At 34.1% G+C, this 72,089-nt stretch overlaps 2 protein-coding genes across 2 annotated transcripts; both read left to right on the top strand.

The window, feature by feature from the left end:
• The first annotated feature begins 43,249 nt into the window (after nt 1–43,249).
• LOC139858058 (uncharacterized) lies at nt 43,250–46,362 on the top strand. The gene is made up of 2 exons (XM_071846908.1): nt 43,250–43,675; nt 45,282–46,362. Exons 1-2 carry the CDS (start codon nt 43,354–43,356, stop codon nt 46,169–46,171), a joined length of 1,212 nt encoding a protein of 403 aa, XP_071703009.1. The 5' UTR covers nt 43,250–43,353; the 3' UTR covers nt 46,172–46,362.
• An 11,270-nt stretch (nt 46,363–57,632) lies between these two features.
• LOC139858742 (GEM-like protein 6) lies at nt 57,633–58,589 on the top strand. Its single transcript, XM_071847580.1, has 3 exons — nt 57,633–57,790; nt 57,877–58,151; nt 58,250–58,589. The coding sequence occupies exons 1-3, from the start codon at nt 57,667–57,669 to the stop codon at nt 58,430–58,432; spliced, it is 582 nt and encodes a 193-aa protein (XP_071703681.1). The 5' UTR covers nt 57,633–57,666; the 3' UTR covers nt 58,433–58,589.
• Nucleotides 58,590–72,089: the final 13,500 nt, after the last annotated feature.

Below are 72,089 nucleotides of genomic sequence, written 5' to 3'. Positions count from 1 at the left end.
CTCTTTCTTTTCGACTTAGGGCATCAGCTACAACATTAGCCTTTCCGGGGTGGTAAGGGATTTCACAATCGTAATCGTTTAACAACTCTACCCAGCGACGTTGCCTCATATTAAGTTGTTTTTGATCAAAAATATGCTGAAGACTCTTATGGTCGGTGTACACTGTACACTTGGTGCCATATAGATAGTGTCTCCATATTTTGAGTGCAAAAACTACTGCTCCAAGTTCCAAATCGTGTGTCGTATAGTTCTTTTCATGAATTTTTAGTTGTCGTGAGGCGTATGCGATGACTTTTGTACGTTGCATTAATACACATCCTAAACCTTGGCTTGAAGCATCACAATAGATCACGAAATCATCATTTCCTTCCGGTAATGACAAAATGGGTGCAGACGTTAACTTCTTCTTTAATAACTGGAATGAGGATTCCTGTTCCGTGGACCAATCATACTTCTTTCCCTTTTGAGTCAATGCAGTTAAGGGTTTGGCGATTCTAGAGAAATCTTGAATGAATCTTCGGTAGTAACCAGCAAGACCTAAGAATTGGCGGATTTGTGTTGGAGTCTTCGGTATTTCCCATTTACTAATAGCTTCGATCTTGGCGGGGTCAACTTTAATTCCATGTTTACTGACAACATGGCCCAAAAATTGTACTTCTTGTAACCAGAAATCACACTTCGAAAATTTTGCGTACAATTCTTCTTTCTGGAGTATCTCCAGTACCAGTCTTAAGTGTTGCTCATGTTCTTCCTTGTTCTTCGAGTAAATCAATATGTCGTCGATAAAAACAATGACAAATTTGTCTAAATACGGTCTACAGATGCGATTCATTAGATCCATGAATACTGCTAGAGCATTAGTTAATCCAAAAGGCATGACTAGAAACTCATAGTGACCGTAACGGGTTCTGAACGCGGTTTTAGGAACATCTTCTTCCTTCACTCTCAGTTGATGATATCCGGAGCGTAGATCAATCTTAGAATAAACACTTGATCCTTGCAATTGATCAAACAAATCATCAATCCTCGGTAATGGGTACCGATTCTTGATCGTTAATTTGTTTAATTCTCGGTAATCTATGCACATTCTCATAGATCCATCCTTCTTCTTGACGAACAGAATAGGAGCACCCCAAGGTGAAAAACTAGGACGAATAAATCCACGGTCCGATAATTCTTGCAACTGGTCTTGTAATTCTTGCATTTCTGAAGGTGCAAGTCTATATGGAGATCGGGCTACAGGTGCAGCTCCTGGTATGAGATCAATCTGGAATTCTACACATCTGTGTGGAGGTAGCCCCGGTAATTCTTCTGGAAATACTCCGGGATATTCTCTTACAACTGGCATGTCATTAATGCTTCTTTCTTCAGTATCGATCTTCTTTACATGTGCCAGAATAGCATAACAACCTTTTCTTATAAGTTTCTGGGCCTTCATACAGCTGATAAAGTTCAGCTTTGAGTTGCTCTTCTCCCCATAAATCATTAATGACGTTTCATCCTTACGAGGGATGCGAATTGCTTTCTCAGCGCAAACAACTTCCGCTCTTGTTTTGGACATCCAGTCCATGCCAACGATTACGTCAAAACTTCCTAATTCTACGGGTATCAAATCGATTTTGAAGGTTTCACCAGCGTGATTCATTTCGCAACCATGGCAAATTTTATCGGCTTTTATCAGTTTACCATTAGATAATTCAATAGTATATTTATCGTCTAGAGGTAATGATGCACATTTTAGTTTAAAACTAAAGTCTTTAGACATATAACTTCTATCAGCACCCGTATCAAACATAATAGAAGCTAGTTGATTATTAACGGTAAACGTACCCGTGACAAGATTGGGATCCTCACGTGCTTTACTGGCACTAACATTAAATGCCCTCCCACGTGCGGGTTCTTTGTTCTTCTCCTTATCAGGGCATTGATTTATAAAGTGACCAGACTTCCCGCATCCAAAACATTTCTTGACATCGGTCAGTTTTGTCTTTACTTCAGAAACGGTGGCATAACAATCTTTCGCCACATGTCCTTTCTTGTTGCACTTATCACAGACCACTTGGCAATAACCTGCATGATGTGTGTAACATATTTTGTAGAACGGACGGGGTCCCTTATAGTTTGAACTTGCAGTTGCCCCATCTTGTTTACCTTTAAAAGTTTCTTGTTTCTTCAGGTGAGTACTTTTGCCCTTATAGTCTTCCCATTTCCTCTTTCCTTCAGTTGTCTTGACTTCGGTAATTGGTGCCTTAATCGAACTCTCTGTGATCTGGTCCATGAGTTGGTGTGCCATTGTCATGGCTTCCTGCATCGTATTCGGTTTAGACGATGTAACATTTCCTTTGATATTGATCGATAAACTGTCAATATACATTTCTATCTTTCGTTTCTCGTTTGGCACCAATTCGGGACACAACAAGGCTAGTTCCATGAAACGTTTTTCATAGTTATTGAGATTCGCGCCGATAACCTTCAGATTACGTAACTCAGATTCCATTTTTCTGATCTCGTTTCGAGGACAGTACTCCTCGATTAGCATCTTTTTCAGTTCTTCCCAAGAGATATCATATGCCGTATCTATTCCTTCTGCTTTAGCATAATTGTTCCACCAAGTAAGTGCACCATCTTGCAACGTGCACGAAGCATACTTTGACTTGTCTCCGTTTGCACAATTACTGATTTTGAAAATGGACTCCATCTTTTCAAACCATCGGGTTAGACCGACTGGTCCCTCGGTTCCACTAAACGTCTGTGGTTTGCATCCTTGAAAAGTTTTGTATGAGCATCCGTTTCGTGAATTTGTGTTTACGGCTGCTGCTTTGGCTGCTGTTTCGGCTGTTGCTTTTGCTGCCTCGGTTGCAGCAATTCTTTCATTCACACGTTTCTCGACTAGTTGCTCAAACTCAGCATCCGACATTTGAGACATGTTTCTTCAATAAACACAACAGATATAATTTAATCATATAGAATATTATAGGTAAAATGAGTTGTCAATAGTTAATCGTAGCATATTAATAATATGAACCAATTATTATAAAAGCCTTTTCTTCTTATTAGCATTTTATAATTATTTCTAGGGTATTACCTACCCGTTAAGTTCATACATAATAGCTAGTACAAGGAATTAACTACTAAAATCCTAATAATATTCCACTATGAAAAATTATAGCGAGTTACTACATTATTATGTAATAATAATAATAAGAAGTAGTAATAATACAAATAATCATTCCATGCATTTATTATTAATAAACCAAAATAATACAATACCATACAATACTGATATTTTACATATGCTTATTTTACATAACAAGATAGAGTAGCACACATAAGCAATAAAATAGCGCATGGAAGATTTATGGTTGCGAGGTCGTTTATTCAGAACTATCAGAAACTTCTTCCCATTTGGTTCTCTCTGCCAATTGTTTGTGTGCACATGGTCCGACAGACATTCTGGCAGTGTATTTTATTTTTGGTTGGGGTTTTGAGGTACCCGTTGCCTCAGTGGGTTTAATACAATAAGGGTGGTTACTGATCGAATGGTCCTGTTCTTTTTTAATAATTAAGGACATTTTATTATTGTGGTTGTTTTTATTATCTATAGCAAGTTGGAATTTCTCCTTAGTGATCTCTTTTATTTCATTAGCGAAATCCTCCTCCTTACTGATCTCGTCTGATGACGAACTGTCTAAGTCATGTGTAGGAGAATATGATGACGAACTGCAAGAAAATGTACCGGTGGTCATGAACCGAAATCTGCCAGGCGTAATCGGCACAACCCGCCCGTCGGCGGTATATCTGGACCAATGTCCATATTTGTTTAGAAATGGATGATCCTCGTTTACTCCAGGGATCATGGGTCCATGCCAACGATACTGTGGCTCCGGAAAACTAGAGTTGGGTGGAGCTGGAACCTCCTCTGGGTTTACCGGGAGTTGTGATTCCCCGGTTAACACAATTTCTTCTTTAATAGGTATTGGAACGCCCTTTTCAGTTGTGGATAGAATAGATTCAGTGTCCGATTCCGAGTCGTACAAAATGATAGGATTAGAAGAAGTCATCTATCACATAATTGAAACAACAATTACGTTAGCATATAAATATATCACATATAATGTTTTTGACCAAATGATAAGCAGAATTCAGTAAAAACAAATATGGTCATAGTCCAGACTCACTAATGCATCCTAACAATTACCAGTTAAACACACTAATGTAATTTCTGGTTCCCTATGACCTCAAGCTCGGATACCAACTGTAACGACCCGTCAAAATCGCTATTGACGCGGCACGTTAATCATTGATTCCACAGTGAGGTTTTGACCTCTATATGATACGTTTTGATAAAATATTGCATTCATTAAAATAAGTGACTTTCTAAACATAGAAAGTTATAAACATGTGGGCGAGTGCTTAGGTATAAGCAAAACCCCGAAATACATAAGTCTTTAATTTACAGGTTGACATCACAGTCCAATTATTTATTACACAACGCAGTTTTATTTTGAATGCAATAAACTTTGTACAAAGCATGAGAGACTCCATGCAGGCAACAAGCACATCACAGCGGAAGCATTCTAAGGACCTGAGAATAAAACATGCTAAAAAGTCAACACGAATGTTGGTGAGTTATAGGTTTAATTGCTCGAGTCATAAACATGTATAAAGATAGACCACAAGATTTCATCAAAAGTTTATCAATAGATTCTACGTAACAGAGCACCCTGGTAACTAAACTTAACGCTATAGTGATAATTACCCCATTCGTTTTAATACACGCAAACCAACGTGTCTTAAACTCAAATAACATACGTCCGTTAAAAGGCTAGCGCTCTAGCTCGGACGGGGATGTCAAGCCCTATGGATCCATATACAATTATTCGCGCCCACCAGTCCATATCCTATGTACTGGCAGCTACTAGTTACCAAAGCTAAGGTATTTTCGGTTTAACTCAGTGTAGAATTTTGTATGTACTTGTGTCTTATTGCGTTTAAAATAAATTGCATGTATTCTCAGCCCAAAAATATTTAAAGTATTTAAAAAGGGAGACTATAACTCACAGTTCAATATTGCGATTCAATATTGTAGGCAAATTGCGTAGACGTAATGATGGTAGATGACTGTATGGTTGGTCTTGGATTCAAGAACAATACCCCGAACAATACCCAAAATTTCCTTATTTTAAAACGGTTTGAAACCCGAATTAAAAATACCCTCGAATATACTTTATTATTATTAAACTTAAAATTAAAATTAAAATTATAATTATAAATATAAAATTTATGTAAAGAAATTATTATGAAAAATTCGTCGAGCAAAACTGACCTTTTATAGTACTTTTCGATTTACTGTAGCTCATGCGATCGCATGAGTTTTCAGTGTTTTTGCCATGCGATCGCATGGCCGCCTTTTCTGTTTTTGTTTGCTAGTTCGTCGACATCAAATAGTGTTTTTCTGTAGCAAATAGTGTTTACTGTAGCAAATAGTGTTTACTGTAGCAAATAGTGTTTCACTGTAGCACTGTAGCAAAATACGGTTTCACTGTAGCAAATAGTGTTTTACTGTAGCAAAGTAATTTTTACTGTAGAAAATAGGGTTTTACTGTAGGAAAGTCGTTTTTACTTGTACATATATATATACATACATATAATTGTTCATGAATCGTCGAGAGTAATCAAAGGTAATTGTATATATGAAACAGTTCTAAAATTTTGAGACTCAATCTAACAGACTTTGTTTAGCGTGTTAAAATAATAAATCGTATAGAGAATTGGTTTAAATAAGTCAAAAATTTTCGGGTCATCACAATATTCCAATAGTAAATACATCTAGAAGCTGTGTATTGTACGAGTACGAATACGGATGAAAACGAGTAGAATTGTTGATGAAAACGAATGAGAATGTAATTGTAAGCATTTTTGTTAAGTAGGAATACTTTGATATGTGTCTTGAAGTCTTTCAAAAGTGTACTAATACATCTTAATACACTACATGTATATACATTTTAACAGATTCATTAAGTCATCGTTAGTCGTTACATGTAAATGCTGTTTTGAAACTTTTAAGTTAACGATCTCATTTAATGTAGTTAACCCATTGTTTATTAAATCTAATGAGATGTTAAATTATCATATTATCATGATAACATGGTGTATGAATATATCTTAATATGATATATATACATTAAAATGTCGTTACAACGATAATCGTTACATATATGTCTCGTTTCGAAATTTTTAAGTTAGTAGTCTTGTTTTACATATGTAGTTCATTGTTAACATACTTAATGATATATATAATTATCATTTTATCATGTTAAATATAGTGTAACAATATCTTAATATAATACATATGTATTTAATAAGACGTTGTTATAACGATAATCGTTATATATATGGTTTCGAGTTTCTTAACTTAGTAGTCTCATTTTTATGCATATAACTCATTGTTAATATACCTTGTGAGATACTTACCTATCATAATATCATGTTAACTATATATATATATATATATATATATATATATATATATATATATATATATATATATATCCATATATATATCATCATATAGTTTTTACAAGTTTTAACATTCGTGAATCGCCGGTCAACTTGGGTGGTCAATTATCTACATGAAACTCATTTCAAACAATCAAGTCTTAACAAGTTTGATTGCTTAACATGTTGGAAACATTTAATCATGCAAATATAGTTTTCATTTAATATATAATCATGGAAAAGTTCAGGTCACTACAGTACCTACCCGTTAAATAAATTTCATCCCGAAATTTTAAGCAATTGAAGGTGTTGACGCATCTTCTGGAAATATGTGCGGGTATTTCAGCTTCATCTAATCTTCACGCTCCCAGGTGAACTCGGGTCCTCTACGAGCATTCCATCGAACCTTAACAATTGGTATATTGTTTTGCTTAAGTCTTTTAACCTCGCGATCCATTATTTCGACGGGTTCTTCAATGAATTGTAATTTTTCGTTAATTGTAATCTCGTCTAATGGAATGGTGAGGTCTTCTTTAGCAAAGCATTTCTTCAAATTCGAGATATGGAAGGTGTTATGTACACCCGCTAGTTGTTGTGGTAACTCAAGTCGGTAAGCTACTGGTCCGACACGATCAATAATCTTGAATGGTCCAATGTACCTTGGATTTAGTTTTCCCCTTTTACCAAATCGAACAACGCCTTTCCAAGGTGAAACCTTAAGCATGGCCATGTCACCAATTTCAAATTCTATATCTTTTCTTTTACTATATGCGTAGCTCTTTTGTCGACTTTGGGCGGTTTTCAACCGTTGTTGAATTTGAATGATTTTCTCGGTAGTTTCTTGGATTATCTCCGGACCCGTAATTTGTCTATCTCTGACTTCACTCCAACAAATCAGAGACCTGCACTTTCTACCATAAATTGCTTCAAACGGCGCCATCTCAATACTCGAATGGTAATTTTTGTTGTAGGAAAATTCTGCTAATTGTAGATGTCGATCCCAACTGTTTCCAAAATCAATAAAACATGCTCGTAACATGTCTTCAAGGGTCTATATCATCCTTTCACTTTGCCCATCAGTTTGTGGGTGATAGGCAGTACTCATGTCTAGACGAGTCCTCAATGCTTGTTGCAACGTCTGTCAGAATCTTGAAACAAATCTGCCATCCCTATCAGAGATAATAGAGACTGGTATTCCATGTCTGGAGACGACTTCCTTCAAGTATAAACGTGCCAACTTTTTCATTTTATCATCTTCTCTCATTGGCAAAAAGTGTGCTGATTTGGTGAGACGATCGACTATTACCCAAATAGTATCATAACCACTTGCAGTCCTTGGCAATTTAGTAATGAAATCCATGGTAATGTTTTCCCATTTCTATTTTGGGATTTCAGATTGTTGAAGTAGACCTGATGGTTTCTGATGTTCAGCTTTGACCTTAGAAGACGTCAAACATTCTCCTGCGTATCTAGCAATATCGGCTTTCATACCCGGCCACCAAAAGTGTTTCTTGAGATCTTTGTACATCTTTCCCACTCCGGGATGTATTGAGTATCTGGTTTTATGTGCTTCCTTAAGTACCATTTCTCTCACATCTCCAAACTTTGGTACCCAAATTCTTTCAGCCCTATACTGGGTTTCGTCTTCCCGAATATTTAGATGTTTCTCCGATCCTTTGGGTATTTCATTCCTCAACTTTCCTTCTTTTAAAACTCCCTGTCGTGCCTCCTTTATTTGGGTAGTAAGGTTAGTACGAATAACTATAATCATAGCTTTTACCCGCATAGGTTCTGATGTGCGCAGAGGTGTATACGAAATAGTTATATTTTTATTACGAAATACTATTAAATACGATACAATTTTACACAAGTTATTTATTTATTTATAGAGTGGATATACCTAAACCTTGCTACAACACTTATAGGCAGTGTACCTAATCGTTCAGTAGTGTAGTTTTTAGTAAGTCCGGTTCGTCCACAGGGAACTAGCCAAGTTTAACGCTATATTTTAAAAACTATATTTGTATAAATATATATATAAATAAGTAATATTATTATTATAAAAGGGGGTTTTTACTGTTTAATGACCGGTTTGTCGATTTTATGTCTTAAGTCGCAGTTAAAACCTAATGTAAAATATTAAAAATACAAATGACTTAATTTAAAGCGTAAAGTAAATGACGATAATTAAAATGCGATAAATTAAAGTGCGGTAATGTAAATGACAGTAAATAAAATTGCGATAATTAAAAAGTACGATAATTAAAATGACAGTAAATAAAAGTGCGATGGGATATAAAATAAAGGAATTATGCTTATTTAAACTTCCGTAATTATGATGTTTGACATGTTGATTTTAGTTTATTACCATGGGTTAATTGTCTTTTGTCCTAGATTATTCGATATGTCCATACGGGGTTTTGTCCATAATAGTCCATCAGTCATAAATATAAAGTGCGAGAGTCTTCGTCAAATTATCCTTATACCCGAAGTCAAATATTCTAACTAATTGGGGATTCGAACTGTAACAAGGTCTTAATACTTTGTTTAATGAATACACCAGGTTATTGACTGCGTGTAATCCAAGGTTTTACTACTTTGTTAACAATTACACCAATTACCCTTGAATGTAATCCACCCCTATTTTAATGAGTCCATTAACTATTAATCCATCCTCGTGTCCGGTAAAATGAAAGATAATTCGTATTTATAAATATCCCGCCCACCGTACCCGATTAAGAGTATGTTGTTATATATAGATACGTCAAATTTTAATCTTTATATTAAATTAACGAGGTATCGTTTAGTTAATATAAAGCCCATTAATAGCCCATAGTCTAATTTCCACAAGTGTCGTTCTTTTGTCCAAACCCCAATTATGGTACAAAAGCCCAATTACCCCGTCTTTAATATTTAGCCCAACATCACGATTATTTCGGCTTAAATAAGCATAATAATAACTTAGCTACGAGACATTAATTTAAAAAGGTTGAACATAACTTACAATGATTAATAATAGCGTAGCTTTACACGGACAAAATTTCGACTTACACACTTACAACATTCGCTAACATAACCTTATTATTATTAATCTTAAATTAAAATTAAAATTAAAATTATAATATATATATATATATATATATAAATATATATATATATATATATATATATATATATATATATATATATATATATATATATATTTGAGAGTAAGAGAGATTGATGATGGATGGACAAAATTCGGCCAAAACACGCGAACATTATAGGACCTCAGCTGCTACAGTGATCCATGCAATTGCATGGCTTTTGTGCTTCCTGGCCATGCGATCGTATGGCCTCCTGGGACAGCTCACATTACTTTGTTTTCTTGTTTCCCTACGGTTTTAATATATAATATAATATGTATATAATTTTAAGAATTAATTATATATTATATTATATTCATGTGCATAGTTGACTTGTAATTTTTAGTCCGTTGCGTCGCGCGTTGAGAGTTGGCTCTGGTCCCGGTTCCGGATTTTCGAACGTCCTTGCGTACAATTTAATATCTTGTACTTTGCGTTTTGCGGCTCGTACTCTTGTAACTTTTAGACGTTTCTTATTAATAAATTGAATGATAATGCTAAAAGCGAACATATATTTCATAGCATTATCCCTCAAGAAAGACAAGCTTTTAGTTGCAAGTGTTCTATTTACAAGTGATATTTATTTAAATAATAAAAGGTGAAGACAAAAGACAGATTCGACGAATTGAAGACGCAAACGACCAAAAAGCTCAAAAGTACAAAGTACAATCAAAGTGGTTCCAATTATTGATGAGAAACGTCTCAAAATTACAAGAGTACAAGACACAAAATGCAAAATACAAGATATTAAATTGTACGCAAGGACGTTCGAAAATCCAGAACCGGGACCTATGTCAACTTTCAACGCACGACGCAACGGAGCGAAAATTACAAGTCAACTATGCATATAAATATAATATAATATTTAAATAATTATATATATATTATATTTATTTATTAAAAAATCCATCGGCAAGCTAGGAGCCAAACTTGGATGAGCTGTAATCCACCACTCCGCGATCGCGGAGCTGTGAAGGAGAAACCCTTCGAGATCGCGGAGCACACCAAAACTGAAATGGGGCCTATAAAAGGCAACGCATTCGATCGATATTTTTACACCTTCTTTTTCTTTTCATCATACGTAAAAATATATATATAATTTATAATTTTAATTTTAATTTAAGATTAATAATAATAAGGTTATGTTAATGAATGTTTTAAGGTTGTAAGTCGAAATTCTGTCCGTGTAACACTACGCTATTAATAAATCACTGTAAGTTATGTTTAAATTATTTCATTAATGTCTCGTAGCTAAGTTATTATTATGCTTATTTAAGCCGAAGTAATCGTGATGTTAGACTAAATATTAAAATTGGGTAATTGAGCTTTGTACCATAATTGGGGTTTGGATAAAAGAACGACACTTGTGGAAATTAGATTATGGACTATTAATGGGCTTTATATTAACCAAATTATACCTCATTAATTTACTATATAGACTTATAATTTGACGTATTTATATATAACCACATACGCTTGACTGGGTACGGTGGGTGGGATATCTATAAATACCAATAATTGTTCATTTTACCAGACACGGAACTGGATTAATAGTTAATAGACTTGTTGAAATAGGGGTGGATTACATTCAAGGGTAATTGGTGTAATTGTTAACAAAGTAGTAAAACCTTGGACTACACGCAGTCGATAACCTGGTGTATTCATTAAACAAAGTATTAAGACCTTGTTACAATTCGAATCCCCAATTAGTTGGAATATTTGACTTCGGGAATAAGAATAATTTGACGAAGACTTCTACATTTTATGATTATGACTGATGGACTATTATGGACAAAACCGTATGGACATATCAAATAATCCAGGACAAAGGACAATTAACCTATGGGAATAAACTAAAATTAATACGTCAAACATCATGATTACAGAAGTTTAAATAAGCATAATTTCTTTATTTCATATTTAATTGCACTTTTAATTATCGCACTTTTATTTACTGTCATTTTATTTAATTGCATTTTTAATTATCGTACTTTTTAATTATCGCGATTTTATTTATCACAATTTCATTATCGTTATTTACTTTATGCTTTAAATTAAGTCTTTTATATATTTAATATTTTACATTAGGTTTTAACTGCGACTAAAGTTTTAAAATCGACAAACCGGTCATTAAACGGTAAAAACCCCCTTTATAATAATAATACTACTTATATATATATTTTTGTATTTTTACAATTATAAGTTAAAACAAATATAGCGTTAAGCTTGGCTAGAGTTCCCTTTGGACGAACCGAACTTACTAAAAACTACACTACTGTACGATTAGGTATACTGCCTATAAGTGTTGTAGCAAGGTTTAGGTATATCCATTCTATAAATAAATAAATATCTTGTGTAAAATTGTATCGTATTTAATAGTATTTCCTTGTAAAAATTAATACTATTTCATATACCCCTCGCATAACATCAAGTATTTTTGGCGCCGCTGCCGGGAAAAGCCGAAGCGAAACGCTATAAAAAAAAGATTTTTATTAAGTTTTAATTAGTTTTGTAAAAATACGTTTTTAAATATTAAAATTCAAAAACATAAAAAGAAAAAAATATATATATTTATTTTTAAAAGTTTGTTCAAAATATATAATATATAAAATTATAATGTAATTTTATTCTATTTTAGTTTTTAAAATTAAGTTTTATAAATATTTTATATAAAATAGAAAAAAATATATATATATAAAATTGAATTGGGCCGAAACCCGTCGAAGCCCAACACTGTTTTTAATAAAATTTTGAATTGGGCCGAACTGTTTTAACCCAGTTTTAATCCGGTAATATTCATCTCCGCGATCTCGGAGGAGAAAAGGCAGAGAGCTACGAGATTGCGTAGCACCATTTGACACGCCTGTTTTGACCTAATTCTGCATTAATTACGGAGTATTAATTATTATTATTAATTCTAAACCCTAATTAGTTAATTATTATTATAATTTAGTTTTAGTTTTTAAATTAATTTGTATTTTAAGTTATATTTAGTTTTATTATATATAAAAATTAATACTTTTATAAAATAAAAATATAAAAATAATATTTTTATAAAAATAAATAGTTTTAGCAATTTTTTGTTTCTTTTTATAGATTGTATATTGTAATATTTGTATTTTTATCGTTCGTAATTATAGTTTTAAGTTCTAGTATTTTGCCGTAGCTTATTTTTATTTCTAGATTTTTAGGCTTTGCCGTAAAATCCCTTAAGTGCTATTTCTTTAGACTAAAATTTAGGTGCTTTAGAATTTTGCGACGTTGTTTATAAATTTTAGTGCCTTTTAAGTTACGACGCCCTACTTTCTTATTTTTATTTTTCGACGCTTATTTTTCGACCTTTTATTTTTCGACATTTTTCAACGCGCAATCTTTTTCTTCCTTATTTCTCGACGCTCTAGTTTTTAGGACATAGAATTTTTTTCTATTTCTTTTCTAAAATTTCAAACAAAAAATTATTTTAAGTGGTTAAATTGATAGACATCAAAATTTTCTGGTTCGTAGTAATAGTTGGATTTGTACGTAGACCGGGTTATTGGAGCCAAACAGTACTCAATTATATTGAGACCAAACGAATCCTGCCCCTCTGCTGCATCTTTTGGCTATTCGAAACGTGGGCAAAATCAGAAAAGTCTATTAATTTGATAACTTATATAATTTTTCTAATTTTTATAACTAATAGGATATTCAGTGAATGCACCGAGCAAAACGTTCACCACCTTTTGTACGTTCACCACCTGTAACTCGATCAAGACATCTAGCAAATATTGTCGCCGTTGATTTTTATTTAGAAACGTCATCCAGTCGACCAAGTACTCCAATTCAAATTTCCGATAATCCATTTTTTGAACCCGACCTCATAATTGAGAATCCGGAGGATATTCAGGGACAATTCAGAGATCCTGAACCATTAATCTTTCCTCCGGAACCACTAATCATTCAAACAGAGATTGTCGAGGAACCAACCATTAAATCAGAATCCTCTAGTGATTCAGAATCAACCATTTCAATCATGGAAAATCTGGAACCTCTAAGTATGGAAGACCGAATGAGAGCTAAACGCACTGGCCAAGGTCACGCAATTACTCAACCAGACATTAATGCGCCAGATTATGAAATCAAAGGACAAATTCTACACATGGTAACTAATCAATGCCAATTTAATGGTGCACCGAAGGAAGATCCAAATGAACATCTTCGTACCTTTAATAGGATCTGTACACTATTTAAAATCCGAGAAGTGGAGGATGAACAGATATATCTCATGTTATTTCCCTGGACTTTAAAGGGAGAAGCCAAAGATTGGTTAGAATCGTTACCTGAAGGGGCGATTGATACATGGGACGTTTTAGTTGAAAATTTTCTTAAACAATTCTTTCCGGCATCTAAAGCCGTAAGACTTCAAGGAGAAATTGTTACGTTCACACAAAAGCCAAATGAAACTCTATATGAGGCGTGGACAAGATTTGGAAAGTTGTTAAGAGGATGTCCGGAACATGGTTTAGACACTTGTCAAATAGTACAAATATTCTACCAAGGATGCGACATCACTACAAGAAAAGACATAGATATAGCAGCTGGTGGTTCTATTATGAAGAAAACTGCAACTGACGCTTACAAAATTATTGATAACACTGCTTCCCACTCACATGAGTGGCATCAAGAAAAAGATATAGTTAGATCATCTAAAGCAGCTAGAGCCGATTCTAGCCATGACTTAGATTCCATTTCCGCAAAGATAGATGCTGTCGAGAGACGAATGGAAAAGATGATTAAAGATATTCACTCAATACGAATTAGTTGTGAGCAGTGTGGAGGACCACATTTGACAAAAAATTGTCTTAGTATTGAACTAACAATGGAACAAAGAGAGAATGTTTCATACATAAACCAAAGGCCTGGAAATAATTATCAGAATAATTATCAACAGCCAAGGCCAATCTACAATCAAAATCAGAATTATAACCGAAATGTTCCATACAACAACCAACAAGGTCCTAGTAATCAACAAGTATCCAACAATACTTACAATCAGCAAAGACCTATTTTTCAAAACAAACCACCACAAACGGATGATAAAAAGCCAAATTTAGAAGACATGATGTCAAAGCTAGTTGAATCTCAAACGCAGTTTTTCACATCTCAGAAACAAACCAATGAACAAAATGCTCAAGCATTTAGAAATCAACAAGCTTCTATTCAAAATCTGGAACAAGAAGTGAGCAACCTAGCAAGGTTGATAGGTGAAAGAAAACCGGGAAGTTTAACTAGCGATACAAATGCTAACCTCGGAATGAAACAGCTAAAGCCATTACCACAAGAAGTGGTATTACACTTAAACCACCTGAAATACCTGTAATTTCTGATGAAGCTATTCCTACTCCACAAGAACCACAACCTGAGCAAAATAAGGAAAAAGAACCGGTAGTTGAAAAGGTTAATGAAGATAACACAGTTAAGGCTAAACCTTATGTTAAACCATACCAACCACCACTTCCTTACCCGAGTAAAATGAGAAAAGAGAAACTTGAAGCCGAGCAATCCAAATTCTTGGATATGTTTAAACAAATAAATGTTAATCTTCCTTTCATTGATGTAATTTCAGGAATGCCTAGATATGCTAAATTCTTGAAAGATCTAATCACAAATAGAAAGAAAATGGAAGAACTCTCGGCTGTTACTATGAATGCTAATTGTTCTGCAGTGCTGTTGAATAAGATACCAGAAAAATTATCAGATCCAGGAAGTTTCACAATTCCATATTTTCTGGGTAGTCTTAGTTCAATAGAAGCATTGGCAGACTTAGGTGCTAGTATAAATTTAATGCCATATTCACTATACGCTAAACTAGACCTTGGAGAATTGAAACCAACACGAATAAGTATACAACTAGCCGATCGATCAGTAAAATATCCTAGAGGGATAATGGAAAACATGCTAGTTAAAGTTGGTACTTTAGTATTTCCAATAGATTTTGTTATTCTAGATATGGAAGAAGATTCTCGAGTTCCTCTCATATTAGGAAGACCATTCTTAAACACAGCTAAAGCAATAATAGACGTGTTTGGAAATAAACTGACCCTAAGTATAGAGGACGAGAGTGTTACCTTTTCTGTTGATAGAGCCATGCAACAATCGCAATCTGCAGATGATACATGTTATTATATTCAAACTATAGATTCACATGCAGAATTGTTAGAAGAATTTCCAGAATTACAAGGAATATGAGAATGTTCTTTAGGAGATGGAACTAAACCAATTGATGAAACTGAAATGTTAGCTACACTCATGGCTAATGGATACGAACCAACAACAGAAGAAATTCAAATGCTAAAAGAAGAAGACAGATATCGATATAAATCATCAATAGAAGAACCACCGACATTAGAGTTAAAGCCACTTCCAAACTATTTGGAATATGCTTATTTACATGGTGAATCTGAATTACCTGTAATAATATCGTCTTCTCTTACCAAAAATGAAAAATCACAACTCATTTCTGTATTAAAAGCTCATAAACCTGCTATTGCATGGAAGATTCATGATATTAAAGGAATAAGTCCTTCGTATTGCACACATAAAATCCTTATGGAAGAAGGTCATAAAACGTATGTGCAACGCCAACGAAGACTAAATCCTAATATGCAAGATGTTGTTAAGAAAGAAATTATTAAACTGCTTGATGCAGGTTTAATTTATCCAATCTCTGATAGTCCATGGGTAAGCCCAGTTCAATGCGTACCTAAGAAGGGTGGCATGACTGTCATCACAAATGAGAAAAATGAGCTTATTCCTACTAGGACTGTAACAGGATGGCGTGTTTGTATTGATTATAGAAAATTAAATGACGCCACCAGAAAAGATCACTTTCCCTTACCTTTTATTGATCAAATGTTGGAAAGATTAGCCGGAAATAGTTACTATTGTTTTCTTGATGGTTTTTCCGGATATTTTCAAATTCCAATAGCACCCGAGGACCAAGAGAAAACCACATTCACGTGCCCATATGGTACTTTTGCTTACAAACGCATGCCATTTAGACTTTGCAACGCCCCTGCAACCTTTCAAAGGTGCATGATGGCGATTTTTCACGACATGATAGAAGAATGCATGGAAGTTTTCATGGATGACTTTTCAGTCTTCGGTGATACATTTGAATCATGTCTAGTTAATCTTGAACGAATGCTTATTAGATGCGAACAATCAAATCTAGTACTTAATTGGGAGAAATGCCATTTCATGGTTAAAGAAGGCATCGTTCTTGGTCATAAAATTTCAAAGGAAGGAATTGAAGTGGATAGAGCTAAAGTAGATGTAATTGCTAAACTTCCACATCCCATCAATGTTAGAGGAGTTAGGAGTTTTATAGGGCATGCCGGTTTTTACCGACGTTTCATAAAAGATTTTTCTAAAATTGCCACTCCTATGAATAAATTCCTAGAAAAGGATGCTCCATTCATCTTTTCAGATGAATGCATCAAATATTTTAATATTCTTAAAGAAAAACTCACTAATGCGCCGATCATGATAACTCCAAATTGGAATCTACCGTTTGAACTAATGTGCGATGCAAGTGACTTTACAATGGGAGCCGTTTTAGGACAAAGAATTGAAAAACGATTTCAACCTATTTATTATGCTAGTAAGACGTTACAAGGAGCACAAACAAATTACACAACTACTTAAAAAGAACTTCTTGCTATTGTCTTTGCTTTTGACAAATTTCGTTCATATCTCGTTCTTGCTAAAACGGTGGTCTATACTGACCATTCTGCTCTTAGAAACCTATTTTCGAAACAAGATGCTAAACCACGATTAATCCGTTGGATCTTACTCTTAAAAGAGTTCGATATTGAAATCCGAGATAAAAAGGGAGCAGAAAATCTCGCCGCTGATCATCTTTCTCGTCTTGAAAATCCTGAATTAGAAGTTCTAAATGAATCGGCCATACAAGACAACTTTCCTGATGAATATCTATTGAAGATAGATTATAATGAAATTCCATGGTTTGCAGACTATGCAAACTACTTAGTATGTGGATTTCTTGAAAAGGGATTGTCGTACCAAAAACGAAAGAAATTCTTTAGTGATATAAAACACTATTTCTGGGAAGATCCACATTTGTTTAAAAGTTGTCCCGATGAAATAATACGCCGATGTGTATTCGGAGATGAAGCTAATCAAATCTTAAACCATTGTCACACGGGACCAACAGGAGGGCATTATGGGCCTCAACTCACAGCAAGAAAAGTTTACGATGCTGGATTCTATTGGCCTACAATTTTCAAAGACGCACACCTTCTTTGCAAATCCTGTGATGCTTGTCAAAGGGCCGGAAAAATAAGTCAACGTGATGAAATGCCACAAAATGTCATTCAAGTATGTGAAGTATTTGACATTTGGGGTATTGACTTTATGGGTCCATTTCCAAAATCTCATAATAATCTCTACATTCTCGTTGCCATTGATTATGTATCTAAATGGGCGGAAGCACAAGCTCTCCCAACTAACGATGCACGAGTTGTAGTCAACTTCTTAAAACGTCTTTTTGCAAGGTTTGGAACACCGAAAGCTTTAATAAGTGATCGGGGTACTCATTTTTGTAATAATCAACTTGAAAAAGTTCTCAAAAGATATGGAGTAACTCATAAAATCTCCACTGCTTATCATCCACAAACAAGTGGACAAGTTGAAAATACTAACCGAGCTTTAAAACGTATTCTAGAGAAAATCGTAGGATCAAATCCAAAGGAATGGTCCATGAAATTGGAGGATGCACTCTGGGCTTTTATAACAGCCTACAAAAATCCAATTGGAACCACACCTTTTAAACTCGTTTACGGAAAAGCATGTCATCTTCCAGTAGAAATTGAACACAAAGCATTTTGGGCTTTGAAGACATGTAATCTTGATTTACATGAAGCTGGACGTCTACGATTAAGTTAACTAAACGAATTAGAAGAATTAAGACATGAAGCATACGAAAATTCGTTAATCTATAAAGAAAGAACGAAGAAATGGCATGATAAAAGAATCAGAAGTTCAAAAGAATTTAAAGAAGGAGACAGAGTTCTTCTTTTCAATTCAAGATTCAAGCTATTTCCTGGAAAATTGAAATCAAGATGGTCTGGACCATTTATAGTCAAAAGAGTTTTCCCATACGGAACAATAGAGTTAATGAATTCAAATGGGATTGAATTTAAAGTTAATGGTCACAGAGTTAAACATTACATACATGGTCCGATGGAAGTTGACAATGAAGTCAATCATAATTTCACCACCCAGGAAAACCTTCAAAATGAAAACATAAATATGTTATCAACAACATATGAAAAATCAAAATTGGAAAATAGGGAGGATTCAAATTGGAGTGATGAAGAAGAATTCTTATACAAACCTCCTATTCCAAGAAACAAAGAAAAATGTGAACAAGAAGTTCAAATAGAAGTGAAAGAACCAAGAAAAGAACACCCGAAAAAGGTTTACAAATCAACTCGACTTACTAAAGCAGGCGACCCGAGTGAATTTATCATTTCTTGCTTGCTTAATGATGGTGCTGTATATAATAGACTCGCAGATTTAGGAGCAAGTGCAAATATTATGCCTCTTTCCTTATACAAAAGATTAGGTATGGGTAAATTAAAACCAACCAAAATAGGTGTTCAATCATTTGACCTAACCATTAAACACCCGGTTGGAATAGCAAATAATTTACTTGTTAACGTGGGAAGTTTGACCTTTGTTGCAAACTTCATAGTGATTAATATGGAGGAAAACCTTGATATTCCTCTAATTTTAGGTCACCCATTTTTAGCAACCACCGAGGCGTTCATTGAAGTAAGAGAAGGTAGAATGACACTTAGGGATGGTGATAAATCGATCACCTTTGTGAACCAAAAGTTTAGATCTCCACCAACCAAAACTGTTAAACCAATAAAAATGCATAAGTGTGGGGAAGATGAAGAAACACTTAATGATGATCCGATCCCAAAGAACCCCGTTGATGATACGAAATTAGATGAACCCGTTTTTAACAGTTCAACGAAGAAACTTTATAAACGGATTCACGATGCTAAGATTAAGGGAAACTTTAAGTTGTGTAACCGATTAGTATCCAATTTATCACCAAAAGAAAAGGCAATGTTAGTTGAATTTGTGAAAGTTATGGAGGAAATCAACAAATGGATTGAAGCAAAAGTCAGAGATATACAAGTTGTTGATGATCCAATTGAAAATGACGTTAATCACAATTTTAACACCACATCTAACTAAGTGTGGGGAGGTTCGAATCTTTTTAGAGTAATATGTATTTCTGTTAGAGTTAGATTTTCTGTTTTCGTGTAGTTCTTGAGAATGGAATCCGAATAGTCTTTCCCTAGCAGACCCTAAAGAACTAGTCTTCTCCCCCCATTCTGAATTTTTTTTTTTTTAGGTTTTACGAGATGAAGACTTCCTGTGAACTAAATCATGGTCTAATGCTACACGCTTTGATCACTAAACGTAATAATGACATCCTTCCAAGTGAATTGGTATCATTAATCAGAGGTAAATTGGACGGAGTAAGAAAAGAATCCAGGAACGAAAATAATAAGTTACAATTTGGTAAAGGAAAATCAAAATCCGCAGCGAAAAGAAGAGCACGACACCTTGAAAGATGTCACAAATGCGGAAAATGGTCACACGAAGGTAAATGTTCAAATAATCAAACATATTCAAATACCGAATTTGTTACTTTATGCAGAGATGGACCATTCATATGTTTAGAAGAAAAATCGTTAAACGCTCGAGGTTATGCCTATGTAGCTATGGAAAACCAATTAGTCCGACTATCTTATGAGTGGGCTAAAGCAGGTCACTGAGAATTCTTTCTCACAGGTAAGTTTGTACCGTTTTTATTTTATTGCTTTTAGCCTTTTGATAATAAACGCTAAATCGTTCGCTATAAAGTATTAAATTGGTACCCAATAAAATTAGGTTTTGCGACCGAAATTATTGATATCATACAAAAATTTATTACATCACTGCGAAATTTACCATTTATTCTTAAGGTATAAATATCTTTAATCAATCAACCCAAAATATTTCAGAAATTCGTCAGGAGTAAAACTAGGTAATATAACCGAAATTACTTTACCGAAAAGAGGGGCGTATATTTTTGATAATATTTGATTGATTAAAGTGGGATAAAAGACCAAAAAGATTTTTAATTTTTAATTTTTACTGTGTTTTTAAAATTACTATATATTAATATTAAAATAATATTGTAAACTTTTTAAAATTAATATATTTAAGTTTGTAAATATTTGAAAATTTTATATTTTTAATATAAGTTTGTATGTATAAAAATAAAAATATAATATAAGTTTGGTATGAATTTTTAATAAAATAAATTTTTAATTTTATGCATTTTAAATTTAAGTTTGGTGTAAATTTAAAAACAAAAATTTAATTTATTTCGCTAAGTTAAAAATGTGATTTTTAAAATTCGTCGTGAGTTGAAAACTAGGTTGTTGAACCGAAATTGCTCTACCCAAGGGAGGGACGAGAATTTTATTATCATTATTTTTAATCTTATTGACTTAAAGTATGCCAAAAAAATTAAAAAACCCAAAAATCTTAGTTTTTAAAAAATCGCTTCAAAAAGATAAATTTTAAAATTTTGTTGAGGGACGGACTAGGACAACGATCCGAAACGACCTCGTCCTAAATAACAAGAAAAACAAAAATTTTAAATTATGTAATTTCTATTTTAAAAGTTAAAGGTTTTATTAAAAAAAAGGGGGTTTCGAGATCGCGGAGATTAAAAATCCCAGAAAGCATAAACTGGTCGACAGACCAGTTTCATACACACAAACACCACATATTTCTGCAAAAAATCCACGAAAAAATACACACAAATCGCCATTTTGCACCGTTTTTATCAAATTTGTTGCTAAAAATTGATGTGGAGATTCCTACCTAGATCCCTTTCAAGAAGAATGGTAATTTCTACACCCCTAACACTCTTAAATTCGAATTTTTTTGTGTTCTTGAGCTATTTTTTTTAATTTGATTTTTGTTAATTTTTAGTGTAATTAGTGTTAAATTGTTGATATATTATGCATGTATAACCTAGATTGATGCTATTTAACATGATTTGAAGCCAAAAACTTCAAAAATTTTAGAAATCTAGGGTTTGTGTTCTTGAGTAAAATTGGAGCTTTTTGATATAAACAGGTTATGGCCGATTTTTGTCATGAATTATTGCTAAATTAAGTAGTGTAACATGTTTAGGTAGCTAAATGATCAAAACTTTGATCCTAAACATGATTTTTGAGAATTAAAGTGGACTTTTTAAGTCTAAAATTCATGAACTTGATTAATTTGATATAAAAGCCATTTGAAACTTGTTTAATTGCTAGTAATGATTATTTTGACATGTTATTTGAGTAGAATGCTTATAAACTTGGTAAACATTTTCATATATGCTTATTTGAAAAAGTGTAGAATTGTTAAAAATATGAAAATGAGCATGAGTTTAATATGGATTAAACATGTCATGTTAGTTATTTTTAATTGTTATTTTGCTAATACCAATGCATTTTTGGATGTACAATTCCTTTTTGTTTAATGTGTTTAGCAGAATGAACGAGCTGAATCTTCATCCGCGCCACAAAATTTGAATACTTATAATGAAAGTGACGAGGATCAAGATCTCAGTGAACAATACAAACAGAATCAACCGCACCCTTTTATTTCATTGTCGCGAGCAGTTGAAGCAAATCTACACCCTAACTTACGATTTGACAGATTTTGGATAGACTATCCAAAATATCAGAGGAACTTGAGCATTCTTTATCCCAAAGATGTTGAAGTGTCCAGGGTGATAGATTGGGCACCATTAGAGATAGTGGGATTGGCCGAGCTAATAAAAGAATTACTTACACAAAGGTATGGTAATTCTACTTTCAATGATTGGATTAATCTATTCACTATACGTAGACCTGTGTATAAGGAATGGTGCGTTGAGTTAGTAAGTACTATTGAACTAAATGATGAAGTAACTAGTTTAACGGATAGAAGTTTTATTAGATTTCTATTAGGAGGTGTGATGCGCCGTATGTCTTTATTAGATATGGCTGAAGCTTTGTGTATTTAAACAGCTGAAGAATTATTAACTGATGATTGTAGATAGTTGATAAGTAATGGTAGAAGGGTTGATTATGATTTTGATAAGAATGAGTTGTGGAGTATAATGACTAGTCATAATCGTTTTCGTGGAGGTCATTATTCTTATACTGATATAGATAGAGCCGAGCTTAGGGTATTCCATAGATTCATTTCCAACTCTATTACACAAAGGGGTAGAAATAAAGATAAAGTGACTGAAGATGATTTATTTTATCTGATGTGTATTAGAGACCCACAGAGCTTTGTAAATATTCCTTATTGTGTGGGCTATTATTTGTCGGATATGATAAAGGGAATGCGAAAAAATAGTATTATAGGAGGTGGTATTTTTGTGACTTTAATTGCCGAGTACCTCGGTGTGGATATTACTCGGGGAAGGGAGTTAGTACAAGTACCCATTCCTCGTGATCGGATTGATATGCGGGTATATGCTGGTGCAAAGGTTTTGTTGAAAAGAAATAATGTTGCACTTCCATATCAAGGGAATCATCCACAGGTAGAAAGATGTCAACAACAAGGTAATGTGGGAGGAGGAAACCAAATGATCGATATACAAAGAATAATGTCCCAAACTGAATACCAAAGGGCTATGCAACAAGAGTTTCAGGCTTGGCAATATCATCAAGAATATATCAAAGCCTATTTAGCATCCCAAGGTAGGAACTACATTCCTACTGAGCCAGTCTATTTTCCTCCGTGGACCGAGGATACGAGACCACCTTTTCCTACCTATGACCCATTTCAAGCATATCAAGATAGATACAATGAACCATGGAACCCCTACTGGTTTCAGAATCAACCCTAGTTTACTTAGTCTTATTTATCTTATTTATTTGTAATGTTGCTATATTTAATACTTATGTTGGTATTGTACTAGTTTTTATAATTTTCTAACTTTTATTATTATATTTTAATAATTTTTGAATGTGGGGTAATATACCAAACTTCAAAAATATGTATATATGTTTGCAGTTTATCTTATGTACACAACAGGGTAAAACAACGCATTTTCAAAGATTGGCATTAAGTTCAGCAAAAGCTACTAATTTTGACGACAAGATGCAAAATAAATGTGATGAAACAACAAACGGAATGAACAAATGATATGCACCATTTATCATTCAACAAACAAACAACAATATGTTTGGAAACTTTGGTAAAATTTAATCATTTTTCTACGCTAATCACCCTCAATAATTTAAGTTGTTACTGATTTCTTGCAAATGAGGGCATTGCAAGATCTTAAGTGTGGGAAGAGGTTAAATTCTTTCGGAATTTTAAAAAAATTTAAACACTTGGTTACCATTAAAAATACTAGTAACGCAGTAGTTGTATTAGAATCTAGTGCTCTCTGATAATAAAGAACAGCCTTAGTCTTATATATTGACTACCCAATTCTAGTAAAAATTTTCAAAATTTTCAACTAAATGAATTCAAAATCATGTTTATACATATTTATGAACGATAAAACTAGGTATTAACACCGAAATTATTGTTACCTTGGAAAGGACATAAATTGAGAAACAACCCAAAATGCTCGTAGCATGTCTTCAAGGGTCTGTATCGTCCTTTCACTTTGCCCATCAGTTTGTGGGTGATAGGCAGTACTCATGTCTAGACGAGTCCCCAATGCTTGTTCCAACGTCTGCTAGAATCTTGAAACAAATCTGCCATCCCTATCAGAGATAATAGAGATTGGTATTCCATGTCTGGAGACGACTTCCTTCAAGTATAAATGTGCCAACTTTTTCATTTTATCATCTTCTCTCATTGACAAAAAGTGTGCTGATTTGGTGAGACGATCGACTATTACCCAAATAGTATCATAACCACTTGCAGTCCTTGGCAATTTAGTAATGAAATCCATGGTATTGTTTTCCCATTTCCATTCCGGGATTTCAGGTTGTTGAAGTAGACCTGATGGTTTCTGATATTCAGCTTTGACCTTAGAAGACGTCAAACATTCTCCTACGTATCTAGCAATATCGGCTTTCATACCCGGCCACCAAAAGTGTTTCTTGAGATCTTTGTACATCTTTCCCGCTCCGGGATGTATTGAGTATCTGGTTTTATGTGCTTCCTTAAGTACCATTTCTCTCATATCTCCAAACTTTGGTACCTAAATTCTTTCAGCCCTATACCGGGTTCCGTCTTCCCGAATATTTAGATGTTTCTCCGATCCTTTGGGTATTTCATTCCTCAACTTTCCTTCTTTTAAAACTCCCGGTCGTGCCTCCTTTATTTGGGTAGTAAGGTTAGTACGAATAACTATATTCATAGCTTTTACCCGCATAGGTTCTGATGTGCGCAGAGGTGTGTACGAAATAGTTATATTTTTATTACGAAATACTATTAAATACGATACAATTTTACACAAGTTATTTATTTATTTATAGAGTGGATATACCTAAACCTTGCTACAACACTTATAGGCAGTGTACCTAATCGTACAGTAGTGTAGGTTTTAGCAAGTCCGGTTCGTCCACAGGGAACTAGCCAAGTTTAACGCTATATTTTAAAAACTATATTTGTATAAATATATATATAAATAAGTAATATTATTATTATAAAAGGGGGTTTTTACCGTTTAATGACCGGTTTGTCGATTTTATGTCTTAAGTCGCAGTTAAAACCTAATGTAAAATATTAAAAATACAAATGACTTAATTTAAAGCGTAAAGTAAATGACGATAATTAAAATGCGATAAATTAAAGTGCGGTAAAGTAAATGACAGTAAATAAAATTGCGATAATTAAAAAGTACGATAATTAAAATGACAGTAAATAAAAGTGCGCTGAGATATAAAATAAAGGAATTATGCTTATTTAAACTTCCGTAATCATGATGTTCGACGTGTTGATTTTAGTTTATTACAATGGGTTAATTGTCCTTTGTCCTGGATTATTCGATATGTCCATACGGTTTTGTCCATAATAGTCCATCAGTCATAAATATAAAGTGCGAGAGTGTTCGTCAAATTATCCTTATACCCGAAGTCAAATATTCCAACTAATTGGGGATTCGAACTGTAACAAGGTCTTAATACTTTGTTTAATGAATACACCAGGTTATCGACTGCGTGTAATCCAAGGTTTTACTACTTTGTTAACAATTACACTAATTACCCTTGAATGTAATCCACCCATGTTTTAATGAGTCCATTAACTATTAATCCATCCTCGTGTCCGGTAAAATGAACGATAATTCGTATTTATAGATATCCCGCCCACCGTACCCGATTAAGCGTATGTGGTTATATATAGATACGTCAAATTTTAATCTTTATATTAAATTAACGAGGTATCGTTTACTTAATATAAAGCCCATTAATAGCCCATAGTCTAATTTCCACAAGTGTCGTTCTTTTGTCCAAACCCCAATTATGGTACAAAAGCCCAATTAACCCGTCTTTAATATTTAGCCCAACATCACGATTATTTCGGCTTAAATAAGCATAATAATAACTTAGCTACGAGACATTAATTTAAAAAGGTTGAACATAACTTACAATGATTAATAATAGCGTAGCTTTACACGGACAAAATTTTGACTTACACACTTACAACATTCGCTAACATAACCTTATTATTATTAATCTTAAATTAAAATTAAAATTAAAATTATAATATATATATATATATATATATATATATATATATATATATATATATATATATATATATATATATCTGAGAGTAAGAGAGATTGATGATGGATGGATAAAATTCGGCCAAAACACGCGAACTTTATAGGACCTCAGCTGCTACAGTGATCCATGCGATCGCATGGATTTTGTGCTTCCTGGCCATGCGATCGCATGGCCTCCTGGGACAGCTCACATTACTTTGTTTTCTTGTTTGCCGACGGTTTTAATATATAATATAATATATATATAATTTTAAGAATTAATTATATATTATATTATATTCATGTGCATAGTTGACTTGTAATTTTTAGTCCGTTGCGTCGCGCGTTGAGAGTTGGCTCTGGTCCCGGTTCCGGATTTTCGAACGTCCTTGCGTACAATTTAATATCTTGTACTTTGCGTTTTGTGGCTCGTACTCTTGTAACTTTTAGACGTTTCTTATCAATAAATTGAATGATAATGCTAAAAACGAACATATATTTCATAGCATTATCCCTCAAGAAATACAAGCTTTTAGTTGCAAGTGTTCTATTTACAAGTGATATTTGTTTAAATAATAAAAGGTGAAGACAAAAGACAGATTCGATGAATTGAAGACGCAAACGACCAAAAAGCTCAAAAGTACAAAGTACAATCAAAGTGGTTCCAATTATTGATGAGAAACGTCTCAAAATTACAAGAGTACAAGACACAAAACGCAAAATACAAGATATTAAATTGTACGCAAGGACGTTCGAAAATTCGGAACCGGGACCCAAGTCAACTTTCAACGCACGATGCAACGGAGCAAAAATTACAAGTCAACTATGCATATAAATATAATATAATATATAAATAATTATATATATATTATATTTATTTATTAAAAAAATCCGTCGGCAAGCTAGGAGCCAAACTTGGATGAGCTGTAATCCACCACTCAGCGATTGCGGAGCTGTGAAGGAGAAACCCTTCGAGATCGCGGAGCACAACTGAAATGGGGCCTATAAAAGGCAACGCATTCGATCGATATTTTTACACCTTCTTTTCTTTTCATCATATGTAAAAATATATATAATTTATAATTTTAATTTTAATTTAAGATTAATAATAATAAGGTTATGTTAACGAATGTTTTAAGGTTGTAAGTCAAAATTCTGTTCGTGTAACACTACGCTATTAATAAATCACTGTAAGTTATGTTTAAATTATTTTCATTAATGTCTCGTAGCTAAGTTATTATTATGCTTATTTAAGCCGAAGTAATCGTGATGTTAGACTAAATATTAAAATTGGGTAATTGAGCTTTGTACCATAATTGGGGTTTGGATAAAGAACGACACTTGTGAAAATTAGACTATGGGCTATTAATGGGCTTTATATTAACCAAATGATACCTCGTTAATTTAATATATAGACTTATAATTTGACGTATTTATATATAACCACATACGCTTGACTGGGTACAGTGGGCGGGATATCTATAAATACCAATAATTGTTCATTTTACCGGACACGAAACTGGATTAATAGTTAATAGACTTGTTGAAACAGGGGTGGATTACATTCAAGGGTAATTGGTGTAATTGTTAACAAATTAGTAAAACCTTGGACTACACGCAGTCGATAGCCTGGTGTATTCATTAAACAAAGTATTAAGACCTTGTTATAATTCGAATCCCCAATTAGTTGGAATATTTGACTTCGGGAATAAGAATAATTTGACGAAGACTTCTGCATTTTATGATTATGACTGATGGACTATTATGGACAAAACCGTATGGACATATCAAATAATCCAGGACAAAGGACAATTAACCCATGGGAATAAACTAAAATTAATACATCAAACATCATGATTACGGAAGTTTAAATAAGCATAATTTCTTTATTTCATATTTAATTGCACTTTTAATTATCGCACTTTTATTTACTGTCATTTTATTTAATTGCATTTTTAATTATCGTACTTTTTAATTATCGCAATTTTATTTATCACAATTTTATTATCGTTATTTACTTTATGCTTTAAATTAAGTCTTTTATATATTTAATATTTTACATTAGGTTTTAACTGCGACTAAAGTTTTAAAATCGACAAACCGGTCATTAAATGGTAAAAACCCCCTTTATAATAATAATACTACTTATATATATTTTTGTATTTTTACAATTATAAGTTAAAACAAATATAGCGTTAAGCTTGGCTAGAGTTCCCTGTGGATGAACCGAACTTACTAAAAACTACACTACTGTACGATTAGGTACACTGCCTATAAGTGTTGTAGCAAGGTTTAGGTATATCCATTCTATAAATAAATAAATATCTTGTGTAAAATTGTATCGTATTTAATAGTATTTCCTTGTAAAAATTAATACTATTTCATATACCCCTAGCATAACATCATTGAACCTCTTGGATTGTACTTTGTACTTTTGAGCTTTTTGGTCGTTTGCGTCTTCAAATCGTCGAATCTGTCTTTTGTCTTCACCTTTTATTATTTAAACGAATATCACTTGTAAATAGAACAATTGCAACTAAAAGCTTGTCTTTCTTGAGGAATAATGCTATGAAATATATGTTCGTTTTTAGCATTATCAAATATTCTCACACTTGAGCGTTGCTTGTCCTCAAGCAATATAGTCTTGAAATAAAAATACAAGAATCACTTCTTTATTCTTCACACTTTGTACATCAGTGATTTCGATTTGGCGGTATGAACAATGATAGTAACGTTATGGTTTACAGTCCCACATGACTATGAAAATTTAGATCCTTTAAGAAATTGGATATTTATGAAAACATTTGATCTTTTTGAAAATTCAATCTAGCTTTTACCCTATATAAGTTTTCCGAAATAACCTTTCATCGGTGTTTGCAAAATGTTTTTGTGGGTTTTGTGGGTTTCAGATTTGAAAGTTTTAGCTCAAAACTTGCGGTTTTGTGTCACCCACTTGCTAACCTTGTATTGGGAAAGCAACACATCCAGTTTACTTGCTCCGTATATTACCTTTCGGTAAACTACCGTCTGGTTATAAAGGAAAGCGTTGAACAAGCAACTATTAAGGCAATGTCCCGTGACATGCTTTTGATTATGGTCTATATCGTGTCGGATGCAATTACTATCCTTTATAGGAGCAATAGTAAAGATCACCCTATAGTTTTTCGGTCTGGCACAAGGTCCTGTCTTCGGCCATGCTATGCAACCACCGTTCTTACGGTTGACACCCGATTTGATTCAGGTGACCTAATGAATTCCAGGTGAATTCCTAGGATTTTACGTTCAATGGTAATGAACACATTGAAAATAGGGTTTCAGAAAACAAATCGGTTTGTAATTTTGATCAAAATATTTTCTCGTTCAAGCTCGAGTTTAGATATCATTGAATTCCATGAGTTTGTAATTCTCAATCTTTAAGGTCAATCTCAAGGATTGAGTAATATCAGTCTTAAAAGCTGATTTTTGATCTTTAAGGAGATTATCCTTTCTGGGGATCTGATTCATTAGTCTTATAAGCTAATTTGTACGGTGCCCCCCAAGTCCTAAAAATTGGCGTATATGCTTCGGAGTTTTTGGGGTTTCCCACTTTTCAACGGTTTCAATCTTTGCCGGATCTACCCGAATACCTTCTTTGTTCACTATGTGACTGAGGAATTGAACTTCTTCCAACCAAAATGCACACTTTGAAAATTTTGCGTACAGTTGTTCCTTCCTCAACAATTCTAGCACTTTTCTCAAATGTTCTTCGTGGTCTTGATCATTCTTTAAGTAAATGAGTATGTCATCGATGAAAATAATGACAAACTTGTCAAGATATGGCCCACACACTCGGTTCATGAGGTCCATGAACACAGCTGGTGCGTTAGTCAATCCAAACGGCATAACCATAAACTCGTAATGACCGTAACGCGTTCTAAAAGCAGTCTTTGGAATATCATCCTCCTTCACCCGCATTTGATGATACCCGGAACGTAAATTGATCTTCGAATAAACCGACGAGCCTTGTAGTTGATCAAATAAGTCGTCGATTCTCAGTAGTGGATAACGGTTCTTGATGATAAGTTTGTTCAACTCTCGGTAGTCGATACACAATCTGAATGTACCATCCTTCTTTTTGACAAACAAAACAGGAGCTCCCCATGGTGATGTACTTGGTCGTATGAAACTACGCTCTAAAAGTTCTTGTAATTGGCTTTAGAGTTCCTTCATTTCGCTGGGTGAGAGTCTGTATGGAGCACGAGCTATTGGTGCAGCTCCCGGTACAATATCTATTTGAAATTCAACAGATCGGTGTGGGGGTAGTCCCGGTAATTCTTTCGGAAATACGTCGGGAAATTCTTTTGCCACGGGAACATCACTGATGTTCTTTTCTTCAGGTTTGAGTTCTTCGATGTGTGCTAGAATGACATAGTAACCTTTTCTTATTAGTTTTTGCGCCTTCAAACTACTAATAAGATTTAACTTCGCGTTGTTCTTTTCTCCGTACACCATTAAAGGTTTTCTCTTTTTGCGCATAATGCGTATCGCATTTTTGTAACAAACGATCTCAGATTTCACCTCTTTCAACCAGTCCATGCCAATTATTACATCAAAACTCCCTAACTCTACTGTATCAAATCAATCTTAAACGTTTCGCCAACCAGTTTAATTTCTCGATTCCGACATATATTATCTGCTGTAATAAATTTACCATTTGCTAATTCGAGTAAAAATCAATTATCCAAAGGCGTCAATGGGCAACTTAATTTAGTACAAAAATCTCTACTCATATAGCTTCTATCCGCACCTGAATCAAATAAAACATAAGCAGATTTATTGTCAATAAGAAACGTACCCGTAACAAGCTCCGGGTCTTCTTGCGCTTATGCCGCATTAATATTGAAAACTCTTCCGCGGCCTTGCCCATTAGTATTCGCTTAATTCTGGAAATTTCTAATAATGTGGCCCGGTTTTCCACATTTATAACAAACTACGGTGGCATTATTTGTTCTGACATTATTTGTTCCTTTAATTCGGTTATTTATCGGTCCGTAGGCCTCACACTTCGTCGCACTATAACCATTTCTATTACACTTGGTGCAAAATGTCGTAAAGAACACATTGGATGATACACTTCACACCTTTGACATGGCTGTTTCTGATTCTTGTTGTTATAGGAATTGTTGTTGTTGCGGTTGTTATTGTTGTTGGGACGATTGTTGTAGTTGTTGTTGGGACATTTGTTGTAGTTATTATGGTGGTTATTGTAGTTGTTGTTGGGGTTCCGATTATTGTTGTTGCGATTGATGTTGCGGTTGTTGGGATAGTTGTTGCGATTGTGATTGTATTGGTGACCCTTATCACTGGTTTCTTCCCACTTTCTCTTGACTTGTTTCATGTTGGTTTCCTCGGCTGCCTACTCTTTAATTCTTTCCTCAATCTGGTTTATGAGTTTGTGAGCCATTCGACTTGCCTTTTGTATGGAGGCGGGCTCGTGTGAACTTATATCTTCTTGAATCCTTTCTGGTAACCCTTTTACAAATGCGTTGATCTTTTCTTCTTCATCTTCGAACATTTTGGACACAATAGGCACAACTTTGTGAATCGGCGTTCATAAGTGGTAATGTCGAATCCCTGTGTTCGTAACCCTTTAAGCTCTACTTTGAGCTTATTGACCTCATTTCTGGGACGGTACTGCTCAGTCATCAGATGTTTGAATGCTGACCACGGTAGTGCGTAAGCAGCATCTTGTCCCACTTGCTCTAGATAGGTATTCTACCATGTTAACGCACTACCTATGAAAGTATGCGTGGCGTACTTCACCCTTTCTTATTCGGTATATTTACTTATGGCAAACACCGATTCGACCTTCTCAGTCCACCGTTTCAATTCGATTGGACCCTCGGTTCCATCGAATTCTAAAGGTTTACATGCAGTGAATTCTTTGTAGGAGCATCCTACACGAGTTCTCGTGGCGTTAGTTCCATTGCTGGATTCGGAGTTATTGTTATTTTGCATCGCAGCCTGTACTGTGGCTATGTTTACTGCAAGAAAAGTACGAAAGTCTCCTCGCTCATGTTCAAATTCTGACGAGTCGTCGGTGCCATTTCCTTCAAAAAATAGCCAAAAGAATTGAGTTAATCATATAGAATATTAAGAGTAGTCAATAGTATTTCGTAGCATAATATGTGACGACCCGGAAATTTCCGACCAAATTTAAACTTAATTTTAATATGAATTCGACACGATAAGCAAAGTCTATAATGTTGAGTCTAAAAACTTTGAACTTATTTCATATATGCAATTACCCTTTGACTATTTCCGACGATTCTCGAACAATTGTGTGTAATTAAATATGTAAATGTAAATGTAGGTATATATATAATTATAATTGGAAATAACAAAATATAATATAAACATTAAAGTTAAATATGTACAATAAGATATAAAATAATTAAAATGAATGTACATGTGTATATATATATATATATATATATATATATATATATATATATATATATATATATATATATATATATATATATATGACTTATATACATAATTAATATTATATGTATATTGTAATAAATATAAAATATATAGATATTAACAATTCATATATGATATAAGTAATACATAATTAATAATATAAAAGATTAATATATAAAATGAAATCACAAGTTAAAATATAATTATTATATAAACGTTATTACTTTTATTATTATTATTATTACAATTAAATTATCATTATTCTTATTATTTTAGCATTTTTGTAATATGATTATTATTAATGTTATTATTATTATTTTAAGTATTATTCTCATTATCAATTAAAGATTATTATTTTTGTTATCAATATTATTATTATTATTAACATCATTAATAATATTATTAATAATATGTATTATTATCATTATTAGTATTTATTATTATTTATAGAATTATTATTATTAATATACTTATATTTATTTATATAAAAAAAAACTAAAAAGCTAGCATATAACCAAGATCAGTTACATGTTGCTTTCAATTCCTGTTTAAATTTTTTGTTTTGTCTTCAATTTGTTATCGATTATTATCATTCGTACAAATCAGTAGAACGAATCCAAAATTTGTTATCAATCACGTTCAATTTTTTATTTATTTATTTTCTCACTGTCCTTGAATAGCTGATTAAAGAAATTGACATTTACATCCTTTATTTAATCGATCAATTCATGTGTTAAACGAATCACTCTATATATTCATTATCAATCTCAATCACTTTCAATTTTTAATTTAAGGATTTCACTGAAGAAAACTAATAAAATCAGTCGCTTCCCTGTTCGATACAACTTTTCATCAATACCTCGAATTCGATTAAATTTTAAAAATGTAGAAATGCAGTTGTGTTTGAAATCTTCGTCTCAAACTATCTGCAGAATTTCATAGTCCAATTCATCCTATCAAGGTCCAATTTTCGAGTCAAAGTTTCAAAGTTAAAAAGTCAACCTGTGTTCTTCAGTCGAATTCGAAATTTCTGTTTCAAATTGGGTTAAATTGATAATTTTTATAGTTTCTAGAGGTGATTTGAAACATAATTCGTGTTATGATTTTTGTCCAAAAAGTATTAAAAATTCGAGATTGATTTTTGGTTCATGTCGTGTTCGTCAGGACTGTCACAACATATCTTTTATATTTTTTTGTTTAATTAATTTCATCAACCAAGGGTCGTTTTCTGTATTGGGTTTAAGTTCTAAAACTAAATAAAGTAATTAGTTGATAGCTTGGTTGGTCTCTAATCGATCTCATTGTGAAGAAGAAGAGGGATAGCTGATACCGGTTAGATACATTTAGGATGTAGAATTAATCAGAAAAAATGGACTGAAGCATTGGTTTAGAGTGTTGATGGGTTATCATGAGGTCACGGGTTCGAGCCCTACAAGGGTCTAATTTTTTTAGGATTCGTTTTCAAGAGGTAGTTTCATTTACAAAATCTTTATTATTATTATTATTATTATTATTATTATTATTATTATTATTATTATTATTATTATTATTATTATTATTATTATTATTATTATTATTATTATTATTATTATTATTATTATTATTATTATTATTATTATTATGATTTAAATTAAGATTGTTGATATTATTAGTATGATTATCATTAATATTGTTATCATTAATATTATTATCATAAGTATTATTATTATAATTATTATCATCATTAATATTAATATTAAGATTATTATTACCACTATTATAAGTATTATGAATTGATTACGAATATAATTAAAACTATGTGTCATGTTATAAAAGATTATAAAATGTGTAAGAGTTAGAACATGAATGTAAAGTTAATAAATGTGTTACGAAGATTCTTTTCATAAAAAGGTAATCAATAATCGTAGGTTATAATTTGAACTTGAACATGAAAAATATTTATGATATAAGAATAATCATGGTTATGAACTTTTAAACGAAGTATTATTATTATTATTATTATTATTATTATTATTATTATTATTATTATTATTATTATTATTATTATTATTATTATTATTATTATTATTATTATTATTATTATTATTATTATTATTATTATTATTATTATTATTATTATAACTAAAATATATAGATATATTATAATTACTATCATGATTATTATTATTATTATCATAACTATCAGTAACAGAAAAATTGATATTTTTACAATTATTATTATTAATATCACTATACTTATTATTAATATAATTAGTATTAACATTATTACTTTATTTAGTAATATCAAGTATTATTATTATTATTATTTTTATCAATATTAATATAACTTATGTATCATTATAATTACTATTAGTAACAAACAAATAATATATATATATATATATATATATATACATATATATATATATATATATATATATATATATATATATATATATATATATATATATATATATATATATATATATATATATATATATATATAACCTATCTAATACATATAACATAACAAAAATCAATATTTTCATATACAAAAAGAATATATGAGACATATATATATTATTAATATAAAAATGATATAATTAATATATTACATATAAATAAATTATTTGATTACAGTTAAGTGTATTAATAAATATCCAAATGGTATAGGTTCGTGAATTCAAGGCCAACCCTGCATTATTCAGTTGTTCAATATCGTCATATGTATTTTTACTACAAAATACAGTATTGTGAGTGTCATTTGCTCCCCTTTTAAATGCTTTTGCAATATATATTTTTGGGACTGAGAATACATGCGCTGCTTTTATAACTGTTTTACGAAATAGACACAAGTAATAGAAACTACATTCTATGGTTGAATTATTAAACCGAATATGCTCCTTTTAGCTTAGTAGCCTAAGAATTAGGGAACTTGCCCCTAATTGACGCGAATCCTAAAGGTAGATCTACGGGAACTAACAACCCCCATTCTGGAATTTGGAATGCTTTAGTACTTCGAGTTTATCATGTCCGATGGGTATCCCGGAATGATGGGGATATTCTATATGCACCTTGTTAAGGTCGGTTACCAGGTGTTCACCATATGAATGATTTTTATCTCTATGCAGTTTGCGAAATGTCTGATATGAGATGTATATTTATGGAAAAATGAAATCTTGTGGTCTATTAAAATTATGGAAATGATTGATTATGATAAACTAATAAACTCACCAACCTTTTGGTTGACACTTTAAAGCATGTTTATTCTCAGGTATGAAAGAAATCTTCCGCTGTGCATTTGCTTATTTTAAGGATATTACTTGGAGTCATTCATGACATATTTCAAAAGACGTTGCATTTGAGTCGTTGAGTTCATCAAGATTATTATTAAGTCAATTATAGTTGTATATATTATGAAATGGTATGCATGCCGTCAACTTTCGATGTAAATGAAAGTTTGTCTTTTAAAAACGAATGCAATGTTTGTAAAATGTATCATATAGAGGTCAAGTACCTCGCGATGTAATCAACTATTGTGAATCGTTTATAATCGATATGGACTCCGTTTAGATGGATTAGGATGGGTCATGAAATAATATGAACTTATTTATAAAAGCTTTTTCTTCATATTAGCGTTTTATAATTTTTAATTCGGGTAATACCTACCCGTTAAGTTCATACTTAGTAGCTACTATACAATTCAACTACTACAATTCTATATGAAAAACTGATAATAATATTTCGCGTTCAAACTTTTATACAATATTTTACAAACTTACAATACCGCTATTTTACATATAGCATGAAATATAGCACACAATAACTTTAATACAAGGCAGTTGCGAAGACAATTCTAGTTAATATGCAAGTCGTTCAGCAAAGGCAATAAAGACACGTAATTCATAAGTCCAGAAACAAGTCATGCATTCGGGTTTTACTAGTATTATTTCCCATCCTTGGTCTTGTGGAAAATAACCGTTGTGACCGTTGGCTAGGCAGCATGTTGTAACGTCGTCAAAAGGACGGGGGTTACGTAATGCCCAACAGCCCCGTAACAATCTAAAAACCTTGTTTCTCACCCTTACTACTGAATCCGTCACTTGTGGGAATGTTTTATTTAACAGTTGTAATCCGATGTTCTTTTTCTTAATTTGGTGAGAAGCGAACATTACTAACCCTTAAACATAACATGCTTCTTTAAGTTGCATGTTGGAAGCTCTTTCTAAAGAACGAAGTCCTATGTTGGGATATGTGGAGTTAAAATAGGCTCTCAACCCGTAGCGTAAAATTGCATTTGGGTTCCCCGAATTTAATGCCTTAAACAAAACACGGCGTAACTTAAAGTCTCCCCAATGTGATATACCCCACCTTTCAAAGAAAAGCCTTTTATAAACTAAGGCATGCTTGGAACGTCTTTCAAATGTTCGGCAAACTAATTTCGCCGTAAATGATTGTGCCGATGAATTCTGACCGACTCTAGACAAGATTTCATCAATCATATCCCCTGGTAGGCCTTCTAAAATTTTTGGTTGTCTATCCTTAACGTCCATTGTGTGTTTTATACTGTAAAATAGATAAGGAATAGATTTGTAAAAGATAATTAACAAACAATACAAGCAATTTTTACATATAACATAAAAGTACAAGCACGCTACAATACATATCTTACACAACATGATTACAACTCTTTATTCTGACTCACTCGTTTCTTCATCCTCGGACTTGGTTCGTTTCGCCAATTTTCTAGGGATATATGGGGCTCCTCTAATACTAGCCGTCGTTTTCACAAATGGTTTAGAAAAACCTGGTAGCTTAGATGTTCCCGGGTTATAGTGAAAGTTTAAGAAATACGGGTGTTTACGGTATACCCCATCAGGGTACTTCATGTTAACATAAAGTTCATCGGTTTTGGGCTCGGGTTTTTCTATTTTGATGCCTTTTCCCTTATTGTTTTCTTTTGCTTTTTCAAATTGGGTCGAGGTAATTTCTATAACATCATCGAAATCCTCACCGGGATCCGATTCATCAGAAAATTGATAATTTTCTCAATATTTTGCTTCCTTGGCGAAAACACCATTGACCATTATTAATTTTGGTCCATTGGTCGAGGATTTTCTTTTATTTATCTGTTTTTCTGTGGTTCATAATATTTCCTCCTCCGGAACCTCTTCTTCCGGTTCTTCTTCTTCCGGTTCCTCTTCTTCCGGTTTCTCTTCGGGAATTTGTGAATCTTCCCAAAGTATATTCGACTCTTCATTATTATTAGGTGAGTCGATGGGATTTGTACTAGAGGTAGAAATCTATCACACAATATCAAACATGTTAAGAGATTAATATCTCACATAATATTTACATGTTAACAATATATAGTTTCCAACAAAAAAATGTTAAGAAATCGTTTTTAAAGAAAACACGGTCGAAGTCCAGACTCACTAATGCATCCTAACAAACTCGATAAGACACACTAATGCAATTTCTGGTTCTCTACGACCAACGCTCGGATACCAACTGAAATGTCCCGTTCATATCGATTATAAACGTTTCATATTAATTGATTTCGTTGCGAGGTTTTGACCTCTATATGAGACGTTTTTCAAAGACTGGATTCAATTTTTAAAACAAACCATAACCTTTATTTTATTGATAAAGCTTTAAAACATTATGATGATCATCAAATAATGATAATCTAAAATATAGCGTTTCACACGACCATTACATAATGGTTTACAATAATATTACACTTCAACTTAAGTCTTCGAATGCAGTTTTTAAACAATATTATACAAGTATGGACTCCAAATCTTGTCCTTTATTTAGTATGCAACAGCGGAAGCTCTTAACAATCACCTGAGAATAAACATGCTTAAAACGTCAACAAAAAATGTTGGTAAGTTATAGGTTTAACCTATATATTGATCAAATCGTAATAATAGACCACAAGATTTCATATTTCCATTTTTCATAAATATACATCCCATACATAGAGATAAAAATCATTCATATGGTGAACACCTGGTAACCGACATTAACAAGATGCATATAGAATATCCCCATCATTCCGGGACTCCCTTCGGACATGATAAAATCGAAGTACTAAAGCAGTTCAAATTCTCTGACTGGGGCTTGTTAGTGCCCATAGATCTATCTTTAGGATTCGCGTCAATTAGGGGCCAGTTCCCTAATTATTAGGCTACCAAGCAAAAAGGGGCATATTCGATTTCGATAATTCAACCATAGAATGTAGTTTCACGTACTTGTGTCTATTTTGTAAAACATTTATAAAATTGCATGTATTCTCATCCCACTATAACTCACTTTCACAGATTTTTACTTTGCTGGAAATATGACTTGGCCACTGGTCGATTCACGAACCTATAACAAATATGTACATATATATCAAAGTATGATCGAAATATATTCACAACATTTTTTTTATTACGTTTTAACGATTTAAGTTTGTTAAGTTAGCAGTCCAACGTTAGTAATCTACAACTAGTTGTCCACAGTTAGATGTACAGAAATAAATCAATATATATATTATCTCAAATCAATCCACGACCCAGTGTATACAAGTCTCAGGCTAGATCACAACTCAAAGTATATATATTATTTTGGAATCAACCTCAACCCTGTATAGCTAACTCGAGCATTACTGCATATAGAGTGTCTATGATTGTTCCCAAATAATATATATAGATGGGTCGATATGATATGTCAAAACATTGTATACGTGTCTATGGTATCCCAAGATTACATAATATATGTTAGAATACATGTATAATACAATATAAGTTAGTTAAGTTATGATTTGTATAGATTTGTTACAAATTTCACGTAGCTAGAACAAGCAAAATTATCCAATCTTGTTTTACCCATAACTTCTTCGTTTTAAATTCGTTTTGAGTGATTCAAGTTGCTATGGTTTCATAATGAACTGAAATTTATGAAACTAAACAGAAAAAATATAAGTTTATAGTCGGAAATACAGGTTACAAGTCAATATTGTAAGAGGTAGTCATTTAAGTCGAAAGAACAACGTCTTGATGACCATTTTGAAAAACATACTTCCACTTTGAGTTTAACCATGATTTTTGGATATAGTTTCATGTTAATAAGAAAAATCATTTTCCCAGAAGAACAACTTATAAATCAAAGTTTATCATAGTTTTTAATTATCAAACCCAAAACAGCCCGCGGTTTTACTACGACGGCGTATGTCCGGTTTTACGGTGTTCATCGTGTTTCCAGGTTTTAAATCATTAAGTTAGCATATAATATAGATATAGAACATGTGTTTAGTTGATTTTAAAAGTTAAGTTAGAAGGATTAACTTTTTTTGCGAACAAGTTTAGAATTAACTAAACTATGTTCTAGTAATTACATGTTCAAATCTTCGAATAACATAGTTATATATATATGAATCGAATGATGTTATAAACATCATTAATACGTTAAGTTTAGTAGATAAACCTACTGGAAGTGACAAAAATTGATCTAGCTTCAAAGGATTCTTGGATGGCTTGAAAGTTCTTGAAGTAGAATCATGACACGAAAACAAGTTCAAGTAAGATTTCCACTCGAAATAAGATTGTTATAGTTATAGAAATTGAATCAAAGTTTGAATATGAGTATTACCTTGAATTAGAAAGATATCTTACTGTAAATAAGAAAGATTTCTTGAGATTTGATGATCACTTGAAATGGATTTGCAAGATTGGAAGTAAGCTAGTAAACTTGAAAGTATTTGTGAAGTGTTCTTGATGTGTTCTTGAATGATGATGTTTTTTGATTTTAATTGAAGCTAGATTGACCTAGATGATCAATATTACTGAAGTATAGACGTTCTTAAGCTTAGAGAGAGTTAAGATGGAGAGAATTTGGATTAGAAAATCAAAGAAATGTGATGTGTGTGTTGTTTGAAAAAAATGCCTTATGCTTAGTCAATATAAGGTTACTAGTTTTTCTTTTCATGCTCATAAGTCATGCTAGTTGTCAAATGATGGTTCCCATATGTCTTGGTGACTCACAAGGGCTGCCAAGAGCTGATCATTGAAGTGTATATACCAATAGTAAATACATCTAGAAGCTGTGTATTGTACGAGTACGAATACGAATGAAAATGAGTAGAATTGTTGATGAAAACGAATGAGAATGTAATTGTAAGCATTTTTGTTAAGTAGGAATACTTTGATATGTGTCTTGAAGTCTTTCAAAAGTGTACTAATACATCTTAATACACTACATGTATATACATTTTAACTGATTCGTTAAGTCATCGTTAGTCGTTATATGTAAATGCTGTTTTGAAACTTTTAAGTTAACGATCTCATTTAATGTAGTTAACCCATTGTTTATTAAATCTAATGAGATGTTAAATTATCATATTATCATGATAACATGGTGTATGAATATATCTTAATATGATATATATACATTAAAATGTCGTTACAACGATAATCGTTACATATATGTCTCGTTTCGAAATTTTTAAGTTAGTAGTCTTGTTTTACATATGTAGTTCATTGTTAACATACTTAATGATATATATAATTATCATTTTATCAAGTTAAATATAGTGTAATAATATCTTAATATGATACATATGTATTTAATAAGACGTTGTTATAACGATAATCGTTATATATATCGTTTCAAGTTTCTTAACTTAGTAGTCTCATTTTTATGTATATAACTCATTGTTAATATACCTTGTGAGATACTTACCTATCATAATATCATGTTAACTATATATATATATATATATATATATATATATATATATATATATATATATATATATATATATATATATATATATATATATATATATATATATATATATATATATATCATATAGTTTTTACAAGTTTTAACGTTCGTGAATCGCCGGTTAACTTGGGTGGTCAATTGTCTACATGAAACTCATTTCAAATAATCAAGTCTTAACAAGTTTGATTGCTTAACATGTTGGAAACATTTAATCATGCAAATATAGTTTTCATTTAATATATAATCATGGAAAAGTTCGGATCACTAAAATGAGCATATTTTCAATTTACACAAATCAATACACTTATAAGTATTTGATTACTTCTTTCTTTCTTACCCTTGTTTGAGAGTTGTATTAGTTAAAAACTTTTGAGAGTGTAGTTGGCTTAAGAGAGTCGTCTATGTCATTGTAACAATTTGTGATATAGTGTATTTTTCTCCTGTTTTGGAGTTTCCAAGTTAGATTTTTTTTTTTTGTGAATTGTTATTATTTCTTTACTGTTATTGTTGGGTTGAGTGGTGGAAATTAGTGAAGGCGTAATTTCGTAACATAATTTAGAGGCATAACTATAAGATTATGAGACACGCGAATAGTGTGTGAGGACTCCCATCTATAGTTAATATTAATTCTTTAAAATGATGATGTCATAAATAAATATTTTTTAAGCATAAAAATAATTTAAAATAAAAAAGAAAAATTTCAAAACACCTTTGATGATGTATTATTTTATATTAAATTTAATTAAAAAAATAATATAAAATATTTTATAAAAGGAAATACTAATATTTAGCATAACACCAACACATTTACAAAATTTAAAGTATATTGTACAACCTTTGTATAATAATTGTATTTTAATCTTCTAAAAAAATTTTAAAAGGCATTTATTATTACTGATAATTATTATTAAAATATAAATACTCAACTTTGAACAAACTTTATTATTATTATGTATTTTTATCATAATAATTATAATTATTATATTATTAATATTTAAACGTGGATTCTATTTACGATATTAATTACGTTACATATATATATATATATATATATGCGAAAATACATATCTCTATATATTTGTAAAAACAACGATAAGTTTCTTAGTCGAACGGGTCATTAAAATAAATGATGTTAGCATTTACATTCAGTTAATACCTAAAACATGTTATTAAATTGTTTTGTTTAAACAAAATCGTGATTTCACGGGTCATTTCACTAGTATTATATTAAAGTTAAAGTTACTAATCATGTTACCATAAGCTTAAGTGATACGAATCATTGGCCAAAATTAAAAGGGAGGTGATTCTCACACACTATTTTTTAATTTATGTACACCTAATTATCTATTTTACCCTTAATTATATATATATAATAAGAATATAAGTTCATCTTTTTGTACAGTTATTATTAAATAAAAATATACATAGATAAAAATGTGGTGTGTGTGAGAATACCTCCTAGTCCTAGTTAAAATTAAAAAGGTATCTTAACAAAACAACACCACCATGTGGGTGTCAAGTAGTGTTGTTCAATCATTATCATCCAGTGTTATGTTATCGTTCGCACGATCCAAATCCACCAAACCAAAACTCTTTTTCTATGTCCCCATCCAACACAAACACTTCACTTCAAAATTAGGGTTTCTAATTCATCCCCAACCCCCAATCAATCAAATCACCATAATTTCACCTGATAATTAACAACAATCGAATATGTGCAGCATCAACGATCGATTACGAGACGATGAACTCCGTTCGATTTTGATCAAATTAGAATCTGATAAAGATAAAGAAATTTTTAGCCTTGTTTGCAAAAAATGGCTTTATCTTCAAAGCACTGAACGTAAGAAACTTTGTGCACGTGCCGGTCCACACATGCTTCGTAAAATGGCTGCACGGTTTACTCGATTAATTGACCTTGATTTATCTCAATCTGCATCACGTTCGTTTTATCCTGGTGTTACTGATTCAGATCTATCTGTTATTGCTTCTGGTTTCACTGCTTTGCGTGTGCTCAACCTTCAAAATTGCAAAGGTATTGACTTTTTATTTATTTATTTAATCTGACAATTAAGTATTTTGGATGGAGATTGGTAATGGGTTTTGGGTGTTATGTTCAAAGTTATGTGCTTTTTTTGAATTAGTGATGAGTTTTGGGTGTTATTGATAAAGTTATGTGCTTTTTTGAATTGGTGAATTAGGGTTTGTGCAATTGATAATTGGGTTTTTTTGTGTGATTGAGGAAGTTATATGCTTTTTTGTTAATTAATGAATTAAGGGTTTGTAGAAATGTAATTTGCATTGCAAGGATGCTGTTCTTGAATTTAGAGTCTAGTTGTTTTTTTGAAACAAGGGACTTTTTTTTTTTTTTTGAGAAAAATAGTTAGCATAGCAGACCAGTGAATCTGACATTCTAACTATCCAGCCATTTTAAAAATGATTCTTTAATACGTACGTAGTATCATAGATATGCTGGTAGAACATGTCTTATGGTTGTCTGGCGTAGTGACTAGTACTAATTTTAGTTTTGTTTTGCTTTTTTTTGTTTGTATTGAGTATTGTCAATATGGCTGCTGTTGTAAAAACGATTGTGGGAGTCCTCATATTATTTATAGCGAATTTGGGCAGAGGCAATGTTATCTTATACTCCGTAAAATACAACCCACCTACTTGTTTGTTGAATAACATCACCTACTATGTTTCCAACATTAGTTGTGGTATTCGACAAAATATCACGAATGGTCCCTGTTGTTTGCATCGGGTTACACTCATGGTCCCTGTACTTTTTTCTTGTCAAGGATGGTGCCATGTGATTTGAATTTGAATCACCGGTGGTCCCTGTAGTTTGCATTTTTTCCGTGTAGGATGGTCCCTGCGGTTTGCACCACAGGGACCATCGGTGATTCAATTGCAAACCACACGGACCATCCATGACGGAAAAGAAGTACAGGGACCAACGGTGATTTCCGTTGCGAACCACAGGGACCATCCTTAATATTTTGTTTCGTATTCTTGTAGTTTTTATTAGTATTATTAGTATGAGTATAATTATTATTGTGATTATTTTAATAATTTATTGATACTAAAGTAAAGGACTTTTTTCCTTTTTTGGAAACACTGAAATTATTTGTAACTATTATTGTTATTGTTGTATAAGTTATTATTTCCAGATTCCAGAACGAAGGACTTTGTTCAAAAAAGTAATATTACATTCTCAAAAAGATGACATAGTAAAAAGAATTCTAACTCAGCGACTTGTTTATTGAGTTAGGGTGTGTTTGTTTACCTGTTAATTGAATTCTTTAACACTAATTACTGAACCATGATAAATGCCGGAAAACCACTTCAAATTTAAACTTCAAATTTATTGTTGAACCTTTCAGAGGTGAAATACTCTCTTAACCGTTAAACACTTAATTTTTCTTTAATATTCTCTTTAATAATATCAAGAATTCTTATCAAACAACTTTATTTTTTATTCATGTAAAATGTTACGGAGTATTAGGTAGTTTGGCAACATCCAAACGGTTTATTGCCATTTAAAATCTTTGAATCATTCAGATTATGGACTATTCAGAGCTTAATCATTCTGTTTTTTCAAATGCAACCTTAATGACTTATAATTGATTATGATCGTACAGGCATAACTGATGTTGGAATGGCAGCCGTTGGATCTGGTCTTTCGTCTCTACAATCATTAGACGTTTCATATTGTAGGAAGCTAACCGACAAGGGACTATCAGCTGTTACCGAAGGATGTCCCGACCTAAGAACCTTGCATCTTCCCGGTTGCCGCTTCATTACAGACACACTACTCGAATCTCTCTCCAAAAACTGCCATAAATTAGAAGAATTAGGTTTGCAAGGCTGCACCAACATAACCGACAACGGACTAACCGCTTTAGTTAACGGATGTAAACACATAAAGCATCTAGACATAAACAAGTGTACCAATATCGGAGATATCGGAATTTCAATCGTTGCAGAAACTTGTTCAACTTCTTTACGGACATTAAAGTTGCTCGATTGTTATAAACTCGGAGACAAATCTATATTCGCCGTAACTCGCCTCTGCAAAAATCTCGAGACTTTAGTTATCGGAGGGTGTCGGGATATAACTAGTGAATCTATAAGCTCGTTAGCGGATGTTTCGCAAAGCCTCGGGATTTTACGGATGGATTGGTGTTTAAACGTTTCGGATGCATCGTTAAATCGCATACTTTCGCAATGCACGTCATTAAAGGTTCTTGATATCGGTTGTTGTGAAGAGGTGACGGATGGTGCGTTTAATGCGTTTGGAAAGGAGGGTTTCGGATCGGATCTGAAGGTTTTGAAAGTTAGTAATTGTCCGAAGATTACGGTGTCGGGATTACGCATGATTTTGGAGGGTTGTAAGTCACTTGAATACCTTGACGTGAGGTCATGTTCGAATGTTACGAAAGCGGGATGTGATGAAGCTGGATTGAGATTTCCGGAATTTTGTAAGGTGAATTACACTGGGAGTTTAGTTGAGCCTGATGTCTTAATTTGAAAACACGCGATGATAGTTTATATATTGTCCAGCTAACGGAAGAACGTGGTTTGTTTATGTTAGTTGGTTATTTGTTGCTTTTCGTCTGTATTATATTATATTGTATTGTGTGCATATTGTGCCCGAGTATAAGTTGTTGTTCAACATTATTTATTTGAATGATGCATGAGTCCTCTTTTAGGTTTTTTTTTTCTTTTATAAAATATATCTATCGGTTTTGAGAAGTGCTTGTTAATTGTTTCAGATTCACATTCAAGATCAATCCAAGCACAGGTGTGTTATTTCTTATATTTGTTTTTTTTTTTTTTTTTTTTTTTTTTTTTTTTTGGTATGGATGGTGCTGGTGTAAGCAGTTTGGATGTCTTATCTATCAACATTATGATTATCGATGTATCCAGGTTATTAAATGTATTTTAGATGGGTGTGATACTTGACAGTGTCAATCTTTTTGTAAAGTGAAGACTTTAATGTCTCCAGCCCATCTAAAAAACCCTAATTTTTTGATTGTCACCGCCGCCATCTGCTTCTTTCTTCTTCATCGTTTAGCCTTTTCATCTCAGGTATCGTTGCTGTTTTCCTCTTCCCTTCGTTTTTTTCTTCTTTCAGCATTTCCTTTTTTGTGATCTCTCCTATCTGATTTTATAACCTCTGCGGCCTGTTTGCTCACCGGCCTCTCGCCTGTGGTCTGGTTGGCTTCTGCTTTTTCTTCCTTGCTCTCTTTCGTTTCTCTCCCATGTTACCCTCTATGTCTCCTTTTGTTTCTCTCGCTGGAGGTCGATTCACTTGTCTCCGTTGATTGTGGGTGGTTCTGCCAGTTAAAATCTATCTCCACCGCGGTTCTCCTGGTGAGATAGGTTATGGCTACTTGGTGACCCTCCTTCCGTCGTGGAGGGTGTGTTATTCCGTGAGGGTCGGTGTTCCGGCCATCGTTGACTCTCTCCAGCGGCTGTGGTTTTTTCTTTCTTTTTCTCGTTTTCTTCTTCATTCTCTCTCTTTCGGCACTCTCTTGTCCTATTATCACAGCAAGTGGTGTCCATGGTCGTGCAACATTTGGTTGTTGGTTACTGCCACCTTGTTGGTGGTGGTCGCAGGTGGTCTCCGGCCTGGTCATCGTCCATCGTAGGTTGTGTTGTCTTCGGCTTCCTGACTTTGCCGAAGGGAGTTTGCCGTCGTGCTTTGTCTCGTGGACCTCAGTTTTGTCCACTTGTGATTCCGAGGGTGTTTTTCGGCAATGATCTCCCTGTTGGTGTGTTTCAGTTTCCATTGGTGTGGCTGGCTTTTTGCAAATGAGGTAATCTTGATGCGGCTCGTGAAGATTGATGTCGATTTGTTGAACGTGCCGTTCTGTTGCGGTGGTGGTCAGTGTTGTGTTCTCCTGACCGTCGTCTCTTGTTTTTTCTATTTTAGTGCATTCGATTGTAAGCTTTTCCTTTGTTGGCGTGTTTGGACATTTTCTCTTCTCTAGCAAAGTATGTTTTTCACCCTGTTGGTGAGACTTTTGTTTGGGATTTGTTGTTATGTCGTTAGCCTAGGTTTGGACTTCCTAATGTATCATTTTGTACTTGTTGATTTTCGGATTCGCTATATGTTATTTACGTTATTTTGCATAAAATAATAGTAATAGTGATAGTTTCGTAATACTAATAGTAATAGTAACAACTTTCATTGTGTACTTGTCATCAATTTATGAATATCTATAACAGAAAAGAAATTAATAGAAGAGATCTACCATTACCAAAAAGAAGAGAACAAGAAAAAACAATATTCACTGGTAGAAGAAAAAAAAATTGATAGGGAGTTGAAGAGAACATGATAGTGTTCAACTCGAGAACACAGTGAAATGTGATGTTGCACAAAAATGTCGTGCTAAATAAACATAAACATAATAATTATAAGACTGGAGTATAATATCATATAAGGGGACAGAAACATTTGGTTTTAAATATATATTAAATTTAATTATTTATTATAATATTATATATTATATGATATGGTGAGATGATTGTGCATGGCATGTGTTGTCATGTGTGGTAATTAGTAATGGCAACGGGTGATGTCATATCCACATCCATATCCATTTAATTTTTGTTCATCCATATCCGTATCCATATCCGTTTAATTTTGTTTCATCCATCCATATCCATATCCATATCCAATGGATTATGCGGGTTAATGGATATCCATTGGATATTCAGTAAAATATTAATCTAACGATGATTTGAAAATTAAATGTAAATTTTAACAAATATAAATGTATAATCTTTATGTTTTAGTTTGTTACACATGTTTTGATTGTTATTTGTCGCCGAATGTGATTTCAATTAAGCAAAATATATGTTTAAACAAATATAAATATGTAAGGTTTAATATTATTAATAACAGTTTAGTAATTGTAACTTTTATAACCCTTATTTTTGTTAATAATTTTAAAATTTATAGGTTATATGTATATGTGTATCGATATGTAGATCTATATGTCTATATTTTAGTACGTATTATGTATATATAGATTTATTTCGGGCGATAATGGATATATCCATGGATGATATATATTGTCATCTATATCCGATCCACAAAATATTTAAATCATCCATATCCATATCCATATCCATTTATCGTCCATTTAGATCATCCATATCCATTATAAATGGATCGGATCGGATGGATATCCATGGATGGAACATCCATTGCCATCCCTAGTGGTAATTGATCAAGCCAAGATTGAGCTTGAGTGCAAAAAAGAGTTAAAGTGACCCAAACCTCGAATAACCTTATTCTCGGTTAGGGTTAGGGTGTTGTGGATTGTGGGTATGGTGTAGTTTGTCTTTTACGAGCCTTCAAGGTGAATGTTGTATAGAATATTCTATTCTGGAGAGTTGCACCCACGTTTTTATAGGCAAACATTTAGGGTTTTATGGTTCATGGGCTTAACCATGTTTATTTATTTGGGCGTTAGCTAATTACTAAGAATTAGGCCCAAGCCCCTTGATACCTAATTAACGTAAATTCCCCTTAGTGGCTTCTAGAACCTTCTAGACACATCCACTACCTACTCCATGTCCTCCACGTTCTTTGTAGAATCTATCGTAATAGATGTTGCGCCATGAGGCAACGTTTTGTACGTTACACGCTATGTGTCATGACCCGGATTTTTTCATGATTATATATTGAACAATATTAATATTTACATGATTAAATGTTTTCAACATATTAAGCAATCAAAATTTTTAAGACTTGATTAATTGAAACGAATTTTATGTAAACGTGTGACCACCCAACTTGTCCGATGATTCACGAACGTTATAACTTGTAAATAACATGATAATATATATATGAACTTATATATATATTTAACATGATGAAATGATAATTATCTCATTAAGTATATTAACAATGAACTATATACATAAAATGAGACTACTAACTTAAGGATTTCGAAACGATATATATACGTAACGATTATCGTTGTAATAACGTCTTAATATTTATATATCGTATTAAGATATATTAACACACTATGTTATCATGATAATATAACAATATAACATCCCATTAGATATAATAACAATGGGATTAATTACATTTAACAAGGTAGTTAACTTAAAGGTTTCGAAACAACACTTACATGTAACGACTAACGATGATTTAACGACTCAGTTAAAATGTATATATATATATAGTGTATTAAGATGTATTAATACACATTTGAAGGACTTCAATACATATATCAAAACACTCTTACTTAACAAAAATAATCACAATTGTATTCCCATTTGTTTTCATCAAGAATTCTACTCGTATTCCCTCGGTATTTGCACTCGTATTATACCCAGCTTCTAGATGTATTTACTATTGGTATATACCAATAAAAATCTGCTCCTTAGCAGCCTTAAATGATTAAGGAACATGTGGAACCAACCATTTGTCAAGTAGCATGAATTATTTAGCAAGAAAATAAAATTAGGAATCTTTTCTTTCTTTATAAACTAAAAACGTTTTTATGCATACACACCATTTCTTCATTCCATTTTCTGATACTTACACTCCCAATTCTCTCTCAAAATACTCCTAACTTCATACTTGATCATCTCCAAGTATTTTCCCCATCATTTAGCTTCAATTACAAGCTTTAATCATCATAAAAACAACCTAGAATCAAGAAGTTGCAAGATTACTTCCAATCTTTTTAATCCAATCCAACAACTCATCAAAGATCAAGAACTTACATCTAATCTCAGTAAATTTTCATTCTTAATCAAGGTAATAATCATATCCAAGCTTTGGTTTAATTCCTATAAACATAACTACCTTAAATCAAGTAGTAATCTTACTTGAACTTGTTTTCGTGTCATGATTCTGCTTCAAGAACTTCCAAGCCATCAAAGATCCTTTGAAGCTCAAGTTATTTTCTCATCATTTTCAGTAGGTTTACCTACTATACTTGAGGTAGTAATGATGTTCATAACATCATTCCATTCATATATATATATATATATATATATATATATATATATATATATATATATATATATATATATATATATATATATATATATATATATATATATAACTATCTTATTCGAAGATTTAAACTTGTAATCACTAGAACATAGTTTAGTTAATTCTAAACTTGTTCGCAAACAAAGTTAATCCTTCTAACATAACTTTTAAAATCCACTAAACACATGTTCTATATCTATATGATATGCTAACTTAATGATTTAAAACTTGTAAACGCGAAGAACACCGTAAAACCGGACATACGCCGTCGTAGTAAAACCGGGGGCTGTTTTGGGTTGGATAATTAAAAACTATGATAAACTTTGATTTAAAAGTTGTTCTTATGAGAAAATGATATTTCTTATGAACATGAAACTATATCCAAAAATCATGGTTAAACTCAAAGTGGAAGTATGTTTTTTCAAAATGGTCATCAAGATGTCATTTTTCGACGGAAATGACTACCTCTTTCAAATATGACTTGTAACCTGTAACTCCGACTATAAACCACTACTTTTTTAGTTTAGTTCTAAACACTACAGTTCATTATGAAACCATAGCAATTTGATTCACTTTAAACGGAGTTGTAATGAATATTTGGCGAGCGAAACAAAATCTGCTAAAATTAACATTGTATGGACGAAATTTATATTGTAAAAACTATATTAACCATATCCTTGCTAACTTTTCCTATATCCTATATATATTTGGACATGTTATCATTAGTATAACAAAATATTATAATCTTAGTTAATTCCGAGATTGTATATATATATATAATAATCTTGGTACATTCCATGACAATAAGTATACAATACGTTTTGATAAATCCTAAGACAATAAGTATACAATACGTTTTGATAAATTCAAAGACAATATGTATACAATACGTCTCTAGGTTGATGCAAAGACAATACGTATACAATACGTCGTGGGAGTAATTCTAAGATTATATATATATCGATTATTGAACTGTTGGACATTTCGGACTATTTTGGACTACTAACATAAAAATGTTAAGAATTAATATATAAGTATTCTATGAACTTGTTTTATTTTATTCACATGTCGTATTATTATTTGAATCATTATTATTGTTATAGGTTCGTGAATCCAAGGACGACGTCCATATTTTTAATAAGCTGAAAACTTATTATTAATATACTTTTACTACCGTGAGTATATAGTCCCATTTTTAAACTCTAAAAATATTTTGGGATGAGAATACATGCATTTTATGTTTTACGCCATGGACACAAGTACTTAAAATATATTCTACGTTGAGTTGTACCACATTGCATATATTCCATAATAGCTTGGTAATTAATATTTACATGTTGTAAGAACATGTAAGCGCGAATCCTATTGATAGATCTATCGGGTTTGACAACCCCAGTCGGGATAGTCGCTCTAGTATCGTAAACGGTTGCATAGTACTTCGTTTTTACTACACTTGGTACAGTGTAGGGAGATTTCATAATAAAGGGAATATGCCACATTAATGGTTAAGTATGGTTACCGAAGCGCTCAACAACTTATAGAATATCTTTATTGAAATATTTATAACTATGAAATCTTGTGGTCTATATTTATATCGATGCTAGCTTTAAACCTATATATCTCACCAACCTTTGTGTTGACTGTTTAAGCATGTTTATTCTCAGGTCCTTAAGAAAGTCTTCAGCTGTTGCATTATCTGAGCAAGTTGTGCATGGAGTCTCATGCTTTTGTTTAAATGAAATGTTGCATTCAATAAAACCTTTGTCATGTATTATATTCGACTGTTATGTCACGTGTGTAGTATTTGGAAACCGATGTATTATGAGGATTATTTCTTAAATAATCGCCCACTTGTTTAAAACATGCATTATGTATAATAAGGGTGTGTCTTTTTATGAAACAAATGCAATATTTTCTAAAATGTATCATATAGAGGTCAAATACCTCGCTATGGGACCAATGAATAACGTACCGCGTTTATAGTAATATGGATGAGTCGTTTCACTATGTGCCAAGCCTGGCGTGACGTACGTCATTAAATCCCCCAGTTTGGTTACGCATAATACTAACATTGAACTTGGCCAAACTATGTAGTTGTCTTTTTAGAAACCCAAAGGTCTCGCATTAAATGTCTCTACTATGTGAGCTCCATTTAACCAGAAATCCTATCATACGTCCCTTCATGCGCTGTCTAAATAATTACAACGGTAACTTTTGCTAAGATGGTAATCACACGGTCAGAATCAGGTGCCTGCATTACACGTGTACGCTCGAGATTCAAGCCCAAAAGTGGAAGCCGATTTGACTGCCTCCTATAAATATGTGGGATTTACTCATTTCATTTTTACCTCTATTTACTTTCGCCTCCAAACTCATTTCATTTTTTTACCTCTATTTACTTTCGCCTCCAAAGATTTCTGCTTTCTTCCTCCGTATACACTACTTCGTTAAGCACAACGCCTTACGTTTAGTTTTTCATAATGTCAAGGGCTAACGTGGAGTAAGAAGCAAGTTCCGTTACCACAAAATTACTAGAAAGAATAATTGAAGAGTTTCCTCCTGTTGAATCATGGCAGTCCATGCTGGTGTTGCCAACTCAGCGGGCTCACAATCTACCAGAAAACTACTTTATCCTGTACTGGAAGGCTATCACCTTTGGCAATCTGCGTTTGCCAATAACGGATTTTGTTTCCGCAGTACTTGATCATTATAAAGTTGGACTCTCGCAATTACATCCACATGCTTGGCAACATGTGATCATTTTTTAGATGTCTTTCGTGGCTAAACTTGTCGGTACGCGTTAGCATTTTCAGTGCCGTATTTAAACTGTTGACTTCCGGCAGGAGGGGGGGGTCACTTTTGAGAGGAAATGCAACTTCACTACAAAGAAATCCCCCACCCTTCATGACTGGAGGGATATTTATTGCTATTGGTGAAGGCCATGCCCACCTGCTTCCATGACAATTCACACGATCACGATCAGCTGATTTGTCTAAGATGCCAGTTTTGGATGAAGATGACCAACAATTGTTTAACCTTTCTAAGGACGCCGAATTGGAGAGGCGTCAATACGGGGATGTTATGCTAAAACTTGGCAACGTCCAGTGTTATTGGCCATGGGAGAACAGAGTTCCCGTAATTATGTTCAATGGACAGGATATGCTCTTGGTGTTGCAGCGTTGATTATGTAAGTAACACTCGCCCTGCATTTTTCTAACTTAAGCTGTTTTCTTTTGGAGAGATGGATTTCTCCCATGCTCTGAAGCGTCCCACTCTTGGAGTTTAAGCGAAACAAGAAATCTTCTTTACCGGAAGGCGACCCGTGTATAGGGCAAGACTAGAGCAAGGCGTTTTGTCTTTAACGAATGTTGCCGGAGGCTCCACTACCGTTACTTAAATCGGGACGTCAACTCTGGTAACAAATGCGAATCCTATATCTGTTGCGCTTCCGGAAAAACCCCCAACGTCCACTTATGTTCCTGCCACTTTCCTCGGGACCCCTGGAGGGTGTAAGAAGCAGAAGACCGTCAATGAAATCGCTGAAATAAACCTTGATACCTTTTTTAAAGCTACCCAACACATGTGGGTATTACCTTAATCCTGTTAACAATGACGCTACGTCGTCCGACTCCCAGTGGCAGAAATTAATTAGAATTTTTATTTCTGGCCAAACTGTTCCTCCCGTCATTACTCTGAGCAGCGAGAATCAAACGTTCATACAGAAGACCAGAAGTGCTACGGTCTCGTCTTCCGGTACTGAAGCCGTATCTGGCCAACGTGGTCCCGAAGCAAGCAGCAAGTCTCAGGAGATATCATATTCCCCTGGCTTTCGGAAGCCTCCTACCTTGTAACATCCCGTTTTCCTCGGATATGACTTAAGGTGCGTAATTAACCTCGTGTACGTTTATTATTGCATCTATGATCGTTTATTTTAGTTTAATGTGTGAAAATATTGGAAAATGGTTTGATCAGGCCTTCTGTCGCGTCTGAGTGAGTTTCATCGAGTCCTGGTGCGTCGCGATACGCGACAAAGTGGGCTGGAACGCGACAGCTCCAGAACCCCCTGTTCTGTCGAGGTTATCGCGTTCTGTTGTGGTTTGTCGCGTTTGGGCGTCGCGTTACGCGACAGGTTATCGCGAAACGCGACAGATGTCGCTGTTTGACAAATTTGACCCAATTTAAATGGCATCTTTGAGGGTGTTTAAGTCTTTTCACTTGTGGACGGTTTTAGATCTAGAAAACTGATAAATGAGTTATCCTAACTCATTTAACACATCTTCACCTACACCACATTCAATTTTAAAGAGAGACAGAGTTAGGGTTTAGTGAGAGAAAGCTCACTTGGAAAAGAAGGAGACCAAATCTCACCCGAATCCAAGTTTTAAAGTTGTTCCCTACGTCTCTAGCTACGTTGTGATTGTATTGGTAAGTCTTAACTCTATGTTTTGAGTTTTAATTTGTTTAAGCTAGGGTTTGGTTCATGTGGGGTATGTATGACCCATTTGAGGGTAAAATGGGTGAATTTAGGTTATGTTATTGTTATGAAACCCTAATGGCCACAATCTAGGGTTTTGGCCTTGTGATTTGAGGTTGTAAGTGTCAATTGGTGTTGTTAGTCACTAATGCACTTTAAGATTTATGAAAGAAGTGTTAATGGGTAAGTTTGACTTGATTGTGAGTCTAAGTAATATAAAATGGGTCAAAATGTACTAGTTGACCTAATTAGATAAAATGGGTATGGATTACCCTAAGTTTTGTGCTAATTGAAGTTAATAGACTTTAATTCACTAGTCTTAGTGATTAAAGTCGAGTCTTGGCCATTTATGGACGGTTGTGTGTAGTTGAGTCATTTAATGCAAATTGGGTCATTAAATGCTCAAGTGGGAGTATTGTGGTTAATCCCACTAGTTGTGAAATTGAATGTGCACTTAATGATTTAGGTACATTGCGTTGAAGCTCGGAAGTGCTAAATCATCATCCTTGTGACAATGTGAGTGGAATAATTATATATGCATGTATATGATTTATTTGCTTGTGGGGTATGGGTTAAAGTTCGATGTTGACGATACCATACCCTAGAGTATATTGTGATGTTGATGAGGGTTTAAAGTTCGTTGTTGACGATACCTCATACGTATGGAATTAAAGTTCGATGTTGACGATGCCATACGATTATTGTAGTGATGTTGATGAGGGTTTAAAGTTCGTTGTTGACGATACCTCATATGTGGGTTTAAAGTTCGGTGTTGACGATACCACATTAATGTAGGCGAATGGGATTTAAGTTTGATGTTGACGATACCATTCGTTGGGCTAGCCTTGGGATCTTGAGTACTATGGATGTTGTGAACATCATCGTTATATTTGTGTTTTAGCATAATGTATTGTTGTGTTATATGCTATTGTTATACTAGCCTTGTTATCGTGGTGCTTAGCGTTATACATGTGAAAGGTATGCTAATTATGTAACTAGTATGTATGCGGATTTGGTAAGTGTTTGCAAGTAAGTAGGTTATATATATGTATGTATAATTGTTGCACTCACTAAGCCTTGCTTACCCTCTCGTTGTTTACCATTTTATAGGTTCCGGCTTGGACAAGGGTAAGGGCATACGTTTGGACTAGTGGTCTCCCGCTTATGTTGTCGGGGGGGGGGGGGGGGGGGGGGGGTGCTTGTGGTGTTAGCTTTTGAAGATTGGCCTAACGTTTTGGGTAGTTTAGCCCCAAACCATGCTCGAGTGTCGTTTGGATTATAAACTATCATTGTAGGGGGTCAAACTTGTATTGAACTTAATTAATGGCCTTCGTGCCTTTTGTAAACATTTAAATCGTTGTACGTTTAAATGGAACTCGTAGAATGGTTTACATATTTAATTGGCGCATAAAGGTGTATTATACAAAAAAAAAAATTTTTATCGTATGGAATACGGGTTGGGTGATTACATACCTTCAGCCACTTGGATTCTATTTGGAACATTCCTCATGGTGACACCATGTCACAATTCGAGTATCTCCAAAGATGCGTTCCCCCAATTTTGATGGATTAAATAAAAAAGATGCTTGACAGCGCAGCACGTCGAGCTAGAGAATATCCAGAGTGGGCCGATCTAATATGTATATAAGTAGGAGCTTTCATCGAAAAATGAAAGCAACCGAAACCGTACATTACAACAAAAATAACTAGGATCGAAGCTAGAAAACACCGCTGACAAGAAGTACGAGCATCCGCTAGCTACAACCGAACATAACTTAGCAAGAAAAAACCAAAAACCGCGGCCGAAGAAAACTGAACACACCCTGAAACTGTCGATAAAAATAACAAACTAAACAAACATAACAATAGACAAAACCATCAAACAAACCAAACAGGGATAAAACGGAACCGAACTATTTGGCTTCGGAAGATACATTCTGACTCTTCGGGCCCAACTTAACCAATTTACCATTAACCGTATCTTGATGAAGCTCCTTACCCGATCTTGACTTGAGAGAATATGACAACAAGTGTGATCCGTGTTTAGTAAAAATAGGCCATGTAACTACTTTCATGTTATATCTTGGTGTTACAATCTGCAACTAACTTCATAACAATATCTGGGCGCTAAACGTTATGTTGGTCGCCATCTTAAGCAATTCGTTACTAATCTTCGTGTGATTTGAATCCCATATCTATATGTTATTTTAAGCAAGCCCCAACATTTTCAACGTACCGAAAGTTTGTGTTTACCCAACTTTGAAAACACATGTCAGCATGGCAATAAAAGGTGAACATATACAGTCAAAAGCAACAACATAAAGGATGTAAAAATTACACTATCAAAGACTCAACTACCAACTACCATTAACCATGACATATGGATGACTCATCCAACTTCAAGTTGTCAACTTTTTCATTCTATCTATCCCTATAAATGTCCCCATTCTTAACACATTCTCAAACAAATTCAGCTTTCATCTTCAAATAACAACATTTGGCAATCGAATTACATAAAAATATGGATCAAATGTTATCTCAATGTGTTGTTGGAGTTCCAATTAAATCAACAAGGGGACTATTAACATCTAACCCTCATAACGAACACCATTACCCTGTAGCGGCAAATCCATCTAAGAATAAAGGTACTACTTTTCGATTAATTTCTAATCACAAACGATTATACTTTTGTCGGTGATCTTATTTTTAATCGTATATTTGTAATATGCAGGGAGATTAGGACCGAAACTAATTGAAATCATGAAACACAAGTTGACTAACGGAACCAAAATCATTCAGTTTGGTAGCCAAAGTAAAATCTTTAGGAAAAACTTTAGTACGAACGATGGTGAGAAACTATTGCAGGCTTCGCAATGCAACTTATACACTACGGCCGGTGCAATTGCAGGCCTTCTTTTTGTGTCTACCGAAAGAGTTTCATTTTTAAGTATCAAGTCCATTGAATTGTATGCCTCAACAGGCAAGCTGTTAAAGTTCCAATATAAGGTAAGTGAACCATTAATTTTTTTTTTAATGTGGTTCATATTTCATCGATTTATTTAGATATTTAGAATACAACTGACGTAAAATATGGTTGTGTTTAGGTGTCGATCCCTTTAGGAAAGATAAGAGGAGTACAAGAAAGCATCAACGTGAAAAGGTTGTCTAACAACTACATTGAGCTAGTGACCGTCGATGATTTCAGCTTTTGGTTTACGGGATTTAAAAGTTGCAAAAAAATGCTGGGATACCTCCATCGTGCAATCGGAGTTAACGTTGAGTTTTGATAGTTAATGTAATGTAAATATCTTATGTACATTAATATTTCGGTAGAACCTATCTGATGAGAAATATGTATATATATAGATATATAGATTGATATATGATATGATTCAGTGCCTCATGATTCATGACTAATTTGAAGTTTTCATTTTGAATTAATGTTTAAAGCATGAAAGTAGTTTATTTCATCTATAAGTTGTTCTTCTATATCGGTTTATAGCACTCACCGACAATATGAATAGTTATATAATCCAGGTTAATGATATCTAGTGTATTGGATGTATAAATACAACAACTTCTTATCTCCTTTTCTTGAACATGGTGAATAACTCAAAACGATATGATGAAGAGCAAAAATGGATCCCAAGACAACAAATATGTGCAGCTCATGGAAATGCGTAAATATTTCCAACATTGTTTCCAATATTACGATAAATGGGTGAACGGATAATGTTTTCTCTGTTCAGGCTATGTGAGAGGACGAGTATTTTTACTCAGATGTACGCAATCTAAAGGGTTTAAAAGTGATCATGATGATATCAGTTGACCATATAATTAATATAATTAAAAGTATGATAAAGTGGATCCACCGAATTTAAATAGTTCATGGAGAGGAGAATGTTCCAAGATCTATATCCATAAAAAAGAACTAGAGCCAACATCAGATGCACTACTTTACACATCAATCTGATTAAGTTAAGTAAAAAGCTTGTAACCACTTTCTTATTAGTTTTCTTAACTTGGTGTAACAATATGCAACTGTTTTCAAAAGTGACGTAACACATGTCGTGTATAATCCACCTTTTCAAGTCATCGAGAATCTTCATTTACCCTTTTTTACTTTGAGTACCCGATGAACAACCTTATAAGGAACCATCAGCATGAAAAAAAAAAAGTTAAACAATTAAAAGCAACGATACAAGAAGGTAAAGTAGTGCCTCTGAATAGACTCAACTACCAACTACCAACAGGATAAGATGGGGACAACTCATTTAGGATGTCTTCATCATGCAGCGGGTGTGGGCTACTTAAGATTTTGCAGTTAAAAAATGATGTGTATGATCATGCAAATGTTAAATGTAAATTCTTGCAGTTATTTTTTTGATTATGGTAAAAGAATTTCTTTATGAAAAAATGTTATATAAGGATAAAAGATTTTTCAATGCCTGAATTTCTCATTATTATGATCATTTTTAGTGTTATTTGTTTCTAAATTAACAACATTTAATCTTATTAGTATACTAACGCTATTAGTTGTGAAGCTACGGGGTTGTTAGCTGTTATTATGTATTAGATGTCGTTTCCATGTGCCTCTGTTTGGGAATGAGTCTCTGTTTCTATATCTCCCCTGCAAACAGACCATTTTTATGAGTCTCTGAACTGTCTAGAAAAACAATTTAGGACTTCAACCTACTCCTATCAACTCACCCTCATATGCTTCTCTCATATATAATGTTTTCTATCCTCTTCTTGGTTTCACACAGTTGCTGATCGACGTCCTCTTCTTCATCGATAACACAAGTTATGTACCTCTTTTATTTTTTATTTTTTTTTATTTTTTTTTTCGCTTTCTTTTTGCTTAGGCTTAATCTATTTTCATTAAGTGGAAAGAATATATGTTGGACGGTGGATTAAATCCACATGTTTTGTTGGCTCAAATTACATTCAACAAAGGCATGCATGGAAGTCTAAAGTAGCCTACAACATTGGTTGAAATATGCATTCACCACATGGTAATTGTACAAAGGAGACCATGTAAAGTCTAGTGTTCATACAATCTTCACCAACCATTTTTTTCCTATAAAAGGAAATGAGATTTGCCTCATTTGATCATCCCATCACAAAATCTCATATCAAAAACACATACTTGTAAGAGTTCAATAATAACTCTTGTGAGGAGTAGTGTAGAAAATAGAGAGGGTATAGAATTGTTAAATAAAATTCTATACGAGTGAGTTACGAGAGAAGTGTTATAATCTAGTGAGTGGTCCAAATACTTTGTTAGTATTTTCGGAGCCTAGATTAGAGTGATACATTGTAACCTCGGGTTTGCCATATTTGCTAGTAAAATCCATCTCTGCTTCCGCCCGTGGACTAGGCCTCACGCCGAACCACGTAAATACTTGTGTCTTTATTTATTGCTTAATTGTTCTATTAATTTCTCGGGTCTTGAAAGTGCGCTAAATCACAACAAACTGGTATCAGAGCTATAGCTGTGATTTAATATACAAGATGACGATAATAAGGTCCGACGTAGAGAAGTTTAATGGCCAGAACGATTTTGGTCTTTGGCGAATGAAGATGCGGGCTCTTTTGAGCCAACAAGGTTATTTGTTAGCTTTGAAAGGGAGATAATTTCTACCCGAAAAGTTGACAGATGAAGAGAAGGATGAACTTCTGGAGAAGGCACATGGCATGATTATTCTGAATCTTGCTGATAGTGTGCTTCGAGAAGTTGCGGCAGAAACCACACCAGCTGGGCTTTGGGATCAGCTAGAATCTCTATATATGACTAAGAGTCTCACGAGCCGGTTGTATATGAAACAACGGTTATATACTCTTCGGATGAAAGAAGGTTCACTTAATGATCACATCAATGAGTTCAATAAAATAATTTTGGACTTGAGTAATATTGATGTGAAAATTGACGATGAAGATCAATCATTAATTTTCTTATGTTCCTTGCCAAAATCATACGAGCATTTGGTTACAACTCTACTATATAGTAAAGATACTATTTCCATGGAGGATGTCAAATCTACCTTGAACTCTGTTGAGTTGAGGAAGAAATCCTCGGCGGATTATGTGGAAGAAAGTGCAAATGGTTTGGTGGTGAGAGGAAGAAGTAATGATAGAGCATCAAGTAGTAACAACAAAGGTCGTTCTAGATCGAAACCAAGATCTAGAAAGATCAAGTGTTACAATTGTCACAAGGAAGGTCACATGCGTAGAGACTGTCCAGACTTAAAAGGAAAAAAGAGAGACTTGGAATGCAGCGGGAGCCGATAAAATTGCCGCGGTTGCAGAAAATGATTCTGATGGTGCAAATGTTCTTAGTGTTACCGATGGTCGCTCAAGTAATGAGTGGATTCTTGACTCGGTTTGTTCTTATCATATGTGTCCTATTAGGGACTGGTTTACTACCTATCAACAAATAGATGGTGGTAAAGTCCTTATGGGAAATGATGTAGCTTGTAAGGTTGTTGGCATAGGAACGATCCAAATCAAGATGTATGATGGCACGGTGAGGACGTTGACAGATGTCAGGCATGTTCCAAAATTGAAGAAGAATCTTATTTCCTTAGGTACGCTGGACTCCATCGGTTGCGAGTATCGAGCTCGAGGTGGAGTATTGAAAGTTTCAAGAGGTGCACTTGTCGTGATGAAAGGTGAAAGGTTTAATGGCCTTTACCTGTTAAAGGGTAGTACTGTTACTGGTGCGGCTGGAGTTTCTTCATCAGCTAAAGATGTAGATACCACCAAGTTATGGCACATGCGCCTTGGGCACATGAGCGAGAGAGGAATGATGGAGCTTAGTAAACGAGGTTTGTTGTGCGGGCAGAATATCGGAAGATTGGAATTCTGCGAACACTGTGTATTCGGAAAACAAAGTCGAATAAAGTTTGGCACAGCCGTTCATAGGACGAAAGGTACTTTGGATTATATCCATTCAGACCTTTGGGGTCCATCTCCGGTTCCTTCAAAAGGTGGTGCTAGATACATGTTAACTTTTATTGATGACTATTCAAGAAGAGTGTGGGTTTATATCCTTAAACGTATGGATGAAGTCTTTGTCAATTTCAAGCAATGGAAGATGATGATAGAGAAGCAGACTGGAAAGTTCATCAAGCGCTTGAGAACTGACAATGGACTAGAATTCTGCAAAGGCGAATTCAATGAGTTTTGCAAGAACGAAGGCATTGTGAGACACCACACAGTGCGGTTTACACCACAACAGAATGGCGTTGCAGAACGGATGAATAGAACACTCCTTGAGCGAGCGAGGTGTATGCTCTCAAATGCAAAATTACCGAATGTATTTTGGGCTGAAGCTGTCAATACAGCTTGTTATTTGGTAAATCGGTCTCCATCAACGGCAATTGATTGTCAAACTCCTTTGGAGAAATGGTCAGGTTTCCCTGCAAGTTACAGTGATTTGAAGATATTTGGTTGTCCTTCTTATGCTCATGTGAAAGATGGTAAACTTGAGCCGAGGGCCAAAAGATGCATATTTCTAGGGTATGCAGATGGGGTGAAGGGTTATAGATTGTGGTGCCCTGATGGTAAATCATCCCGATTTCTTATCAGCAGGGATGTGACATTTGATGAGTCTGCTATGTTGAAAAAGATAGAGGGGGAACAAGTAGTTGCTGGAAAAGATCGTGAAGTTGAAGAGCAGGTGGAGCAAGAAATAGAAGTTCCACAAGGAGTAGTACATGATACTCCTGTCGAGCCCGTTGTAGAAGACGTACATGACTCTGGTGTTGATCAAATGACATCAGAAGATCAGTCAGATGAGCAACATGATCTACAGAATTATAATCTAGCAAGAGATAGAGAACGACGAGCAATAAAACCACCACAATGGTTCGGGCATGCAGATTTGGTAGCTTATGCCCTGAGTATGGCAGAAGATATAGAGGTTCAAGAACCTGCTACATATCGTGAAGCTATTAGTGGCCCAAAATCTGCAAAGTGGTCTGTAGCTATGAATGAAGAGATGGAGTCTCTTTATAAGAATCATACGTGGGAGCTGGTGAAACCGCCAAAAGGTCAAAAGATTGTTGGATGCAAATGGATCTTCAAGAAGAAGGACGGAATTCCGGGTGTAGAAGATGAAAGGTTCAAAGCACGCCTTGTAGCAAAAGGCTTTACTCAGAGAGAGGGAGTTGACTTTAATGAAGTTTTCTCACCGGTCATAAAGCATACATCTATTCGCGTGTTACTTGCCATGGTTGCCTTACTTGATATGGAGCTGCAACAACTAGATGTCAAGACGGCGTTTTTACATGGTTAGTTGGAGGAACGGATCTTTATGCGCCAGCCAGAGGGATTTGTTGTCCAAGGAAAGGAAGATTATGTATGTTAGCTGAAAAAGTCATTATATGGCTTGAAGCAATCACCTCGGCAATGGTATAAGCAGTTTGACGTATTCATGACTAGTAAATGTTACTCGCATAGTGATTATGATAGTTGTGTATATCACAAGAAGCTTCCTGATGGCTCGTACGTTTATTTGCTATTATATGTGGATGATATGTTGATTGCTTCGAAAAACATGTCAGAGATCGATCAGTTAAAATCTCAACTCAAAAGTGAGTTTGAGATAAAAGATTTGGGTGCAGCTAAGAAGATATTGGGAATGGAGATTATCAGAGATAGACGTGAAGAAAAATTGTATTTGTCACAAAAGAAATATATTGAGAAGGGTCTTCAGCGTTTTGGGATGGATAACTCCAAACCGGTTAGTACTCCACTTGCTGCACATTTCAAACTTTCATCGGCGTTGTCACCGGAAACTGAGGAGGAGGTGGAGCATATGTCACATGTTCCATATGCTAGTGCTGTGGGTAGCATCATGTATGCTATGGTATGTACTAGACCGGATATTGCACATGCGGTAAGCGTGGTGAGTAGATATATGGATTGTCCAGGAAAAGCTCATTGGAAAGCGGTGCAATGGATTCTTCGGTACCTCAGAGGGACAACTGATATTGGCTTAGTATTTGATAGCGATGGTAATACTAATGTTACCGGATACGTTGATTCAGACTATGCTGGTGATTTGGATCGGAGAAGGTCTCAGACCGGGTATGTTTTTACTCTCGGAAGATGTGCTATTAGTTGGAAAGCAACATTACAATCGACTGTTGCTTTGTCGACAACTGAAGCGGAATACATGGCTATGACTGAGGGTGTGAAAGAAGCAAAGTGGCTGAGGGGTTTAGTTGGTGATCTGGGTTTGCAACAGGACGAAACTGTGGTGCATTGTGATAGCCAGAGTGCCATACATTTGACTAAAAATCAAGTATTTCATGAGAGAACTAAACACATTGATGTACGGTATCACTTTATTCGAGAAGTCATATCAAAAGGAGTTATAATTGTAAAGAAGATTGGCATGGCAGATAATCCGGCAGATATGTTGACTAAGCCAGTTACAACAAACAAGTTCGAACATTGTTTGGACTTGGTTGGCGTTCGAAGAAAGTGATGAGCCCGGGAGGGCTGAAAGGAAGCAGAGATTGATAATGGATAGCAAAGGAATGGAATGTTCGCCAAGGTGGAGATTTGTTGGATGGTGGATTAAATCCACATGTTTTGTTGGCTCAAATTACATTCAACAAAAGCATGCATGGAAGTCTAAAGTAGCCTACAACATTGGTTGAAATATGCATTCACCACATGGTAATTGTACAAAGGAGACCATGCAAAGTCTAGTGTTCATACAATCTTCACCAACCATTTTTTTCCTATAAAAGGAAATGAGATTTGCCTCATTTGATCATTCCATCACAAAATCTCATATCAAAAACACATACTTGAAAGAGTTCAATAATAACTCTTGTGAGGAGTAGTGTAGAAAATAGAGAGGGTATAGAATTGTTAAATAAAATTCTATACGAGTGAGTTACGAGAGAAGTGTTATAATCTAGTGAGTGGTCCAAATACTTTGTTAGTATTTTCGGAGCCTAGATTAGAGTGATACATTATAACCTCGGGTTTGCCATATTTGCTAGTAAAATCCATCTCTGCTTCCGCCCGTGGACTAGGCCTCACGCCGAACCACGTAAATACTTGTGTCTTTATTTATTGCTTAATTGTTCTATTAATTTCTCGGGTCTTGAAAGTCTAATTGTTGACAGATGTCAGGGCAGGGAGATTTTGATACAAGGCTTCCAGGATCAACTCATCGTGCCAGGGTCGCGCCACGTCGCTGCGTGCGCTCAGGGGTGGGCCCACTGCGCTGTCCACCACATCGGGGCTATAGCCTAGCTCTGATACCATTTGTAAGGATCGCATAGCCCAAACACAATGTCCTGCAATATAAGCCTAAGAGTCCATCCTTATTCTAAAACCAATTGGTGATAGAATGACTTTCCCTTAAACTTATATACATACATTTGTTTTGTCCCATGACCGATGTGGGACTTTGGTTTGCACCCTTACAATATAGGCTCAAAAAGACTTATATGATAAGAAAACTAACTTCCAGACACTTCACACATCAATATGACTAGGAAAAATAAAGGTCTTACCACTACTTTTATATGTCTGTTTGCTTCGCTATACTGATGTAATTTGCATGTTACATGTTGCCATGTTGATTTTATCATACTTTTTGACTTCAGGTTGTTTACATCACCAATTTATGGATATCTATGAAAGGAATACTCACTATAATGATAAAAGTAAATATACAAACCTTATGAAAATACCTGTATCAAACTAAAAGGCCAATTTGTTATAAAAATCTTTTAAATTGTGCATTTGTGCTACCAAGTCAAAATGAGTCATATATGTGTCATCTAAGATATTTTTTTTTTTTATCATCACCTCTCCTCGATCAGTAGAACAGCATGCAATAAACATTGATTGAAATGTATAAACTTGAAGTGGGCATATATGCGTATCATTACCCATTTGACACCTCTGGAACACAAGATCTGACTACACGAAAACATTGTTGATTAAATGTATAAACTTTGAGTTCTGTGGTCATATATGCGTATCATTACCCATATCGACACCCCTGGTTTACAAGACACCATTTTAGGTTTCATACTTGATTCGTCACTGATTATGATATCAATAGACCATAATTATTATAATTAAAAATATGATAAAGTGGATAAACTGAATTCAAATAGTTTATGGAGAGGGGTATACTGGAAAATCTATATCCATAAAGAAGAACTAAAGCCAACATCAGATGCACTACTTTACACATCAATCTGATTAAGTCAAGTAAAAAGCTTCTAACCACTTTCTTATTAGTTTTCTTAACTTGGTGTAACAATCTGCAACTGTTTTCAAAAGTGACGTAACACATGTCCGGTATAATCCACCTTTTCAAGTCATCGAGAATCTTCATTTAACCTTTTTTACATGAGTACCCGATGAACAACCTTATAAGGAACCATCAGCATGAAAAAAAAAAAAGTTAAACAATTAAAAGCAACGATACAAGAAGGTAAAGTAGTGCCCTCAGAATAGACTCAACTACCAACAACCAACAGGATAAAATGGGGATGACTTATTTAGGATTTCGCTATCATGCAGCTGGTGTAGATTACTTAAGACTCTGCAGTTAAAAAATGATGTGTATGATCATGTAAATGTTAAATGTAACTTCTTGTAGTTATTTTCTTATTATGGTAAAACAATTTTTCTAAGAAAAAATGTTGTATATGGATATAAGATTTTCAATGCCTGAATGTCTCATTATTATGATAATTTTTCAGTGATATTTGTTTATAAATTAACAAGATTTAATCTTATTAGTATATAACGCTCTTAGTTGTGAAGTTAAGGGGCTGTTTACCTTTATTATGTATTAAATGTTGTTTCCATATGTCTTTGTTTGGGAAGGAGTCTCCGTTTCTATGTCTCTTGCAAACAGACCATTTTTCAGATTAGGTGACAAAGAAACATCAGTTTTACATATTGAATTAAGAACTGTCTAGAAACAGATCATTAAATGGAAAGCGAAATAGGCCCAAGAGACTTATATGATAAGAAAACTAACATCCATACACTTCACACATCAATATGAATAGGGAAAATAAAGGTCATACCACTACTTTTATATGTCTGCTTGCTTAGCTATGCTGATGTAATTTACATGTTACATGTTGCCATGTAGTCATGTTGATCTTATCATGCTTTTTGATTTCAGGTTGTTTACATCACCAACTTATGGATATCTATGAAAGGAATACTTTATACTCACCATGATGATAAAAGTAAATGTACAAGCCTATTGAAAATACCGTATCAAACTAAAAGGCAAAGTAGCCATAAAAACCATTTAAATTGTGCATTTGTGATACCAAGTCAAAATGAGTCTACATGTGTCATCTCATATATATATATATATATATATATATATATATATATATATATATATATATATATATATATATATATATATATATATATATATATATATATATATATATATATATATATATATATATTCACCTCTCCTCGATCAGTAGAACAGCATGTAACAAACATTGTTGATTGAAATGTATAAACTCTGAATTCAGTGGGCATATATGCGTTTCGTTACCCATATTGACACCCCTGGAACACAAGATCTGAATACACCCCTAAAACATTGTTGATTAAAATGTATAAACTCTGAGTTCAGTGGGCATATATGCGCTTCGTTACCCATATTGACACCCCTGGAACACAAGATCTGACTACACCGCAAAAACATTGTTGATTGAAATGTATAAACTCTGAGTTCAGTGGGCATATATGCCTTGTTATATAAATGGGGTTTGGGTTTCCAGAATATAAATGGGGATTTGTTGGTGATTTAATCATCTAATCAAGGATTTTGGTGTAATTGGATTTGCTAAGTAGAGAAAGGAGTAATCTATCGATACTCTAAAACGGATTCGGGGATTAGATGATTAAATCACCAACATGCCTATCGTTACCCATATTGACACCCCTAGAACACAAGATCTGACTACACTAAAACATTGTTGATTGAAATGTATAAACTCTGAGTTCAATGGGGATTTATGTCTATCATTACCCATATTGACACCCCTGGACCACAAGATCTGCAGGCTAAGAATGAAAATTTGTATATAGAAATTTGGGAAATATCAAATATCAGAGAACCTTTTCAGGCCCCTTAAGAATTCGACATTGTTTATTATAGTTGTTTGGGACATAAAGGGTATATGCAGATTCAATACTTATGCAATGTGCTATATTTACTCTCATGACATGGCAGTCATGCTCATGGTGTATTTTGGGTCCTGTAGAGAGAGAAGAATAATAAATTAGTCTTATTGGATAAGAAAGCTAAATTTAATCACTTTACACGTGTATATATATCTGATCGATTAAGAAAAATAATAGGCGCCATCAGCTCAACTTTCGGTTGTGGTTTTGCTTACTGATGTCATTTGCATGTGACTTGTTTCCATGTTGTTCATAACTAATATGCTTTTCCATATTTTGTGTATTAACCTTTACAACTAAAGAATATGTATGTATTGTAATACTCAGCATGACCCTAAAAAGGTAAATTTATAAGTCTTTTCAAAAGGAACAATATCAATATAGGAAAAGTAGCCCATGCCCTTCTTCTAAAATGAGCAGACAAGTCAAAAGGGATAAATAAAGTTATTAAATCATCCTTTATTTCATGACCTCACATTCAACCCACAATAAATCATGACACATATATGACTCAACCAATTTAAAGTTGTTATTTTTTCTCATCTTTAGAAGCTTATAAATACCGTTATTCGTAACACATTTGTTAGATTCAAGATGCCTAGTATTATTTCTGAATGAATAGCAAGTACATAATACATCGATATATATAGGGCTAAACCTTAATAATATAAATGGGCTAAGCCCAACTGCTAAATACAACTAAGATATAATGGCTAACATCCCCCCGCAGTTGGAGCGGAAGAACGACGAACGCTCAAATTGGATCTGAACTCGTCGAATAGAGCAAATGGAAGGCCTTTGGTGAAGATGTCAGCAAACTGATATCTGGATGGAACATGTAGAACCCGGACCTGTCCCTGAGCAACTAAATCTCTGACAAAATGAATGTCTATCTCAATGTGTTTGGTCCGCTGATGTTGGACCGGATTAGATGCAAGGTAGACGGAGCTAACATTGTCACAGTAAACTAGAGTAGCAGAGGTGAGAGGGCAGTGAAGCTCACGAAGAAGATTACGTATCCAGCATGTCTCAGCAACAGCATTGGAAACTCCTCGATATTCTGCCTCGGCACTAGAGCGAGAAGGAGTAAGTTACCGCTTAGAAGACCAAGAGAGTAGATTGTTGCCAAGAAAGACACAATACCCAGAAGTGGAGCGTCTGGTGGTAGGACAACCGGCCCAGTCAGCGCCAGAGTAAGCAACCAAAGTGGTAGGGGATGATGCATATAACTGTAATCTCATGTCAAGAGTCCACCGAACATAACGAACAATCCGCTTTAGAGCATGCAAATGTTGCTCCCGTGGGTCGTGCATGAAAAGACAAATCTGCTGAACCGCATAGGAGATGTCTGGACGAGTGAAGGTGAGATACTATAATGCACCTGCGAGTCTACGATATAAAATCGGGTCCTGCACAGAGGGACCGTGGACAGTGAGCTTGGCGCCTGGCTCAACAGGAGTCCTGCACGGTTGACAAGAAGTCATACCGGCTCGCTCAAGTAGCTCTATGGCATACTGCTTCTGAGACAAGAACATACCACTAGCAGTACGCGATGCTGAGATGCCAAGAAAATAATCCAAAGGTCCTAACTCAGTCATGGCAAATTCCTTATGTAAAGACTGAATAATCCGCTGAAGCAAGTTAGTGGAGGATGCTGTCAAAATAATGTCATCCACATACAAGAGGATGTAAGCAATGTCTGATCCATGTCGATAAATAAATAAAGAAGTGTCACATCGGCTGTGGTGGAATCCAAGGCGTTGAGCATATCCTGCAAAGCATTGAAACCATGCGCGCGGGGCCTGTTTGAGGCCATATAAAGATTTCTGCAGTAAGCATACATGGTCGGGATATCTAGGATCTCGAAATCCTGGAGGATGATGCATGTAAACCGTCTCAGACAACTGACCATGTAGAAATGCATTCTTGACATCTAGCTGATGAACAGGCCAGTGTCGAGAAACCGCTAAGCTAAGAACGGTGCGTATAGTTGCCGTTTTGACAACCGGACTGAATGTCTCATCACAATCAACACCAATCTGCTGGCTGCGACCATTAGCAACAAGTCGCGCCTTATACCTGCTTAAGTTACCATCTGCATTAAACTTATGCTTAAATAACCACATGGAGCGAACTATGTTCGTGTTCGATGGGCGAGGCACAAGTTTCCAAGTACTATTCTTAATTAAAGCATCATATTCGTCAGTCATAGATTGTTTCCAGTTGGGGTCATGGAGTGCGTCAGGGTAAGAACGGGGAACAGGAGATATAACGGATGTGTGGAGTTTAAGTCGTTGGACAGGTTTCATAGTACCAAGACGAGTACGAGTAATCATAGGGTGAGTAGATTGGGAGGTAGTAGAGGTGGTAGCCTCAGTTGGATGAGGCTGTGTCTCCGAAAGAGAGGTTGTAGTGGGCTGTATATTATCAGTAGCCTCATTTGGAGGAGGCTGTGTCTCCAGAAGAGAGGTAGTAGTGGGCTGCGTACTATCAGTAGCCTCATTTGGAGGAGGCTGTGTCTCCGGAGCAGGAGGGGAGTTAGAGAGATGGAAGGAGCGGGAGAATAGATTAGGAGGAGGATCAAGAAAGTCGTAAGAGGGAGGCTGGGTCGGTGTCATAGAGCCGAAGGGGAAAGATGTCTCGTCGAAGGTGACATGGCGAGACAGAATGATTTTATTTGTAGTTAGGTCAAGGCAGCGGTAGCCCCGATGGTTTGATGGATAGCCAAGAAAGATGCAGGGAGTGGATCGAGGTGCGAGTTTATTTGTGGTGTTAAGGTGGGGATAGCAAAGGCATCCGAAGACGCGTAGATTGGTGTATGTGGGTTTTTTTTTGTAGAGACGGGTGTGTGGTATTTCATGATTAATGGCTGAAGAGGGAAGAATATTAAGAAGATGGGCGGCCATGTGGAGAGCTTTCACCCAATAAATTGGTGGAAGATGAGCTTGAAAGAGAAGAGTGCGGATGAGGTTATTAATGGTGCGGAGCATGCGTTCGGACTTTCCGTTCTGTTGAGATGTATGAGGACAAGAGAATCGGAATTGAATGCCGTGGGTTTGTAGGAGTTGATGGAAGGCGGTGTTATCGAATTCGCCGCCGTTGTTGCATTGGAATGCTTTGATCTCTTGCTTAAATTGAGTTTGTACAATGGTGCGAAATTGGATAAATTTAGTTAGTGCTTCAGATTTATTTCATAATGGAAAAACCCATACATAATGCGTATAATGATCAAGAAAAATAATATAATATTTTAAACCACTAAGACTAGAAACGGGAGAAGTCCATAAATCAGAATGAATAATATCAAAAGGCGCAGTAACGTTAGTACTAGAAACAGAAAAAGGAAGACGAATATGTTTGCCAAGTTGACACGCATGACACAAAACAGAGGGCATAGTTTTATTACAGATAATATCTTTATTGGAAAGAAGTTTACGAAAAACATCATGCCCTGGATGACCAAGACGCTGATGCCAGGTAACCGGACTAATAGTTAGAGCATGTTGAGGAGATGGTGAAGTGACAGGGTAGAGATCCCCGGTGCTGTCACATCGGAGAAGAAGACGACGCGTTAGATAATCCTTCACGGAAAATCCAAAAGGATCAAATTCAACAGAAACAATATTGTCACGAGTAAATTGACGAACATAAATGAGATTTTTCACAATATTTGGGGTAACGAGAACATTATGTAAGTGTAACGGTCTGTGAAGATTAGGTAACAAGCTATGG

This window comes from Rutidosis leptorrhynchoides, chromosome 7 (assembly GCF_046630445.1).
Source record: "Rutidosis leptorrhynchoides isolate AG116_Rl617_1_P2 chromosome 7, CSIRO_AGI_Rlap_v1, whole genome shotgun sequence".
In the NCBI taxonomy this organism is placed as follows: domain Eukaryota; kingdom Viridiplantae; phylum Streptophyta; class Magnoliopsida; order Asterales; family Asteraceae; genus Rutidosis; species Rutidosis leptorrhynchoides.
This window is presented reverse-complemented; position numbering and strand designations above follow the sequence as displayed.

Coding starts and splice junctions, on each gene's coding strand:
- LOC139858058 (XM_071846908.1), top strand. CDS start 43,354: ATGTGCAGCATCAACGATCGATTACGAGACGATGAACTCCGTTCGATT. Junction 43,676..45,281: donor CAACCTTCAAAATTGCAAAG/GTATTGACTTTT, acceptor ATGATCGTACAG/GCATAACTGATGTTGGAATG.
- LOC139858742 (XM_071847580.1), top strand. CDS start 57,667: ATGGATCAAATGTTATCTCAATGTGTTGTTGGAGTTCCAATTAAATCA. Junction 57,791..57,876: donor AAATCCATCTAAGAATAAAG/GTACTACTTTTC, acceptor TGTAATATGCAG/GGAGATTAGGACCGAAACTA. Junction 58,152..58,249: donor TGTTAAAGTTCCAATATAAG/GTAAGTGAACCA, acceptor GGTTGTGTTTAG/GTGTCGATCCCTTTAGGAAA.